At 37.6% G+C, this 72,089-nt stretch overlaps 1 protein-coding gene across 1 annotated transcript; it reads left to right on the top strand.

Annotated features, from left to right (window-relative positions):
• The first annotated feature begins 50,705 nt into the window (after positions 1–50,705).
• On the top strand, positions 50,706–68,470 carry LOC110676174 (RNA polymerase II degradation factor 1-like). Its single transcript, XM_021842990.1, has 2 exons — positions 50,706–50,888; positions 65,320–68,470. Exons 1-2 carry the CDS (start codon positions 50,865–50,867, stop codon positions 67,663–67,665), a joined length of 2,370 nt encoding a protein of 789 aa, XP_021698682.1. The 5' UTR covers positions 50,706–50,864; the 3' UTR covers positions 67,666–68,470.
• The last annotated feature ends 3,619 nt before the right edge of the window (positions 68,471–72,089 follow it).

The following is a 72,089-nucleotide window of genomic DNA, read 5'->3' as shown; positions in this document are numbered from 1 at the left end:
ATTAAGAATCACAGACGTACCACATAGATGAATTGGAACAGAATTATAAATTGATGTCGCATCAGTTGAACAATTAATATTATTCTTATACTTCGCAATTAAATACAATTGATGCATCGTATCAGTATAACAAACATTTCCAGTTCAAATGCATATAACGGTGGCACTTTGAATTGCAACGTAAATGAAAATTTGTGCATGAATTATTAGCTACGTATTAAAAATGTCGTTTAAGGCTCAAGAAAATCATTCAGTTCAGAAAATTCGGTTTTAGCTAATTAACAATTCAGATTGCTTTATGGATATTCGAATACTCATCAACTTTTACATGTAAAAAATTTGATTCTTTCCAACAAATCGGAAGGCTATTCTACTGGTCTTGATCTTCAAGGCATAAAAGCAAATCGACTGTGTTTTGTATGAGGGCTTGATTGTAAAATAAAAAAAAAAACTTCGATTTTTCAACATAAATTGTTGGAATAATCCAAATTTATCCGTCAAATCCTTTGTTTGTTTGTGTATTCACGACACTTTACACTAGAGAGTGCATTCGTGTCGGCCATCAATGTTTGTTGATTTACAATTTAAATTTCGTAACAACTGTCTATATAGTCCAGTATCTTCTAAAAAAAAATCGATAATTTTATTGTATTCATTTCTTCGTTGCTTAAGACATCTTAAAGGCTAGTTATGGTTATATAATTATCCTGTCTTTCTTTCTAATACTCCCTCCACTGAAGTATCAGGTGTCGTACATCTTGGACTGTCTCACAGCATTTGCAAACGGGTGGTTCTTCCTTCTTCAACCTGTGGGTCAGCCGTGTGTGGCCAATCCTCGACCGAGTTATTATCCCACCGACGTCGTATTGCTTGCAATACGGTTCTCAGTATGTCCTCAAATGGGAGTGGGATATCGATGGTCAGCTGCCTTCTAGCCTCGTAGTCTGTCAGCTTCGTTGTTTCCGCTGATCTCTGCGTGTCCAGGGAAATATATTACTTTATACATTACTCGCTATATTTTCCAACCTTCTGGCACCACAATACAATCCCATGGGAAAAAAATGAGCCACCATCTCTGGTTTCCCCTGGGAGTTAGTTCCCCAAGACAATTCAATGTTTGCAAACAAATAATCGTTTCGAGATCAATAATTTAAAACGACGAAAAACTTTTCACGTTGAAAATGTAGTTTTTAATACTTTTTGTCGTTTTAAACTGACAAACTGTTAGAAAAAATCTGTATTATACCGTTTTGACTCATATTCCGAACACTTAAGGACAACGGTGACTTCAAATGCATTTAACAGTCGTAAATTAGCTGATATTTGTAAAAATTGTAATTTCTTCGCAAAGTCTAACTGTAAACTGTTGGGTGTGTCAAGAAAAATGTTTATTTAAACTTGTTTAGTATTATTTTAAAGTAAAATAAGGGACCAACATTTTGATTCAAATGCCGAACACTATGTCAATTCTGTCTCATATTCCGAATACCTTGATTCAAATTCCGAAGAGCAGTCTGTTCGGAATTTGAGACGAAACGGTATTTGATTATAAATGGAAACTTAGAACCGTTTTGACTCATATTCCGAACACTTAAGGTCGCTTCTGGTAGGCACAAATTTGCTGAGATTTGTGGAAATTTTAATTCCTCTGCAAAACCTAACTGTTAGCTGTTGGGTGTGCCAAGAAAAACGTTTATTTAACCTTGTTTACGTAAAAGTAGGGTGCCGGTACCAATGGTTGTAATGTACCAGTAGATTGGACTATGGAATAAAACGTACATTTTTCGATAAAAACGACATGTGCTATTTTTGGTGGATAGATCGCCTCTAGTTTAGTCGATTTGCCAAATTTCAGCCATTAAGTTTACGCAAAAATTTGCTCCCTTGCACCAATAGTTGCCGTCGTGTTCCAGTAGTGGATCAACGGATGGAAGCAGATTTTAAAATGGATGTATAAAAATGAAGAAAAGTCCCAGAGATGTTCTTAATGCTTCATTCGAAAGATATTAGTTGCTGTTCGAAGGGAAAAATGTTAAACCTGTGTAAAAATTTGCCTTTTTGTTTAAAATTCCTTGTATAATTCTCAAACGTCTACTACTGGAGCACTAGCGCAACTACTGGAACACGTGTACCAATAGTGGCTCAAGCGATTTTATGTTAAAAAATTAGTTTTATCACTCTTTTTATATTTTTCCCATATAGTAGAGGTTGAAATCTTTCTGTTGACGCCAAAAGATCTCTTCGTTATTTTGTTATGATTTTTTATAGCTTAGGTAGTCCACTAATGGCACCGGCACACTATGGAACAACATTTTGATTCAAATGCCGAACATTTTTTTTTATTCTGTCTCATATTCCGAACACCTTGATTCAAATTCCGAACAGCACGAATAAATGCTATTCAAATGAATAACTTCGCAAACAAATTTATCTGAGCTGGTTCTATTGGTCTCGAACTAGATAATCATCACTCATCACAATTGACTACCATTTCCTGATTATTTGATGACATATTTCAGCGAAACATTTCATCTAAATCGCCATACAAAAACAAAGTGTTCGGATTATGAGTCCGTTCGGAATTTGAGACAAAACGGTATTTGGTGAACTTTGAAACCAGTATGAAAAAACGGAAAAATATCCCTGAAATGATTTGGCCAAAATCGGTAATTCTTCTTTAGTTTGACGTTCACTTCAAAAACTTGGACTGATATTTTTTAATTTACTGTTTTGACTCATATTCCGAACACTTAAGGCCAACGGTGACTTCAAATGCATCTGGGAGCATAGATTAGCTCATATTTGTAAAAATTTAAATTTCTTCGCAAAGTCTAGCTGTTAGCTGTTGGGTGTGCTGGTAAAAATGTTCAATTAAACTTGTTTAGTATTGTTTTTATGTAAAAGTCGGGAACAACATTTTGATGGAAATACCTAACACTGCGTTTATTCTGTCTCATATTCCGAACACATTGATTCAAATTCCGAACAGCATGAATAAATCGTATTCAAATGATGAATTTCGCAAAAAAAATCATTTGAGCTAGCTTTACTGACCTCGAACTAGTGAATCATCACTAATCTCGAGGTGTAAAATAGATTGGAAGATGATTAAATTGATTTGGTTTGGCTGCCATTTTCTGATAATTTGATGAAATATTTCAGTGAAACATTTCAACCGCATCGTCATACAAAAACCGAGTGTTCGGAATATGAGTCTGTTCGGAATTTGAGACAAAACGGTATATTTTGAATTTCCCTGCTTCTAAGGCTTGTTGACAACTTGCCAAATTGTAAGTATTAATAGTTCCCGACGGACATTTGACATTAAAATTGCCATTTTCATTCTTTAGGTAGGCTGTAGGGGAAGATGGCCCAATACGCACAGATGGGGTAAAATGGCCCGACTCATTGAATCATTCCTAGAACGTTTCAATCTGTATAATTTGCCAAACGGCGTTCAAATACGTTTACCCAAGAGGTGCTGCTACAATCCATGGACATAAACTCATAGATTTTTACTTAATTTCCCGGTGATATTCAACACTTTTCACTTTTTTGCCTGAATATTAAGGTTTTCCGTTGACTTTATTAACCAATAAGCGTTTCCATGCCACAGAACAAACTCATGGGGAAGTAAGGGTATGTGATATGGATTTGTTCCATGTCGATACGAAACGAAACGATACGTGGAATATCTTGCGCTGATAATGACGAAACGAAACGAAATTTAAAAATGTTTCGTGTAACTCGATACGAAATCAAATATCTAACGGAATTTTTCGAAACGAAACGAAATTTTTGAATTTGTTTCGCGGAACATACGTTTAAGTTTTTTTTTGTCAAAAGCTGGAAATTTGACAATAGGCATAAAAAACGTCTTTTTAAATCCTCTATCATATGGAAACCTTAGCGTTGCTCAGTGGAATCCTTACATGTTTTGGTAACACTTTTTTCTGTTTGTTTGAAATCTTCTTAATAATTTTATAAGGTTTCATTTCAATATATCTGACACTCACACAAGGCAATGAGTGGGTTTAATTTAAATGTTACAACTAAGAAGTGGGTTGAAAAGCACTTACCAACATTTAAAACAATCTCAAAAATATTGAGAGGAGCCCAAAATTAATTTGATTTTGAGAAATGCCTTACATTTTTTTTAATCATGTGGATGTGATGTTATGCTAATATATACCGTAAAACGGGGTAACTTTGATAGTGCGAGACCCACAATATATTGAACGAAATAACGAAGTTTCTGTAAATCAGTTAAGCAAAACGAATGCAGAAGTAAAGAGTATTAGTATGACACTTTATGTCAAAGATATTTTTGTTGGAATCAAGTGCATTTGAGGATTTTTATGCAAATATTAAAAATTTACCATATTTTACCATTTTTGCAACGCTTACAAACAATCTGTTCTACGATCACTAATTGATGGAGTCATAATGAGTTCGTCGCTTATCCTTGAAGCCTAGTTATAGTAAAACATGAATTCGGTCTCAAATCTCTTATCGAAAGCCATTTTTACAAACTAGGACCATTTTTGTAATCTAAGTCAGAAATTTCCATATAGCTTTAAACGCCTAGAGGTATGCAACGCCCTATAAATGTTCCGGAATCCATTCAATTTTGTTCGATTTATATTCCACTATCAAAGTTACCCCAAAACAGAAATCCGACTTTCGATTATATGAATAATAATATATCTATTCAGAATTAATATTTAAGCAATCTTAAAAAATATAAATTGTTTTTCTTTGCATCAGCATGCATAAATATTGAAGTTTTCTTCGAAAAAAACTATCAAAGTTACCCCGTTTTACGGTACCATAAAACATGAAATAATGATATTCATTTATTTTGCTGTACTTTATGCTTTGTTGCTTGAATGAATATGATTGGGGACACAAGTCGATAAGTGATCATGAAAACACTAAACTGAGAAGCAGACTCTATCCCAGTTGGAACATAACGCAAGAAAGAAGAAGAAAAATAAGTAGAACAGAGGAATCACTGGAATATTTGCTTTAGTATTTGCTGGAGTTCCGTAAATTTGGGTGAAATTGATCAGTACGGTGTAATTGATCATCGTGTCAAACGATTTTATTTCTTACCAATGGAGCACAAATATTAATGTAACCTACAGTGAATGTACGTTGTTTGTCGTTATTATTGTCAAATTGTGTGTTGTGAAGTTTTTTGCGTTAAAGAATGTTTATTTCTATGAAAATAATGTAAAATGTTAAAACCATCTACGATGTAGTATTGAGGAACACCCATAAATTTCTAGTCTTAAAAAAGGATTCGAACATGGTATAAACCTGAAAGTTTGTAATGATGCTTAAGATATATCCCCAAATCAGATTTCATCACCAAAACTCATACCAATTTGCTCATTCGGGTAAAATAATTGAATTTCTGTTAGATAGTCGGAAATTCCTTAGGAAATTGCACACATTTAGGCGTTTCTCGCGAAATTATTAAAATGTAACTATTCAATATTTCTGTAAATTTTGTATTGTTAAGAATTTAGAAGTATATTCGGATTCAGGGAGCACAATTTTACTATGTACAGTTGTTTTGAAAACTAACAATAATTGCATTGACAAGTGATCAATTTCACCCCGAAATGAGATCTACCGATTTTTTATTTTAGAGATGTTTCCTAGCACCGAAGTGACATTTGTTAGCCAATGAGGCCCACCTTCGTACTTGTTTTCCTGCATTCAGTTGTTTAGCATTGTCAACATTATAGAAAACAGACAAGAAAAACCGTAAAAAATGATCAATTTCACCCGAAATTACGGTATTGAATTAAAATAAATTTTAAAAAATCCATCAACACATACCTAAGAAATCAATCAATTTAAAAGAACTGCAAAAGTAATAAACTCCAAGAAATATTGCGACAGCAACTTAACCAGGATTGCCTGTTAGGGTTAATTTAGAAATTCCTAATACATTTTCTGGAAAAGCCTTGCATAAACTGTGAATTAATTCTTGGAGGGATCAAATCTGGATGAATGCAAACTTTTAGAGTAAACCTTGTAGAAAATACTGAAGGTATTTCTATTATTTTGTAGAGCAAATACTGGAGAACTCCAAAATCTGTGGAGGAATTTCTGGACGATTACTGGAATAATTAAGGATTGTTGATATTATCTCATTTTCAGATTCTTTGTTTAAAACTGACAACAAAATCATATTTTCACTGAATTCTGAATTTTGAGCCTCGAGAGTATTTTAAAAAATATTTGAAAATTTCGAAAAAAAAAGTTTTAACCTGGACTACATAGCATGGAGGAACCGCAAATAAGATTGACAAGTTCACCCATGTTCGTTCAGACAATCCGTCTTTCAATGAGCTAAATTTAATGTGTGGCTTATTTTTTTATCTCGAGATTTAGATGTGCGAAAATCGAAAAAAAAATGTTGCGCTTTTCCATTGTGAAATACCCTAGGTACCCCACCAAACTTGAATCTAAATCCGGAACCAATTTTGATGTGAATGCAAATTTATAACTGATTTGTGATTTTTACTAAAACAAATCATCAAAATCGCTCGAAAGATGGCAAAACTAGAGAATTTTGTAATGATATATTATCAATATTCGCATTTTTTTTAATTGGGGTCGTGAGGAAATTATGCCACGTCATAAGAGGAGAGAGAGAGTTGGTGGTGTGGTACAGCGTGAATAAACCTAGATTCATTTTTCGATATAAAATAATTTATGCATCTTCCTTGTATAAGGTGAATATAAATCGTAGGCATACTTCAGAATTTCAAGAGCACAAATCTAACGTACCCGACAGCGGTTCAAGCTGAACACTTGATCGATTGGCCATCGAGTAACCAAACGATAGAGTATTCAGCTTGAATGGACGTCTGGTTCTTTAGATTTGTGCTCTTGAAGATTTGAGGTGTGGCTTTGGATCACCCAGATCAACGCGATTTTTTACGGCGACAGCGACAAACAATCGCTGCGGTTTCGCTGCTACATGTAGAATTTTATGACACAACAACGAAATCGCGGAGATTCTTTACTCATTGATGCGTGCTATTAGTTTTCTCTTCTATTCTCCCGCTGTTCTTATGTAGAGTTAAAAGTGACGTCATAGCGAGAAAGCAAGAGAGAGAACTAATGCGCGCATCAATAATCTGCACCACCTGAGCAAATCCAGAACATCAGGGACTCACGCTCCGCAGCTTATTTTGACATTTGTGTACAAACAGTTTTTGCGATATATTAACGGATTTGCTCAAAATGACACGCGATGTTCCCCGGAGGGAACCGTGGTTTTGCTCTCTTCATTCTTATGGAAGATAACATTGCGGTAGTTCATCAAACGCAGTTGTTCCTTTCCTGGGTTATTCGCCGCGAGGAATTTAGGACAAATGGGCGTTTTTGGAAACTTTACAACGGCAGTGCAGTTTATCATATCCTGCGGACCAGTCAATACTACAGTCATCCCACTGTTATGAATAGCACACAGATATGGATCAAATTTGGATTAAACGGAGAATATCTCATCAAATAGAGTAGCAATTACGCAGAACCCATTTTACCTACGCGAACCATAAATCTATACAGCATCGCAATCAACAATAACACACATTTGTTCCATTCGTAAGAAATAAAATGTCATACATATGCCTAGAAGCGTTGATTCATATTTGTGGGGCATTGAAACCCATACCACAGTTATGAATCTAAGATAAGACGATTCCTAAAGAAACGCCAGAACGTATGCTTTCACTAGCACACCATTCGTTTGTCTCGCAGATAATTTGCTGTTATAGTGTTCTGATCCATGATATGAGTCGCAGTAGAAGCGAACGCTATGCCTTTTGACGTTGGATAACGTCTTACGGCAACATACTGACTGGGGTACAATTTCGAAAAACGAAAAATCGCTCGCGTCACGAAAAGTGGTTAGATTTTGACTGTTAATAACTTACTAACGCCCGCATAAACTTTCAAGGTTCTTGCACCAATCGATTGGAAATTTTTCTACGAATCTACTCAAATAATGAAAACTATTGATTTTCATGACTAAACTATTGAAAAATTGGTAAATATCGAGGCATGTCTTATTTTTCGTAGAAAAGCACATTTTTCTTGCTGTTATAAGGTTTTGACGTTTTGAAGTTTACATGTACCATCGGACGGGGCTACTTTTGATTCCAGGGGCTACTTTGGACACTCACCTTTTGTATTTATTAGCAGCGTAAATATTGATCTGAGCAATTTTGTATCTTCAGCACTTTTATTAACCAATATATGCTCTACCACTAGGCATGATTTTTTCTTGGTACAACATCAACAATAACAGGATAAACAAGAAAACATTTAAAAAAAGCCCGAATAAATATTCACAAGGAATAAAACATTGGCTATACAAACATTGTTTGAATTTTACCCATGTCTTGGAAACTTATTGGGAGCATCACAAAACTATCGAATCGTCATGTTGTATGAAAATCTTGTGATAAGTTTTGCTTAAAATTGTTGTTTTATTAAAATAATTGATCAAAGGTCTTATTTTTGCGACTTTTATTTTATTATAATGTTTAGATTTGTGTATTTCACAACTAAAAAAAATAAAATAAATGTTTGTAAAAGTGAATAGACATAAGCACATATATTTCAATACGTACCAATGCCAAATTCACAACATAATTTCTAAAAAAAACTATTTTTCGTCATATTTTACATGAATTTGTAGTTGCAATCCTTCAAATGCCTACATTAAACTACTCTTAAGCCAGCTCTAAACTGCTAAGAAGCTAAAAGCATATTACAAAAGCAAACTTACTTCTTTACAATCTTGCTAAACTTTACTTCATAGATTGCGTTTTTACTGAAAATTACTTACTGGTATTAAATTAGTTACCGGTATTAATGTGATTCTTCAACATATTGTTCATGTAAAAGTAAGAATAGAAAAAAAGAGTTTTTGTACATAATTCATTTATCATCGCAGTACCTAGTAGTTACGTCGTTTATGTTTATGTCAACTTGAAAATCGAGCATTCGTAACTGATAGTTAAATTTAAGAGGAAGATGAAAATTTAGCAAATTGTGAAAATGTCCAAAGTAGCCCCTTTTTTGTCTTGAAGGACACACTTTTTTCGCTATTCAAGCATTTTTGTTATTTCTTGATGGATTTGCCTCATATTTTGCACATTTGTTACGTACATATACAACTTAAAAATAGGCAAAAATTATCAACATCTATCCATAATTCTAAGGGTTACAAATCCTGAAAGTTAAAGAATGTGGAAATAATGTGGAAAAAGAAGCTCCGTTTGACGGTACCGTAATTTTGGGTGAAATTAATAATTTTTCATGGTTTTTCTTGTCTGTTTTCAATCATGTTGAAAATGCCAAACAACTGAATACAAGTACGACGATCAGCCTCTTTGGCTCATGTGCCAAAATTTTATAACAAATGTGGGTTTAGTGCTAAATATCATCCCTTATATAGAAAATCGGGGAATCCCATTTCGGGGTGAAATTGATCACTTGTCAATGCGATTATTGTTATTTTTTTAAACAACTCTACATAATGAATATGAGCTCCCTGAATCCGAATATGCTTGCAAAATTCTTAATAATGCAATATGTCAAGAAATAATGAATAGTTCAAGAATTGTGATGAAAACGCCTAAATGTAGGCAATTTCTCAAGGAAATACCTAATATCTAACAGAAATTTAATTATTTCAACCATATGAGCTGATTGGTACGAGTTTAGAAGATGAAATCGTGCTCGGGGATATATTTTAAGCATCCTTACCAACTTTACTTACTTTGAATAATGCCGTTGTCGTCGTCGCTACCTACATGTAAATGCATGCTAGAGCGATCAGAGTATCAATTTGCCAAACAAAGAGCTAAAACTAATCAGCAACAGCTAACTAGAAAACTAATCAACCAAAATTATAATTGATAAATAAATAACTTATTTAATCAATTAATAGTTATAGATGAAGTGTCTCTGATTGTAACTCTTTTACATCGAATGCATAGTTGTGACCCGTTTTGTTTGAAATTGTGCTGCAATTCAATTTAAGCGCATTCTCCACGGATACGACGAGTCAGCTGGATGTCCTTCGGCATAATGCTGACACGCTTGGCGTGGATCGCGCACAGGTTGGTATCCTAAAACAAACCAATCAGTTAGGCCACTCGCTTCCTGCAGGACCATGACGGCCGAGCTCTGGAATCGCAGATTTGCCTCTACATTTCCCCGGATACCACAAAGAAGCAGAAAAAGTTCTTCATGGTGCGGAACTTCTTCGAGTAGCAAAAGGAGATCATGCCAATCATCATGACTGGCAACTTTAACATCGATTTGAGCAAAGAGGAGTACATGGAGCTCGCGGACTTCATGGAGAAGTACCTCAACCTCAAACTGGATTCCGAACCTACTAAAGCAACCAATCTTAGTGGATCATGCGTGGACATAACGTTCGACCGGAATATTTGTTTGGGAAGCAAGAGTTATCGCTCATGCTTCTTCTTCCATCCACCGAGTCTATCGGTGTTAACCGAACCAGACTTACACCACAGATTTTCTGTGCTAACACACAATGCCCATAATAGGTCAGAATTGACATGCAACTAATAATATCAAAATTGATTGGATTTTTATCAGTAGAAATCTTTCATAAGTTTGTGCCGGTCTCAAGCCAGGAAATAGATGAAGCTAACGTAATCCAACGTCAACTTGGCGGTCGTATCTCGGAAACAACCTCTTACTTTTTTGTCTTGAAGGACACACTTTTTTCGCTATTCAAGCATTTTTGTTATTTCTTGATGGATTTGCCTCATATTTTGCACATTTGTTACGTACATATACAACTTAAAAATAGGCAAAAATTATCAACATCTATCCATAATTCTAAGGGTTACAAATCCTGAAAGTTAAAGAATGTGGAAATAATGTGGAAAAAGAAGCTCCGTTTGACGGTACCGTAATTTTGGGTGAAATTAATAATTTTTCATGGTTTTTCTTGTCTGTTTTCAATCATGTTGAAAATGCCAAACAACTGAATACAAGTCCGACGATCAGCCTCTTTGGCTCATGTGCCAAAATTTTATAACAAATGTGGGTTTAGTGCTAAATATCATCCCTTATATAGAAAATCGGGGAATCCCATTTCGGGGTGAAATTGATCACTTGTCAATGCGATTATTGTTATTTTTTTAAACAACTCTACATAATGAATATGAGCTCCCTGAATCCGAATATGCTTGCAAAATTCTTAATAATGCAATATGTCAAGAAATAATGAATAGTTCAAGAATTGTGATGAAAACGCCTAAATGTAGGCAATTTCTCAAGGAAATACCTAATATCTAACAGAAATTTAATTATTTCAACCATATGAGCTGATTGGTACGAGTTTAGAAGATGAAATCGTGCTCGGGGATATATTTTAAGCATCCTTACCAACTTTACTTACTTTGAATAATGCCGTTGTCGTCGTCGCTACCTACATGTAAATGCATGCTAGAGCGATCAGAGTATCAATTTGCCAAACAAAGAGCTAAAACTAATCAGCAACAGCTAACTACAAAACTAATCAACCAAAATTATAATTGATAAATAAATAACTTATTTAATCAATTAATAGTTATAGATGAAGTGTCTCTGATTGTAACTCTTTTACATCGAATGCATAGTTGTGACCCGTTTTGTTTGAAATTGTGCTGCAATTCAATTTAAGCGCGTTCTCCACGGATACGACGAGTCAGCTGGATGTCCTTCGGCATAATGCTGACACGCTTGGCGTGGATCGCGCACAGGTTGGTATCCTAAAACAAACCAATCAGTTAGGCCACTCGCTTCCTGCAGGACCATGACGGCCGAGCTCTGGAATCGCAGATTTGCCTCTACATTTCCCCGGATACCACAAAGAAGCAGAAAAAGTTCTTCATGGTGCGGAACTTCTTCGAGTAGCAAAAGGAGATCATGCCAATCATCATGACTGGCAACTTTAACATCGATTTGAGCAAAGAGGAGTACATGGAGCTCGCGGACTTCATGGAGAAGTACCTCAACCTCAAACTGTATTCCGAACCTACTAAAGCAACCAATCTTAGTGGATCATGCGTGGACCTAACGTTCGACCGGAATATTTGTTTGGGAAGCAAGAGTTATCGCTCATGCTTCTTCTTCCATCCACCGAGTCTATCGGTGTTAACCGAACCAGACTTACACCACAGATTTTCTGTGCTAACACACAATGCCCATAATAGGTCAGAATTGACATGCAACTAATAATATCAAAATTGATTGGATTTTTATCAGTAGAAATCTTTCATAAGTTTGTGCCGGTCTCAAGCCAGGAAATAGATGAAGCTAACGTAATCCAACGTCAACTTGGCGGTCGTATCTCGGAAACAACCTCTTACTTTTTTTGTTCGAAATTAAACTCGAAATTCGCGAAATTCCGTTTTATTCCGTTTGTTTTCAATTTTCCGTGGAAATATTTTAACAATTTGGCGAAACGAAACGAAATAGCAAAATACAAATTTCGCCTGTGCGAGTTCCGTGGAATTCCGCGGAATTCCGTTTCGAAGCGTATTTGACGGAATCATTCGGTATTTCGCATACCCTGATGGGGAAGCATGGTTGCTAACTCTTCGAACTCCATACTAAATGGCATTTTACCCCACCCATTTGGTCATTTTGAACCACCCCCAGTTTTTAATCAACTTTTCGACACGATTTAAAACCGTAAAAAAACTCACATTTGGGAAATGTGTTCATTGTGGTAGCTATCAAATATTGTAAAGTTACTGTTAAGACTTCGAATGACCTTCAAATGTGGATCTTATTACAAGAAAACGACACAAATCCTTAAAGTGGCATTTTGGACCATTTTGCCCTACGTTTGGCAGGTAACCGGTAGCATGAAATGCAGCACCTACCGTATGTTCCAGCTTGAACCCATCGGTTAAACTGTGAAAACGGGACGAAAGAAGTTGATGTTCGATAGGGTGTACTCGTTCCGATGGGTCACTGGTTCGTACACTTCGTTTAACATCCCATATAACCTGTGGTTTTCGTGAGTGCCACAACCGATAGGAAGTGCTGTACATGTAAGTTCGGTCAGACGATCTGATACTTGCTACAGTATCGACTACAACAACAGCAGGCAGCGGGTTGAGGAAGCGGCTAGGTCAAGGCCAAGCCCTCGTAGGTGGAAGACATCGTACTTCAACGACGAAGTACTAAGGGAGGCGATCCGCCGTGAGCGTAACCTACTCGGCCTAAGCGGGGACGAACTGGTAGCGGTGCTCTCGCGTGCATGTGATGCGACCATGCCTAGGAAAGTCCACCCTAGAAATGGGAGACCACCGACGTACTGGTGGACTCAAGCAATTGCGAACCTGCGCCGTGCCTGCCTACGGGCCAGGAGGCGGATGTAGCGAGCACGTACCAAGCAGGATCGTGAAGAACGACGGGCGGTGTTCACCGCTGCCAAAGTCACGCTGAAGTCCGAGATAAGGGCAAGCAAAAAGGCCTGCTTTGAGGGACTTTACAGGATCGTTATGGCGAAGACAAGATGTGCAATGGCTCCTACAGAGCAATCTCCAGAGAGATAATCGAGGGGCTCTTTCCGCGCCACAACTCTAGCCCATGGCCTCCTTTTGTAAGACAGCCGGGGATTGGGGCTGGCGATGAGGATAGAGTAACCGATGAGGAACTTGTAATGATTGCAAAATCCCTAAGCATGGGGAAGGCACCCACCAGGTCCGGACGGAGTTCCAAACCTGGCCCTCAAAGTCGCAATCTTGGAGGCTCCCGATATGTTCCGATCTGCTATGCAGATTAGCGATGGGCGATTTTGAATCGATGTTCCGAAAATCGATTTTTTTGTTCCGATTAATCGATTTTTTTCAATCGATGTTAGGAGCACTCACAATCGAGTGAATCGTCCATTCGATTTTTTGTTTCGATTCAGAATGATGTAATTGATTAGAATTTTTTAATGAGTTGACATAGTTTTGAATCAACCATGAAGTGTTTAATATATAATTTTTAATTTCAAACTTTATTCAATCCGAGAAATTTCACAATCATATGCAATTTCGTTTGGTCTTATTTTGAAAACTTTCATATGAGCTTGATATTCGAATCGATTCAAAAACATCGATTCAAATGATTCGATTAAATCGGTGAATCGATTCGACATATTAAATTTGAATCGATTCAGTAACATCGATGTTATGACCAAATTTGCCCAACGCTAATGCAGATATGGCTGGACGAGGGAGTATTTCCAGATGTGTGGAAGAGGCAGAGCCTGGTACTATTGCCAAAGGCGGGAAAACCACCCGGTGACCCGTCGGCGTATAGACCAATATGCTTAATCGACACGGCGGGGAAGGTGCTCGAGAAGATCATCCTCAACAGACTGTTGAGGTACACTGAGGGTGTAAATAGTCTCTCAAGCAACCAGTTCGGCTTCCGGGAAGGGAAGTCCACCGTAGACGCTATTCTGACGGTTAAGAAAACCGCTGAGATAGCACTCCAACGTAAGAGGAGGGGTATTCGCTACTGCGCAGTAGTGACTCTGGATGTAAGGAACGCATTTAATAGTGCCAGTTGGGCGGCTATTGCTGATGCGCTCCTGCGTCTGGAGATACCCGAATACCTGTACAAGATTCTCGGAAGGTACTTCCAGAATCGAGTAGTAGTCTATGACACAGAGGTGGGTTGGAAGTGCTTTCACATAACCTCAGTAGTCCCGCAAGGTTCCATCCTGGGTCCGGTGTTATGGAATGTCATGTACGACGAGGTGTTGAGATTAAAATTCCCGGCGGGTGTGGTCATCGTTGGCTTTACCGACGATATTACGCTACGATGAATCGATCGAAGAAGTGGAATTGACTGCAGCCCACTCGATTGCAACTGTGGAGGAGTGGATGAGCTCCAGGAAACTGGAATTGACCACCACAAAACTGAGGCGGTTGCTGTCAACAACCGAAAGTCGGTGCAGCAAGCGGAGATCAGTGTAGGCGACTGCACGATCACTTCGAAGCGCTCCGTCAAACACTTGGGGGTAATGATCGACGATAAGCTTACCTTCGGTAGCCATGTTGATTATGCCTGCAAGAGAGCCTCCACAGCTATTGTGGCACTGTCGCGGATGATGTCCGATAGCTCTGCTGTGTACGCCAGTAAGCGTAAGCTTCTGGCCAGTGTTGCCTCGTCCATACTGAGGTATGGTGGCCCGGCTTGGGGCACGGCTTTAAGTACCAATAGCTACCGTAGCAAGCTAGAGAGTACTTATAGGCTAATGTGCCTGAGGATTGCGAGTGCGTACCGTACCGTGTCACACGATGCACTCTGCGTCATCACCGGTATGGTGCCTATTGGTATCCTTATCATGGAAGACATAGAGTGCTTCGAAAGGCGCGGCACAAGAGGCATACGCAGGACTGCCAGACTGGTCAAATGGCAGCGTGCGTAGGACAGTTCCACCAAGGGAGTGTGGACTCACAGGTTGATTCCGAGGTTAGATATCTAGGGGGTCAATAGGAGCCATGGGGAATTATTTCTACCTGACACAGGTCCTTTCACAGGTCCTTTCGGGCCATGGTTGCTTTAGACAGTATCTACACAGTTTCGGTCATGCGGGTTCTCCCGAATGGACTCGAGGAGAGGCTAGTGCAGACGCTAAACAACAGGTGGTCCAAGGGTTCGCAGTCGGCTACGTAGGTCATACCGGTGCCCTACGGTCGAAATCGACCCCTACAGCGATTAAGTGGCCGCGGGGAGAACATCCTGGAAGCGCTGCTGTCGTGACGCCGGCCTACTGGGTTGGATACGCGACTCTGGTTGTTCGGGGCAGGTGGAGGCCGATAGGGTGTACTAGTCCCAATGGGTCACTGGTTCGTACACTTCTTTTAACATCCCATATAACCAGTGATTTTCGTGAGTGCCACAGCCGATAGGAAGTGTTGTACATGTAAGTTCGGTCAGACGATCTGATACCCGTCGAATCAATGGATTGTTGTTGTTGTTTGAATTTTTGCTGCTATTGGGATAGCTATCCGCACTGTGGATTGTGTTACAAAAATTCAAACGGTGATAAGCTGGCTTCGGCCATGACCGAGATAATAATACTGGTCTCATAAGCTCCAGAAGCAAACCGCACCATTTTATTCTATGCTGGAATGAGGATTTGCAGGGTGGCTGGTCCACCTCGGCTCACTAGTCCTATCCCGTACGTCAGCTTTGCTGTAACAAGGACTGTACCAATCTGCATCAAGGTTGAACGATTGCAACGGGGGAGCTTGGCACCAATCATTTGTAAAATTCGCAGGCGGAATTCGCAAGCTTTCTTCACCGCTTGGCAGTGAGGCTTGATTGTGAGAGTTGGTATAATACTAATGTGTTACATAGAGTATTCAATGTTCGAATATTGGAACAAACGTAGAATAAAATTATTAATAATTTCAGACAAGAATTGTTGCGGCAAATTAAATTTAATATGTTGTTAACAAACTGTTAATGAAAACTTAATTTTGTTTTACGAAATAAGGATGATAGTGGTGTCTTACACAAAACATCTAGAGATAAGAAACAAATGTAATGTTTGAAATCCCAAGTAACAATTTAGATTCTAACTGCCTTTATTTATTTTTATGAAAGTTTTATCGTAGATTTGCATATTCTTCTAGGTTTCATAGTGATTTTCATCCAGTAGAAATGATCTTGAACCGTTTTTGATTTTAAATACTTTTTCAAGAACACTTCGGATACATCACATAAAACTTCGTTTTCAATAAGAACAAGTGACCTTGGCAACAGTTTTATGAAACTCTCGTACTTATCTGTAAGAACGCGCTCGAGCGAGAGTAAGAACTCTTGGCCGAGAACATCATAAATTTCTCAACGCACTAATATGTACATCATTATACGTGGATTTTCGATCTGTACTTCACGGAAGTCGTTGTTGAACTCACGGCCACAACTTATTAATAACACAAATAACCAGTTTCAGTGGTCTTCCTCCTCTTGGCCATGATATAGGAGCGGAACTGGACCACTGGACACCTCCTTGCAAGGTGGACTTCTGGATGTGGTTAAATGTCCTATTGATTTTCCTGCTCAACATCTGGGCCTTATTAAGAAGTTATCCACAGCTGAAAATACTTACCTTTAAGCGTTTTGTAGCTTTAAATTTCATGCCGTAACATAATCTAGCATGAACGCTTTTCTCCAAAAATGAAAAGTGTAAATAAACAAACGTCAAAATGTGCTTCCCTTGAATAAAACGAACGAATCTTATCACGTTCTTCAAGAAGATCAGTTTGTCTTCATCAAGATCGCCTTAAGCCAAAGAACTCTCAAGTGATATTTGTTACGCTTGCCCGAGTTCAGCAAAATTTATCATGATTCTATTATGGTGTTGAGTAAAACTACCGCCATGATTGTAATTATCGATGCTTTGGCAAGGGAGCCATGATGGGAGATTCCATGTATGCTGTAACATTTTCAGGCACCAAATTGATGAAATTGTTTCCCTAAAAATTCAATATTGTTGAGGTGCATTATGCGTTTCGGGTGTTTCATGCATGATATTCACGATGTAATAAGCGTGACAACCGAAAACACAGGAGGGTATCGAAAAAAACGGAAAGTTATCATCACATATGTTTTAATTTGCATTTTGTTTTATTATTGATTGATAATTCAATGGAGAAGTATTTATAAATTCGTTAGCCAAACCAACATGAAGAACATATTGTAAGTTTAACTTGTCTTGAGAACTACTTGTGGAACAAGTAAACATGATAAACATATTGTGAGTTTGAGTTTGAGAACTACTTGTGGAAGGTTTATGGAAGTCCTGAGGATTGTCATAAGTGATGATTACAAGTTTTAAGAGATACTTGACAGTTGCTCTCCAACGCCGTCTCTAGTATGGGCCACTTTAGTCTTATGAGAGGTTTATCATTGGCATAGTGTAGGTTTGTAGAATTACTGGTTTTATTTCTAGTTTTATATAATTGGTGTAAGAGAATACTTCAAGAATAGCATAAAATTAACTTTGCTACTTGGGATGATACTTATAAAGAAATATAAATTTTGGTCAAAACTGGTTTTGGTAATCCATATTAGTCAAAGTGATTTTCAATGTACAAAAATATTTTTTGTCCCAATCCTAGTTTTTTTTCACATAAAACGATTTGAAAGGATTCGTTTGAAGTAAACGTTGTGAGCTTGAGCTTGATTGGCCGCCCGTAGATGCTACTCCAGTATCTCCAGATTTGCTGCATTTACACAAGGAACCAACCGAATGACTGCTTGGGACTAACAGGCATCCTCAGTGTATAAGTGCTGGTGATCTTCTATTTTTTTTAGACGACAATGGTGCCTGCCACGTCAGAATGCAGACCAATGTGAGGAAGGGGGAGGAATCGATGATGTATTATATACTGGCTCCCACGTAGACCGTATATACCACTGCATCTACGCCAGTTCATGCGGGAGTGTTTGGATTGGGGGAAAGGCATGGCAGAGAGGTTTGCTTTTGTGGTTAGCAGACTGCCTATGAATCAGACGTAAAGAAAGGCATGCGCGTGGAAGAATGGAAGCGTTAGGGAAACGGTTTCTTGTCCGTCACTGGTTCTAGCGTTTGCTATGAACGAATAGTTTGAGTGTGATAGCTTTAGAATGGAAGATAGAAGCAAGTGAGATAAATACAATTACAAAGTACGAAGAAAGGGACGGGCCTGGGATTGAACCCATGACCTTCTGCTTATGAAGCAGAAGCGGTAGCCATCAGACCACCAAACCCGTCTGATTCGTTTGAAGTAAACGTTGTGTATATAAAGTGTATTAAATAAAACCTATATGAAAACAATCCCTTTGGAATCAAACCCAGACAATTTCAGCATTACTTTGTTTTGTAACCGCGGACCTATCGATTTAGAAGGGAGGTCTAGAGCATTTGAAAAACTTTACACGAACTGAATCTAACTGCAAAGGAAGTATTTGTTATCTATCGACAGAATCAAGTGTACAGGACATCCTGAAAACTATAAAGCAGATACATCTTAATTCGAATCGAATCAGCCATCTGAAACAATGATCCGTTTGCCTCACCTTTTCAAGAACTCACAAAAAAATCTCATATTTTCCCACCAATCAACCGCAGGGTAATCATTGCTGTCCACCTTGCGTATCGCACGCTGCCAAAGAATACAGGGAAAACACGCATATCGAAAGATCTCACCACGCCGGGGCGAAGTAAATTTGAATATGGAACCTCCAAACGTAGGAAGAAAAACGAAACAAATCTGCAGCTCGACCAAACAATGAACCCGCGAAGAGGGCAGCCAATTTCAGAGGGGCAGAGCTCAAGATCAACCCCAAATGGCCAAATTCGGTGCAAGCTGCAATCTGGCTCCGTTTAGTGGATTTAGTATAGGGGTTTTCAACCAGAATTCTTTCCTCTTCTAGAAGAGTAGTTCGAGTTCCTACGAGAAAAATGACCAGTCTGAAATATTTTACATTTTATTCTTTGCTTTTATAGAATGTGAATGTAACTAAGACAAGTAATACACAGGTTTATGGCTTTTTGCTTTAAATTTAAGAACATGCACAGTCTTAAAAGATTCGTCGTTAAAAAGCTATTTAAATACATATTTTGCAAGCTTCATGCAAAATATGATTGAATGAATAAAATACAATTATAACTAATAAAACCTTTCAGATTTACAAAAAAAAAAAAAACAACAATAAACTCCTTTCGGAATAACGTATGAACATGGAATAAAAAAGGTTGAAAACCACTGGTCTAGGAAATACCATGAAGAGGAAGGGGTGGGTCACACTTGTCGCATGCTACTTGCGGGTGAGATTTATGGACTATATGGGCCATTTACCCGCACGGTGGTGACAATCATGGTTCCAATTGGGGGCGAAGGTGTTCTTAGCATAAGACCGGAAGTCTCCAACTTCTTGAAAATGATCCAAAGCGGTAGATCTCGTCCGTTGTTCAGGACCGGAGTCTTTAACTTTGACAAATTGCGCACAATGGGGCTGCTGTTGGATTGGGCGGTGGTGACGAAGGCAAATAATAATAAAATTGTAGATGCTGTTGTCGCTCTCGACAAGTGTGGAGGCTGAGCAGCGCGTTGGCGTTCGCAAGGTTGGGAAAATTCGGTGTCCATTCTTTTGCATTTTTATGCGAAAATTTTCTGATTCTTTCTATGAATACCGACTTAAATGGCAGAAGTGGAAGTTGTGCAATCGAGCTAGAACAAAAGACACTGCTTGGAGGTTGGCAACGGTTAACAACGTTCGGTGACGGCCTCGAACGGTCAGGTTAATGTGTGACTTGTCATTATCTAGCTACCAAAACGACGCAGGCAACTCTAAGTACTTGACGGAGAGCATAATTATTAATGGAACTGGCATCAGCTCTCAGCAGTTAATACACCTTTTAAGCATTTGCCATAGTGCAATAACTCACCCGAATGATTAATTGGAAATATTCTAAAAATGTTGTCAAAATGTTCTATTGCTTACGGCTTTGATGTATGCTGTACCACTACGATCTAACTGTTATAATACCAAGTAGAAAGCTCTACTTAAGATTTGGGGGACGGAGATGAACCAGCCAAGGGCTGAAAATCTCCCTAATAGAGATAAATAATAATAAGATTTGAAACAAAATTTTGAAAATGATTCTGAAGCTTCCAGCTGGTACCCAGTGAACCACGTATCGTATAAGAATGTGCGCCAAAAATCTCATATTCATACGTCAAAAATCAGAATCGCACAATATGCCAAACCCAAACGAATAAATGTTAACACAAATTGTATATAATTCTTCACTACGATTCATTGTCGACAAACTTTGTTGACAACAAACCATGCCGTAAATAGTATAATCTAGAATCGCGTCAAGTTATATAAACTTACAGATCATATATCAATGCAGACTAGCAAGAAATGGAATCGCAATAACTTTGCAAAATTTGCCACCCGACCCGAGGTTGGTGTCTTCGGGCGGTGGACTTCAAAGAACAACAAAGCATATGTACTGTATAGCAAACTTCCTTTCATATTGGCAAATAATCACACCTCATTCATGAAGCAATCTGTAGTGTAGTAGAATGGTACCAGGTTAGGGATCCAAAGGTGCGGTGTTCGAGTCTCGGTGGAAACTTTTTTTTATTTTTATCGGAATTTTGTGACATCGTATTGCTGACCATGGAAAGTCTGAAAAAGTCGTGGGAAGTGCGTATATGGCCTCCACTTTGGTGTGTATATAGCATTTTCGTGCATTTTATACGAGTGATTTAATTCATATAGAATGATGTATAGCAAAAAATATACCAACCAAAATGTTGACTGGGTATCTTATTCTTCTTCTTCTTGTTTTTGGCATTACGTTCTAACTGGGACAGAGCTTAGTGTTCTTTTGAGCAGTTTCACAGTTATTAAATGAGAGCTTTCTTTGCCAAAGTTTCCATTTTCGCATTCGTATATCGTGTGGCAGGTACGATGATACTCTCTATGGCCATGGTAGTCAAGGAAATTTCCATTACGAAAAGATCCTGGACCGACCGGGAATCGAGCTTAGACACCTTCAGCATGGCTTGAAGACTCTGACCACTCGACTAAGGAAGGCCCCAGCCTAATCATTCATAAAACTTTATTCAGCCAAGACAGTTAAAACACCTTCCAAGTATTTGTCACAGTGCAATAACGCAACCGAATGATCGAATGAATTACGTCCTAAGGGCCCTAAAGGCTCTTTTCTAAACAATCAAAATTTGAAATGTTGATGCCGGTGCAGAAATCATCCCTAAACGTTTCACAGCCACCTCAATCATCGCAACTTTACGAGCTCCAAAGTGAACTAAATTAATTATAGAATCAACACGCAGCTGCTGGCTGAACAGGTGAACCGTGGAGGTGCGCCCGCTAATCGTAAAGCAATAATCTGTAACTCAAACCACGTCTTGCAATGGGCGACTGAAGTCTCTGCACTATAAGATAAGATTGTAAGATTTTACCTCGCCAGCCAGCGTCGGTTCAAGGTCGACGAGTTGAAAGTTGCTCAAGAAAAAGGTTTTACACGCTGAATTAACTTGGATTTCCACCGATGGGAGGTCGCTGCGGATGACGCAAAATTTGATAGTCCGTTTCATGGGTTGTTGTTTCAAGTGGTGTTGAGTTTTCGAGAAAAATGACGTTATAAGTACCTACTTGAAATACACAAATCAAAGTTGAACTTGTATTATTTTATACATAAGCTGTACTCAAATCTACTTTTCAATCTCCTACTCCTACTGATATCCTCCTATTGGCATTCATAATTATCATAAATATACACATTTTAGGATGGTGATTTCACCGGTCATATAAAATGCACCCTTCTTTATTTGAATGGCGGTTCTTTAGAGGTTCATCGTCTTCGGCACCTTTTGATTATGTGTTTGGTTGAGAATGGTCAGATAACTGATTTTTTTTATTGTTTATCGTTCTTCCTGGTACACTATCCTCTCAATATAAGCTATTCTTGCAAATGGAAACTATAGGCTATTCTTGGAACGAGCGTTTGGGGAGAAGTATCAGAATCGTATGGTATATTTGAAACCCGCTTATTGGACCAATGCATTTTGAGCGGAATGCTAGAATTTTAATTAATCCTAATTAACTGAACGTTTATTTGAATATTTCGGGTCTTAATTGCCCGTAGCCAACAAAACATTATTTTTCGGACTTAGAACGGCTTGAAACGGCTTAAAATGGCTAAAAACGGCTTACACCGGCTTAGAAAGAATTAAAACGACTTGAAACGGCTTAAAATTGTTAAAAATGGCTTAAACGACTTTAAAAGGTTTGATATTAATTAAAACAGCTTAAAACCGATTAAAATAGCTTAGAACGATCGAAAATTGCTTAAAATTGCCGTAGATAATTTAACCCGTTAACGCCCAAGGTATCTCACAATTGAAATTCAGCTCCGTTTTTGTTATTCATAGTCGTATTCCCATAAATTAAACCTTATTTCACCAAAAAATGTCAAGTCTATGGTGAGGATCCGAAAAAAATCTTGAAAGTGTTTCGTCCATATCTAGCTATTCTATAAGTTTATTTTCGAGAATAATCAAATATATTTTCATGCAGTTCGACCCATTACAATGTAAACAAGTTAGAAAAAACTGCTTGTGAGGGGTAATTCATAAATTACGTCACGTACAGAAGAGGAAGGAGGGGGTTACAATGAAACGTGACTACCCATATAAAAATTGTAATCCATACAAAAAGTGTGAAACAGAGGAAAATTGAGGAGGATGAATATGGCAAAACTTTGCGTGATGTAATTTATGAACGCACCCTGATAAAGAAATTGCAACATAAAGAATAAAAATTTCAGAGGCGAAAGGTGCATGCCAGAACTAAATCATTTAGTGACAATTCAATGTTCTGCTCTACCACGTAAGTAAGATACAGACATACATACATTTCCATACATGTACATGTACAATTATGCACACTTAAACCATTTATACCAAAAACAAAATAAAAACTTACATCAAATATTTTGATTTTTCAGAATAGTATTCAAAAAGATTATATAAAACTTGCCAGCTGATAATGGAAACATAACTATCAAAATATTTTTTCTGGGTCAAGTTATTAGTACACAATGTGACTCGGATCTGACAGCTATCGAAATTTATATTTGGCAATATTAGAATTTCGTTAGTGCTAATCAAAAGTTAGTCCTTCAGTCAATTGACAGTCAAATATTGCACTCCAACTATTACATGCTTTACAGACGTGAATATTTGAAGCCAACGTTATTCGGCTATAACGTTGAAGTTACTGCATCACTGATGCATATAGTCTTATTCACCGATAGAACCGAATCCACGCGGTCCAAGATTTTTGACATTAGAGCTGGCCAGAATACCTGGGGAGCATACTGAAGCGTGCCCGCTCAAATGTCACAATTCTTGGTCCGAGTGAGTTCAGCAAGGAAGGTTCTTTACTGCTACCTCTACGCGTCGCTGGTTCTAAAAAGTAAACAACCATACAAAACTACGACCGAACAATGATGAAGGCGTAATCAATTTTCTCGAAAACATTCATTTTGGGAATTAAGTAGAATTTTCTGATTAAATTGGCAACAATGCACTGCAGTAGCGCGTAGTAAATAACTGCTTGTAAACAATATCTCTCAAGCGCATTTATTACCTGTAATTTTGCGAATAAAAATTTTTACTTTTCCACGTTTAAGTCATAAAACTGGTTCTGGACTTAGGTTGGCGGCTATTCAAATTTACTCTCATTTGACAGCCGCCCTTCACCCTTGGAGTTCAGTTCATGGATGGATAAGTCAATTTGTTGGTTTTTTCGTTCTTCAAAAATCGAATGAAAATCAATTCATGCACACAACGCAAGTAATGTCACGTGAGCACCATTTAATCTGATTTAACATAAAGCATTGAAAAACACATCGTTCTACTTTTTCCAATGTAAATGAATATTTAGTGCATAGAAAACTGTGGCCCTTTTTTCATGTTTGTCAGGAAAGATCGAAGGTGCACAACAAAACGAAACTACCGATTTTCTCGAAGCCTGCCTTGATTGTTGTTGGCAAGCGGGAGTTATCTTGCAGTTCAAAATAATGTTGTCTTATATTTCGTGTGTAGTATCAGTGCCTCCCTCCCAGGTTGTTTCCTTGATGTTTCGCACATAATAGCAATTCCCAGCTAATATGTTTTTTTTTTTTGCGAAAATATCTACTTTAGTTGATCATCGTTTTCGAAGATACCAAATTTACATCACTGGACTTCAATTATGAGAATGACTAAGAAGAACTAAGAAGGTTTTGGGTGAATAGTTTTCTTTGGATTTAATCAGCGGACTGATATATAAGCGAATAAAATGTGTTCCCTGTAGTGCCATTTAGGTGATTTCCGAAGTAATAAGTTTCCAGGCGAATAGGTCTCATTCAGTTCAACTTTGTCAAAAACACTAACTTCGTATCCAATCTCTAGATTGAGATAAAAGCAAATAATAAGTTTGTCTACTAGCGCCACCTTGGGAGAATTTTCCAAACTACTATGTTTCTGGTCGAAAAGATCCTATTTAGTTGAACACTTTTGTCGAAGATACCAATTTCGAGTGTTCGATTTTTTCCAGTCTCATTGCTGGACTGTTATAAACAAAATAAAATATTTGACCACTAGCCCCACCTTGTGAGTGTTTTCCGAACTAATACGGTTTTAGGCGAATAGGATTCATTTAGTTGTTCAACATTGTCCATGACACAAACTTTGTATCTAATCACTTAACTGTGTTATTAGCAAATAAAATCTTTGCCCACTAGCGCCATCTTGTGAGTGTTATAAGGTTTTATGTGACTAAGTATCATTTAGTTGTTCAACATTGTCGAAGACAACAATTTTGTATCTCATAACAGAACTTAGATGCAAGCAAATACAATATTTGCCCACTAGCGCAATCTATTATTATTATTATTTTTATTAACGAGATTTGCAGCCCGAGAGCGCAATCTAGTGAATGTTTTCCGAACTAATAAGTTTTCGGGCGAAAAGATCTCATTCAGTTGAACACATTTGTCGAAAACACCAATGTTGTATCTCATCACTGAACTGAGATATAAACAATCAAAATGTTCGACCATAAGCGCCATCTTTTGAGTGTTTTCCGAACAAATAAGGTTTCAGGCGAATAGTTTTTATTTAGTTGATCAACTTTATCGAAGACACCAATTTTGTATCTCATAACTGGACTAAGATATAAGCAAATAACGTTACGGCTCCCTAGCGCTATCTTGGGAGTGTTTTCCGAATTTATAAGGTTCTATGGGAATAGGTATTATTTAGTTGTTCAACTTTGTCGAAGACACCAATTTTGTGTCTCATAGCTGGACTGAGATATAAACGAAGCAAATATTTGTACGCTGGAAAGTTGTTTCATATGTTGCTTATTAATGCGACATTTGTCGGCGTCTGTGCGCCACCTGGTGAGTTAATTCTGAATTAAAATAGTTACCAAGTGGAAGTCAGCAATCCTGTGATCAACTTTGCAGAAGACAGTTTTCTCCTAAATCTTTTTATTTTCAAGATATTTGCACTACCAATACTGTCCTATTTATAGGACGCTGGGCGTTCGGGGCTTCTGTCCTATTTTTAGGACGCTGGGTGGATATGGGTTAATATGGCTTGAAATGGCCTAAAATGGCATAAAACCGCTTGAAACAGCTAAAAGTTGCTTAAAATGGCTTAAAATAGCTAAAAACAGGCTAAAAACGACTTGAAAAAAGCTTAACACTGCTTAAACCGGCATTTAACGGCTGAAATTGTTTAAAACGGCTTAAAATTGCTTTGAATGACTAAAAACGGCTAAAATGGATTGCAAAGGCTAAAACCGGCCTTAAATGGCTTGAACGGCTTAAAATGGCTAAAATGGCTTAAAACGGCTTGAAATGGATTGAGCCTGCTTCTCAACTGCCGTTTTCGCATTCATTTATCATCTGGCAGGTACGATGATACTTTATGCCCTGGGAAGTCAAGGAAATTTCCACCAAGAGAAGCTTCAAGACCGACCGCGAATCGAACCCAGACACCTTCTGCATGGCTTTGCTCTTTGTAGCCGCGGACTCGGCTAAGGAAAGCCCCGAAACGGCTTGAAATGGCTAAAAACGACTTTAAATGGCTTAAAAAGGCTTGAATAGGATCAAGCCTTTTTAAGCCATTTAAAGTCGTTTTTAGCCATTTCAAGCCGTTTTGGGGCTTTCCTTAGCCGAGTCCGCGGCTACAAAGAGCAAAGCCATGCAGAAGGTGTCTGGGTTCGATTCCCGGTCGGTCTTGAATCTTCTCTTGGTGGAAATTTCCTTGACTTAACAGGGCATAAACGGCTAAAAACGACTTAGAATGTTTCAAAATGGTTTAGAATTTAAAAAACAACGGCGTAAATCAGCTTATATGGCTTAACCGGCATAAAATAGCTTGAGACGGCTAAAATGGGCTTTAAACGACTAAAAACAGCTTAAAACATCTTGAAACGGCTTGGCCTAAAATCTTACCTGTTGACTAAAACAATAAATAAAATGGTTAAAAGCGGCTTGAAATTGCCTAAAATGGCCTACAATGGCTTGAAACGTCTTAAAATGGCTAAAAACAGATAAAAATGACTCAAGACGGCTTCAGATGGCCTAAAATGTTTTAAAACGGCTTAAAAATCCTTAAAACGGCTTTCAACGGCCGAAAACCCCTTAAATGGCTTAAAACGACTTATAACGGCTAAAATAACTTAAAACGGCTTTAAACGCCTTATACTGGCTTAACACTGTTTGAAACGGCTTAAAATGGGTGCACGACGTTAGGCATAAGGAAGTTAGGCATAATGGACGATAGGCACAATTTAGAAAATGAAAATTGAAGTTGTTTATGTGAAAAGTGAGCTGACTCTTTGGGTAATTGTGGAGGGCTTCAAAGCTCAAAAGTGCGTCCTTTGAAATGCGATTGCCTTGCAGTCGTCCCATAGTTGTGAATCATTTGAAGTCAATTTCTAGCACAAAACTTTATTAAATGATTAGCATGAAAATGCTGTAAATTGCCTTTATTAGCTTTGTGGTAACTTTTGTGACCATAGAATAAAGCCATGCTAAAGGTATTTTAGTTCGATTCCAAGTTGATTCAGGATCTTTGGCCATGATGTATAATCATGGCAATCTTGCTCATATATCGCGCACAAATCATTTTGCATTCAATGACCACTTTGGCGAAGCAAACTTTTGGTTAATAATTGTGGAAGTGCTCCAAGAACAGCTAAGAACTTGGGTTGGGGTGTAATGCCAAGAATAAGAACGTCGATTTTACTGCTGCTCATCTTTTGAGTTTGGCTGTACACATATTATTGGCAATTTTTTCATCAGAGATTATCCCTTCCTTAAATTGAAGGCTGATCTTCATAGTTATACTGACGTAAAATTATTGGAGTTTGTGCTGCTAATGTTTTAATCTTATATATATTTTATTTTTCTCATATTTTATAATTCAACTGTTCTTTCGTGACATACTTATTCTATAATTAATGTCATTATTGCTCTAAATACTTCCATCATACATTTTCCCATCTTCGAATCGTAGGCTTTTCTTCATACTTATACGGTCAATTTAATGACTGGAAGAAAGGGACCTTCTTTCAATAACATGCTGTTTTTTGGATTCTTGATGTTCTTATAGTAATTGGTATTGTGGATGTAAATATTTCCATCAAAAAATGCACGCCATGCTATATGCTGAATAATTCTATGCTATGTTTAATTTGAGCTTGACTGTTAAATTGACTTTGAAATCTAATTTTACTTTTCAAACTCGACAAATTTAAAATATGTTTGAAAATCATCGAAAATTGTTGGCAGAAGAGGCAAAGGAACTGTTTTCACTACTTTTAATTGATGAGCAGACTCGGAGTGGGAATGTAATGCTTTTCTTGGCGTCACACTACCAGAATATTATTGTTGAGGATAACCCAACAAACATTTCAGTGGATTAAAAGTTGAACAAATCACTGTCAAGCATATTTAAGCTGAATAAACTATTGTTCAGCTACTAATGTTACTTGCCACCTATCATAACATTAATTTTTGACTTGAATCTAGATTGTTGTCTTCAAGTGAATCATTTGCATTATAAGTACTAATAATAATATGGAAGATTTCCCTTCATTAAAATTAACGTAATTATGTAAGAGACATGTAACAAAAATGTCATATACTCACCAAACTAAACATCTCTAGAAAAAAAAAAAATAACAGTTGCACAATGCAAATATAGATGTATACTTAAAATAATGGATTGAACTAGACTTTAGAAGGATTACAAAGACCATGTTAACAATCTTCTTCCATTTCTTGCGATAATGGATTCATTGTCAAATTTCATAACATCGGAAATAGTAATTTATAACCAACCAATTAACCCACCCCTCGTAACGCTTCTTGTATGATTTTTTCACTATTTTATATGAGCTGTTACATGATAAGGACACCAATCCACCCCTATCAATGTAATGGAATTTGTAAATGGATCTGAATAATTTTGAGAATGCGAAGAGTTTTGAATGCCATACATCCAAGTTATGTTATGCCAAACGTCCATTATGCCTAACGTATGCCTAATGTCTTTATGCCTAACGTCTTTATGCCTAATGGGGTATACTTGCTTGAAATGGCGCAAAACGGCTGAAAATGGCTTAAAACGGCTAAACATGGCTAAACGGTTTACAACGGCTGAAAACTGATAAAAATGGCTAAAAACGGCTAACAACAGCTTAAAACGGCTTAAATCGGCTAGAAACGTTTTCGGATGGCTTAAAATGGTTTAAAATAATTCATAATTAGCATCATCGGCTCAAAATGGCTAAGAATGGCTTTAAACGTCTTATACTGACTAAATACTGCTTACAACGGCTTAAAACTTTTTAAAACGGGTTTAAATGGCTTTAAATGGCGAAAAATGGCTTAAACGGGTTTTAAACTACTTGAAATGGCTAATAACGGCTCAAAATTAACTGAAATGGCTAAAAACGGCTAAAACATCTTAAGGGGTCGTCCATAAATGACGTAGCTTTTTAGGGGGGAGGGAGGCTTCACGAATTTGTGACGAAGTGTGACGAGGGGGAGGGAGGGGTCCTAGCTAGTGGACGTAGCATTTTGAATCACGTCGGTAAAATGAGAGGCGCTGAAAAAAATGGCATACAATTATCAAACTTCTTTTTTCTTTGTTTGACTTATAAAGTTGGGTTATAAAATAATGATTCAGCTTCAAAACATTCATATGACAAAATTGAAAAAAAAAATATCTAAGAAAATTTAGATTGTCTGTAGTGCAACGAAAACAGATTTTTTAAAAGCTTTGAATAATTATGTGAACATTATATTCATGTCCTAATAAATTAATTTATAAATAAACAAATTGAAAGAAAATTGATTTTATTAAAATCAATGCTTTAACAACTTAGAGAACATTTGTTTTAGTTCTATTCATATTTTCTATTGAAGCTTATTTCTTAAAAAAACATACGTTCATCTTGGCAAATATTACATTAAAACAAGATATTTATTCCGTGAATTATGCTCTCAATGTTGCAGAAGATTTCCACCCAAGCATTTCATCGATTTGTTTTGATATATCAATGCTATAGATAAAATAGCCTGAATACAACTTGGTGGAAAATCCTAGACAACAGATTCAAGTGTTATCGAAATTGTTCTATCATTAAATTTTCCTTATAACTCGTTAATTTAAAGAATGATTAGTTTTAGTATTCAATTGTTTCTTTATAGGTTGTGTAAGATTATTTCAATATGGTGGACGATAATGAAGTTAAGCTGAAATATTAATAAAAATGAATGATTTGTATAATAATCGCTAAGATTTTCTGAACATTCCAAATATTACAAGTGTAATCTTTTCTACATCTGGCATCTGATTGCTAAATGGAATTCAAATTGGACAATAATGACGAATATCCATTTCAAATTAAGCTATATTGTTGATCATTTTCATTAAAATCTATTCCCTAACAACGAATAATTAAAAAACAATCATCTAGTGTAACGGAATTTCTTTTCAACATATTATGAACTCTATTGTACGCTAACTCGTTACTGTTAGTTTCATCAATCCAATCAAGGATTTTTCATTTTTTTCTTTATTTTCAGCTGTAAACTTGTTTTTCATGGTAACAATAGCAAAAGTAATACAATTTTGCCAACAACTTAAACAGGAAAAAGTTTATTTCCAAATTACTTCCGAGCGCTACTGCAAATCAAAATTTTATTCGTTAGATTATCCTTACGTTTCATTCAGTAATTAATATCAAACTTTGTATTAAACTTCTGAATTCCATTTTTTTTTTCAATTGCGTTAGCGTTAGCGTTAGCGTAGTTACGGTATACTTCGTAGATTGGATACTAGCAACATTCACGTTTCTTTTTAATAATCACATCCTGACTACTTTCAGGAACAAGGCAGGGAGTATACTTTGTTCAAATCATAAACAAGAATACTAAAAGCATGAATATCACTATTCCCGGTCACGCCCATCTTTACCGTAACTTGGGATAGGGGAAGGAAAAGTCCATGTAGCACTTACTTAATGAGAGGCCTCCGACTCAGTGACACTCTCATAAGTGCTACGGAGTTGGAGGTTGGGGAAGGTATATTGTCAGGATTCGCCTAGAAAGCTGTCGATAGACCATAAACATTTGTTGTTTAAGTGTTTTCAATTTAATTTGTTGAATGCCGGCAATCAAAAGAGAAAACAATAGTTTATGTATGGTATAAATAGTATTTCGCGAAATGCTTGTCGATTGAATTCCATTTTTTTCCAATTGCTAACGAAAACAAAACAAACAAATATAATGATATGCTTTGTATTTTATCAAAATGCTACGTCATTTATGGACGGCTAATATGGCTTCAAATGGCTAAAAACATCTTAATACGGCTTTAAACGTCTTAAAACGGCCTTAAATCGGCTAAAAATGGCTAAGAATGACTTGAAACGGCTTGAAACTCCAAAAAAATACTAAAACGGCTTGAAACGGCTCAAAATGGCTAAACATGGCAAAAAAACGGCTAAAAGCGACTTAAAATTGCTAAACGACTAAAAACGGCTTACAATTTCTAAAATTGGCTTGCAACGGCTGAATGTGGCTAAAAACGTCTTTAAACGGCCTTAAATCGGCTAAAAATGGCTAAAAACGTCTTAAAATGGCTGGAAATGGCTAATATCTAAATACAAAGGCTAAAAGTGATTTAAAATTGCTAAACGGCTTTAAATTTCTAAAATTTGCTTGCAACTGATGAATACGGCTAAAAATTGCTTAAAAAGGTTTGAAAATACTATAAATGGGTTAAAACAGCTTAAAACGGCTAAAAACGCCTTAACATGGTTTTAAACGGCTTAAAATAGCTAAAACGACTTGAAACGGCTAGAAACGTCTTAAAACGGGTTTTAACATCTTAAAATGGCTTAAAAAGGCTAAAAACGGTCTAAACTGGCCTAAATGGCTAAAAACGGCCTTAAATATAAATGGCTAAACGGCTTTAAACCGCTGAAAATGGCTAAAACCGGCTTGCAACGGCTTAGAATGGCTTAAAACGGCTTGAAACAGCTTTAAGTGGCTAAAAACGACTTGAAACGGCTAAACAAGACTAAAAACATATTAAAACATCTTAAAACGGTTTTCAACGGCTTAAAATGGCTAAAATTGGCTTAAAACGTTCTTGAAACGGCTAAAAACTGCTGAAAACGTATTAAAACGCTTGTTTTGTTAATTAATTTTTAATCGTGGTTTACGGCTAACCAGCCGAGTGGAAGTTTAACAACTACCGAAAAGCTAAATTAACCGGTCGTTTGAGAACGTCGCGACCCATTGGTAGCCCACACAATAGAAATCTCAGCCAGCACGTCGGTGGCGAGTGATATGTATTTGGTATTTCACTACCTAAAAAATAATGCGCTCTCGGGCTTGGCATTGGATATAAATTGAAAGCGTTGTGTTTGGATGGGCAACTAATTCTTCCGAAAGAGGTGCACTTTGCAAGAAAGGACCACGTGATTATTGAGCTGAACTCAAATTCAGGTTAACTTCTGCGTCAATGAGTCCTCTCGTGGCGTAGGGGTAACGCGCCCTAGCTAGAGATCAGGGAGTCGTGAGTTCGATTCTCAACGAAAAGGGCAGACAATTAATCGTTCCATAAAAAAATATAAAATTTCCATAAAAAATGCAAAATTTGCCAGTAAAGAAACAAGGGTAAAATCAACAGAAAAGTTAAAAATTTCCATAAAAAAATAAAGAAGTGCATAGAAAAAACAAAATTTTCCATAAATAAAAAAAATTGAGCAATAAATAGGTTCAAAAGTGCAGTAGAATCGACAATAATCTCACTAAAAAATATCAAATTTTCCATTTAAAAACCTCAAAATGTCCCTATTTTCTTCACAAAAAGCAATAAATAATTATAAATTATCCACAAAAAAAGCCAAAATTTGCAATAAATAAATAATAATTCGCCCACAATAAATCAAAAATTTCCATTCAAAAAATCAAAAAAAGCAATAGCAGTAAATGCAAAGTTGCAATGAACAAACCCAACTAAGCAATTCAAAATGACAATCAATACACGAAAATGTTGTAGAAAATTCCAATATTTAAGTAAAACTTTCCATAAAAATAACGTAATTTTCCAATAATGAGTAATAATGTGTGTAATGGATTTCATAAATTTTCAGTCAAACTGAAGCATTGTTTTCACAATTGGAGCTAATTAGTCGTCGTATGTAGATGTAGTAATTGCATTTAAGAGTTCGATAATTAATCACTTAAGAATTTAGGGGAGGGGAGAGCGGGGAGATTGGCCGGGTTTGAAAAAATATTTCTTGCCATATAGGAAAAAATAATGTTTCATACAAAAAATCATACATGGAGAGTAGGCGAGGTTTCGAAAAATCACAAAAAAATGTTTTTTAATACACCCCATCGTTAGGCGCTACAATTTCAATTATTTCGGCAAATCTAATCTTCCAATATTAGGAACACTTATGTCACTGCCTGGGTTATATCCAACTACATTGATGGTAGAAGCTTATGCTCTCATGCCCCACCAGCCAGGGAACTGGCTGGGGGGGCACAAACTAAGCATCATTTGTGGCAACACTTTATGCGGCATGATGGAACTTTGCCGAGCGCGCTAAGTGTTGTTAGACCACTGACGATATTAGATATCCTTAGATTAGATATCCCATGTCAATGTTTCATTTCAACTTTGCCGAAATAATTAAAATTGTAGCGCCTAACGATGGGGTGTATTAAAAACATTTTTTTGTGATTTTTCGAAACCTCGCCTCCCCTCCATGTATGATTTTTTGTATGAAACATTATTTTTTTCTATATGGCTAGAATTTTTTTTTTTCAAACCCGGCCAACATCCCCACTCTCCCCTCCCCTAAATTCTTACGTAATTAATTATCGAACTCTTGAATGCAATTACTACATCTACATACGACGACTAATTAGCTCCAATTGTGAAAACAATGCTTCAGTTTGACTGAAAATTTATGAATTCCATTACACACATTATTACTCATTATTGGAAAATTACGTTATTTTTATGGAAAGTTTTACTTAAATATTGGAATTTTCTACAACATTTTCATGTATTGATTGTCATTTTGAATTGCTCAGTTACGTTTGTTCATTGCAACTTTGCATTTACTGCTATTGCTATCTTTGATTTTTTGAATGGAAATTTTCTGATTTATTGTGGGCGAATTATTATTTATTTATTGCAAATTTTGGATTTTTTGTGGAAAATTTATAATTATTTATTGTTTTTTGTGAAGAAAATAGGGACATTTTGAGGTTTTTAAATGGAAAATTCGATATTTTTTAGTGAGATTATTGTCGATTCTACTGCACTTTTGAATCTATTTATTGCTCAAAATTTTTTTATTTATGGAAAATTTTGTTTTTTCTATGCATTTCTTTATTTTTTTTATGGAAATTTTTAACTTTTCTGTTGATTTTACCCTTGTTTCTTTACTGGTAAATTTTGCATTTTTTATGGAAATTTTATATTTTTTATGGGACGTTAATATTTTAGCCAACGAAAAGGCGTGTAACTTTTTCGCAAAACTTCACATTAATTTTTCCATTCAATTCAATTGGAAAGTATATGTAATATTTAGCTCTTCGGTAGTTGTATTAAAACGTCTGAAAACGGCTTAAAATTACTAAAATCTGCTTAAAATGGCTTAAAACGACCTGAAATGGCTTACAATATCTAAGAACTGCTTGATACGGCTTAAAACAGCTAAAATGGCTTAAAATGGTTTGAAATGGATTTAAAAACGGCTACATACTTAGATTAAATTACTGGGGTCGGTAAAATTTTACTGGGTTTTGGAACTACCGAAAAAGTCAGTAAAATGAAAACTGTCGCCACGCGTAATTGAAAAGCAAATTTCACCATGTGTTATTTTTTATCGATATATGATATAAAAAGAAAGCTCTCTGCAAAATTTCAGTAAAAAATCTCTGTTTTTCGATTTCTGACATTTTTTTTTTAGTTTACTGACTTTTTCGGTAGTTCCAAGCCCCAGTTATTTTTACCGAACAGATTTAGTTAGTAAAAACTGCTTAAAACGGCCTAAAATGGCTTAAAACGGTTCAAAACGACTAAGGGTGGCTTAAAATGGTTTATAATTGTTGCAAACGGTATAAATCGGCTAAAATGGCTAAAAACGGGTTAAATGGCTAAAATAGCTTAAACCAGCATAAAGTGGCTAAAAATTGTCTGAATTGGCTAACAATGGCTTGAAACGGCTTAAAATGTCCAAAAACGGCTTATATCGGCTAAAAATGGTCTAAAATGGCTAAAAATGAATTTAAATGGCTTCAAGTTGCCTAAAATGGCATAAAACGGCTTAAAACTGCTTGAAACGGATTTAAATGACTTGAAACGGCTTAGAATGGCTTAAAATAGCTAACGGCATGAAATGGCATAAAAAAACCTTGAAATAGCTTTACGTCTTAAACTGACTAAAACGGCATAAAAAGGCTTATAAGCGGTTTCTTCACCATTGCTTAGGCCTTAAACCTGGTTTAATCGTATGGGTAAACGTGGTTTACGGCTTAAACGAAGGTGAAGAAATCGGTTCTTAAACAGATTAAAGTGGCTTAGAACGATCGAAAATGGCTTAAAATGGTATAAATGGCTTAAACTGGCTTTAAATGGTTTAAAACGGCTTAAAACTACTTCAAACAGCTAAAAACGACTTAGGATGGTTTAGAATGGTTCAAAACGCTTTAAAACTGCTTTAAACAGTTTAAAAGGCTTGAAATGGATTCAAACGGCTTGAAACGGCTAATAACGACATAAAATTATTTAAAATATTTAAAATAGTTTACAATTGTGCAAAAATGGCACTAATCGGCTTAAATTACTTAAAACGACGTAAAATGGCTTAAACTGGAATAAAACGGCTTAAAATGGCTTTAAACGCCTTAATTTTCATGAGTGTTACTCAATTTGACAGCCCATTCTTATGTTTTTGACAAATACTTATCAAGCAGTAAAGTAAAATAAAGAGATGCAAACACATGTTTGCTTTGAATTCGATCGGTTTTTCATGGATAATCTTAAAAGAACAAAAATAAGACCGTAAAAACCTAAAATATTCAAAACATTATTCCTGTGATTGAATCAAGATCAATCGTGTTCAGTTTGCGTTATGTCACCAAAAAATATACGTTTTCAGTTTTCAGGATGGATTCTCACGTACTTTTTAAATCTTCTACCAATATGCAAAACTAGTTAAGTACGAGTCGTATTTTTCCTCCTTATCGATGTATCACATCATCGACCAAAGGTGATTTCCAGATCTTCTTCCTCCCTTACTAATCAACACCCTTCCCATGGTAATTGTGAAGATGCAGAGGTATTCTCGGTCGCTAGAAGCAACAATCATTACACCCTAACATTACTTCCCTATCCTAACTGACTGCCGTTATTTATCAATAGTATGAAAGCTGCTTACATTTTCACTTCGATAGTAAGCGGAAAGTTCCAGTTCTAATTCATTTGAATCGAACTGTAATTTTATACAGTTTCGCTCAATCGCGATATGTACAGTCAACCTATGCTATGTTAAGCTATTGTAAAATGAAATCAACTTCGTAATGCCTCACAGCGCGTGATCCCCAACAATTAATTATGATAAATGTTCAAAATATAAAAAAAAACTTGTAAGTCATTGAAAACATTCAGGAACGATTTTACTTTTCAAAAATCTGCCCAGTGGTATAGAATGGTTATATGAACCATCCGTTTAAAGTTTTAATGTTTTTTCAATGATGGGTTATGAAGGATCGTGTTCTTGTTAGGGACTAGGGAAGGCAACTGTATCTTATTGCAAACGGTCTTCCTAAGTCACCGAACCAACTAAACATAATCATCCATAAACCAAAAACTGCAGTCTCATATTTAACAAAACAATAAATCAATTATTCAACAAAGTATCTCACAGCCGATGTCAATCATCTTTTTGTAGCGATCACAATATCAAGGTCAAACCTTTTTATGGATGCCCATTGCAGCTAATAAAAGAAAGAAAGGAAACTCCCACAGTAATAATCGCGATTGACGGTTTGGCTTCGGTAGCGTAAAACGCCCGCAGTCACCGATTTGACGCGGGCATTGAAGTCCGAAAAAAATAAGCAAACTCACTCAAATTCGCCATAGTTTTCCGTCGCATAAAAATGTTCCCGGACAAAACCTCGCCTTTAGTGTTTGGAATTGTTCGGAGTTTATAGATTTACGAGGTGCTTTGAAAGTTGAAACCGAAACAATTATGATGGCGTGTTGGGGGAGACGTCAACTTGGCAGACAAAGTTTAAGGTCGATCTTTAGGACGGTTTTGGTGAACTGTTTTGTTGCGTTAACCAGCAAAACTATAGCCACTTAGGCGACTATCTAGCTCTTCATTCATGCCGAAAGTTTAATGGAGTGGTTAGTGGGTTTTGTTTGCAAAGTGACAGTGAAGTCAAGTTCACAATCAATTACAATAAAGTTATCATTTTGAGAAAATTGTTGGCTGTCACGCTATTCTTAATCTGTGGAGGGAAGAAACCGCCGTGCAAAGTGTAGTGGACAGTTTTTCGAAAACACTTAGCATGACAACTCAGACGAGTTTCAACATTTATACATCCAAAGAGCGAAACAAAATAACAAAGCCTACGTGAAATATTGTATGTTGTAAATCAATCGAAATCACTTAATTAATCATATCGTCCATCGAAGGCGATCTCAAAGAGGTGATGCCGAGGATCAATCACATTGTGGTCATGCTCTAAAAATTCTGTATCAACCACGAAAATCAGCTTCATACTAGTGGGCAACGCTCACCAAATAACCTATCCTTGAATTGTGGAAGAAATTGGCCCAAGATTGGATCTCACCATCCATCGTCCATTCCACTCGGTGAACGATTGCAATCGATCTTGAAGTGGAAGCACGCGGGTGTAAATAATTCATAGGTACGATCTGTTGCAAACGGATCGGTGTTTCCAGAAAGGTGGTAACAACCGGCAGTAAGATGGCGATCTGTCAATAACATATGTGACGAAATGTGATGAATGATTGCGGACGATGGGTGAATCCTAATACACACCAAGATATTTGTTTTGTGAAGCATTGGAGCGTTGAAAAATAACTAAGTGTTGGTTTTGAAACTTGGAAGATTTTTTTAACAGCTAAAAAGTCCAAAGTAAGCTTCAAGAATCTTATAGTATGACCAAAGACTGTTAGAAATTCCAAGAATCCTCAAGAATCCCATTTTGCAACCTCTTAATCATTTTTAAATTCTTTGAATTGCGTTACAAAGCTCCAGAATCTCATGAGGAAGCAAAGAGTCAAGAGGCCGAAATGGTTAGAGTTAGGTGGGGAAGAAGTTCGACCTTAGTGGTATTATCAAAGTTTCCAGGAAAACAATAGCAGTTAAAATAAAACAAATACCATACAGTGAACTTTCAACATATTGGCTATAATTTTGCTGAACAAACTTGTGTCAACATATTAACCCATTTTTAGTTTTAACAGTTTCAAAATTGATTGTCCTAAACGAACTTTTGCTCCACCGGTGGGGCAAGAGTTCGAATCTATTGTGGGGCAAAAGTGCGCTGGCTAAACACAAAATATGGATCCTTTAATGACAGGCATACTTTGCACCAACCGCAAACTTAAGTTTGCCGAAAAATACACACTAAATTTTTATGAAAAAATGCCCAAAACCGTCGAAATGTCGAAAAACAACAAATAGCCATAACTTTTCCAAATCTCAATAGATTTTTATGATATTTGGAGTGAAAGTCTCTTACTTGAATAGAATTTGAACCACCATGACATTTTGAAGAGTTGTTTTTATTTGAGTTAGAAATCTCAATAAGAAACTCTTGCCCCACTTTACTCTATTCAAAATTCCGTTAAGCATCTCCAAATATCCGCAAGGTATTCCAAAGATATAACTAGGAATTTTCAGCATCTTACTGATAATCTTCGCGCTTCTCCTGTGATTCCGCAAGAAACCGAGGAGAAAAGGTAAATCCCAGATAAATTGTGAAGCCGTTTGTATAATCTTGAATCACAAATAGGTAAGTAATCAATTTTAACATTTAAATAAAATGCTTGGAATACTGTTGACTGTTAAAATACCTCGGTTTCCTAAAGGGAAAAAAAGCAACATATCTCTTTTAAATCGTGAAAATTCAGCCAAATTTGTATGCCAAATAAGAGATTCCGACAAAAATTATTGGTAGTTTATACTACAATTATACCAATTTCACAATATTCAATGTATATTCATTAGAAGTATGTCAGTTCGATACTATAGACACATTTTCCGAACACCAGATCGAAGCAGCCTCTAGTCCAGTCTCTTTGATTCAAGTAGGTAAACGAAGAGTGCCGCCTATCGTGGTCAGTTGTTCCGAATTTGTAGGATTTAGGCAGGAGATTTTGAACTCAATTTGGGGGATCAAGGTCTCCTTCCAAATCGCAAAGAAAGGAGACCGTCGCGTTTTGCCGGAAATTCTTGAAGATCGTGAACTTCTTCTCAAACATCTTGAAGAGAAAAAGCAATTTTTTTTACTTATGAAAGGTCCCTCAAGTGACTATAAGTCACCAGAAGAGGTCATGAATGGAATAAATGATTTACTCGAATACATCAGCATTTATAATTTCATCCCTCATTATATATTAAGTAACTAGCAGGAAAACTACAGGATGATTATTTGGAACATAGGATAGCAAACAACATTTGCATCAGAAAATTCATCAATTACTGACATTAGAAACTCCTTCCAATCAGTGTGGCCCAACAAATTTAATCTTCATCGGTTAGGTCACTCCCTAGGGTGCATTGTGACGTGCATTATTAACACAGCAGTAATTTGTGGTTGCCGCCAGAAAGCCCAAGCTTCACCACGCATGATTTGTCACCTCGCATCAAAACAATGATCCGCACTCAAAACTCCACCCAATCCAGCAACTCTCGACGATCATCCTCTCGTCCATCTCGTCAAGCGCCCCAACAACGCCAACAATGCACAGTGGCGCGACATCACTAAGAATTGGACAAAAACCCCAAGGCGCCTCAAAATGTTTGAAAACGATAATTTACAACTTCTAATTGTTGAAATGATCTTGAAAGTAATAAACAAAAAAGTTAAATTTTCGATTTTACAATGTATTTTGCCCAGATGACATTTATTTAGTTGTTTTGGAATACACATTGGTTAGTTGGGAGAGATAAGAGTTGGGCGCTAGATAAGAAAAAAAAAAATGTTATGGCGTCCAAAATAATCTATGACACCTTCTATTTTTAGGTACATATTTAGGTGTCCACTTTCTTAAATGAACAGTCCTTATTAGTTCTACATTTTTTAAATTTTACACAATTAATTGCCGTTGAATCATATAAGTAGTTCCACTACGTTGAATAATCTTGTTTCAAGTCATGAAATATTATCACAAATAATGTATATTTTATTATTATCTCTGTCTATTGCGGGACAGAGGTCAGAATAAGTTTTCTTCTCGTTTCAGAGAGCGAGTAATGGCGCTTTAGCCTAGGCTTTATAGCTAGGATATGAGGAAGAAATACCCGTGTCCCATCCCAGGAAACGGAAAAGGCTTACAAACGGAGTGCGCATCAACATTCTTAGCAAAGCCACTACCAACGAATTTATCTTTATCCCTCAATTGGAACGGTTGGTACGGTTGTCCCCGTTTCATTTTCAAAAATTTGAAAATTTTCGTCAATCATGTTATTTATACGTGAATAATCTGATTGCCGTAAATTTTTGAGCTATCTTAAAACCCTAGTCTGCACAGTGCACAATGAACCGAATCGACAATTTAGCCGAAAAAAAAGTGTTTTAATGGAGTTGGTTCGATAAAATTTTTCTTTTAGTGGCATTAGAAAGCCCATACAATAGGCAACATTTGCTGCAAAATCTGGGAGAACGTAGTTTTTGTAAATTGAGAAAATTCACTTCAAAAATACACTTACAAAACTCAAAATTTGCTTTGCCTCACAAGATTTTAAAGTTAACGGCATGCTGTCTTCAGCAAAGTTGTAGAATTTAACTAAATCTACAACTTTTTCATATCGAACTTTATGGAGAAATGTGTCCTCAGTACTGTTGGCTTTTGGCTGCCCCAAGTTCACCGAACCATCCGGAAGTGCACATGAATTTAGAGAATCAATCCGATGAGTTTGTTCCAGTATGATACTTTTTCTTTTGTGAGCCTTCCGGATCGTTTTTGTCCGCATCGTGGAACTTCTGGTCGTTTCTTGAACGGAACATGTTTTTTTTTGGAGTTTGATAATTATGTTCAGATTGCGCATTCTATCCGGGCGGGTGTTATGCAACTAACAATCGGTTGTGGATGCTTTTTAACCGTTCGATGACCCTGGAGGGATCGATTCTGCTTTTCGTAGAATTTTGAGCAGAAAAACCGACTGTGTTATCCTAGGGTGTTTAGTTTCGAACGTTTTTTGATTATCTAAAAATACCGTACCACCGGGATTTTTTTTTTCAACGGGCGATGATTGTCTTTTTTTGCGCGTATCGTTATTTTATACAATCCGATGACCCTGGAGGCATCGGTTTTGCTTTTTACTGGCTATTGAGCAAAAATATTACTGCACAATTGACATGCATTTCGCGAAATACTATTTATCGCTTGAAATTTTAATGCATGCTTTCGATTCATTTTCACCTTAAGCGAGGAAGATGCGTACATTATTTTATATTAAAAAAATCAAGCTAGGTATACGCCTCCCTCACCCTCTTACACACTTAAATTATTTCACCGACCTCAGCAAAACTTTTCACCGAGATCCCAACAGCTGAGATTTCGGTAATTGTCAATACCGGATCTCGATACTTATTTTACCTAGATTTCGGAAATCCTATTTTTTCTGAGATTCGGTAGACGTTTACCGAGATCTCGGTAGAAGTTTTACCGTGATTTAACAAATAATTACCGATATTGGGTTCTCGGTGAATCCGCTTACCGTGACATAATTTCTGAATGGTCAACAATAAAAAACATGCATTTTTCCGGATTGTTTATTATTTATTACTAATTATTATAAGTAACCTATGCAAAATACCGTCAGGCATTGGTATTAACCTTTACAATACTGTGTACCGACCTCAAAACTTCAAAATTTCATAATTTAGATCGATGTTGATGATTTTTTAGGGAGGATCACAAATGAGTTATATTTTCGAAACGTGCATTCATTATTTTGGATTTGATGATGGTTACTGATATAGGTTCGAATTGGGGTACCTAGGGTATTTCGAAAAGGAAAAGTACAACTATTTCTACGATTTTTCGCACATCTGAGCCACGAGAAATCAGTAAATAAGGCAAACATAAAATTTCGCGCATTGATAGACGGATTATCTGAACGAACATGGATGAATTTTTCAATCTAATCAGCAGTTCCTCCCTGCTGTGTTATTCAAGCTCAGAATAATATTCAAATAATTTTTTGAATTTCTCATTTTCTCCTAAGATTTTTCAAGAAATGTATTAGGAATTCCTAATTAAACTCGGCCAGAGAATCCTTGTTAAGTTCTCCTAGCAATATCTGTTGGAATTTTATACTAAGGCAGTTCTTTAAAATGTATCTCTATCTCATGGATTTATCAAGTATAATTTAATGATTCTTTAAAATTTTACTTAATTTAATGCTTCAGCAAATACTACAGACATTATTTCGGTAATTCCTTTTTCTGGCGTTATGTTCCAACTGAGACAGAGCCTGTTCTCAGCTTAGTGTTCTCATGGGCACGTATCGACTTCACATTCACTTCTATTCAAATGCTCTCAAGTCACAGCAATTTTAGAAAATCCACTCATCCACTTAAGCGTAATAAAATTTGTGAACGGGTTTTTATCAAAAAAGACTTAAGGCATATGTTCTTGCAAATCAGAAAAAAAATCCAACACGATAAGATCCCAAATCGAACTGAGATTCAAACCTGCCACCCTCGGCATGATTTGGCTGAATACCGTTTACGCAACTGATTTTGCGTAACGGATAACGGTAAACAATGCGCGTTTGGCTGAAGCAGTAAATATAAGTATTCACTTAAACTCGCGTAAAGTTGTATTCTGCGTAACGTTTGCAATGAAATATTTCACATGAAATGTTCAACTTTATTTTTTTCAAATGTCAAATGCGCGATAGGTAATCTAGTTGTCTGGTGCAAACGTCATTCATTTATTCCAAAACTAGTGGTCCCGGCAAACTTCGTCTTGCCATCAAGTAGGCTGTTGGAAAACGTCAAGAAATCCCCCATACAAAATAACACCTTAGTCTTCTCCCGTCTTCCCCATTATTCCGGAGACTTTCCTGAACTTTTTTCTCGCACGAACACGTCACATCCCTTGTGGAGGGTAACAGTGACAAACTTGCGTCAATCTGTTGACCCGTTCTCGAGCCATTTCGTGACATACAAACACCACTCCATTTTTGTTTATATAGAAGATTGCTCATTTGTTTACGTATTTTAGGTGGCCATCTCAATGAAAAACTCATCGTCGAACCTATTCTACATTACTGAGGAAGATCAAATACATAATCTTAGGCAAATGGTTAGTACACCAGAGTTGTACCGCAACCGTTCACCAACATGGTTTGTTTTGAGGCAGATTCATACAATTTCGTTTCCGTCGGGGCGTCTGCTGCATCGGGGGTGTCAGACCACCGGCATCATTCATGTAATACCTAATTAGCAAAAAGATAGCCCAGTACTGGGGTCAATACATTTTGTATTGTATAAAAATGTTATATAGCGGATTGCATTATTAGAATGAGATCCTAGGCTACAACCCTACAACGGTCAGTGAACTGTTTGTCGTCATTTCTGTTGGGTTTCATCCAATTTGAAATTAAATCACCTATTCCGGCCATAACACTCAAAGGCCTACAAATCACCATACGACATCAACTTCTCCTTATGCAGTTATATTAATCCTATAAACAAATGGTAATACTCAAAAAAAAAAACTTCAAATTTGCTTGTTAATCAAACTGGAGACCAACGAAGCTGGAATTGCTTAGAATGTCCTTTGGGATTAGCTTTATTCACATAAATGTTGCAATATGTCCAATGCACAGACAAACAGACGTCACACTCTCATCATAGTCCATCGACCACCTTTTTAATGGTCGATTCAAAAATATAGTTGGTGGCCAATCCACCACCCGCAGCGCGCGCGTCGTTCTTGTTCGTGTTTGACGTTTACACACTACCGCCATCTGCTGGCCTGTCGGCCAAACACACCTATTTTAACATTGGGCGTACATGTCCTCGTGACTATGATTTTGACCGAGATTTGTTCTAAGTGTTACGTCTGTTTGTCTGTGTCTAATGTTTTTGCTTATTCCTCATTTTCCTCAATGTGCACAATTTTACCGTTTTCTGCTTCGCAACCAGATTTCATAATGTTTGTTGATTGTCATTTGTCTAATATCCATAGCATTCTTAGATCAACAAAGTGCCGAACGACAACATTCTGAAATGTTTCATTGGCAATTTACGCAATGTCATGAAACCTTTAGGATAATCAGTTTAACATGATTTACGCAACACTTCATGTCATTAAGTGAATCCCCCTATTGTAATATTTTCTTCGTTTGATTTTCTCATAGTTTTATGAAATTAAATTTGCTTCAAAAACAATCACAATTTTCCAAGATTTTTAAAAAGTTTGCTAGATAATGCCCTAAGGACGCAACGTACAAGGTAATTGAAAAAAAAAAGCGGGATGTATATTGCAGATAGGGGAACTTGTGTATTTTCGGCAGTTTTTTTCTCTTCGTCATGGGAAATTCTTGTCACTCAAATCGACTGAATTTTAGTAATAATATGCACGTAATATTATAAAAATATTTAGAACCCGATGTGTTATAATAAGACTCCCCTTTCTTGAAGCTGTCAAAAATATAAGAAATCACACTAAAAAAATATTTCGCGGAATAATCAGTGAAAATTTCCTTTCGTTTCGAAACATTTCGTGAGGATTCGAATTTCGTATCGGTGTTTACGGAATAGTTAAATTATTCGTTTCGTTTTGATTCGACTAGTGTTTAAATTTCCCCATAATGTTTCGTTTCGTATCGCCATTAGAGTTTTCATTCCCGGGAACATTTCCCGGGAAATGAGATTTCCCGGGATTCCCGTTTCCCGGGAAATAATTTCCTGTTTCCCGGGAAACCAATATTTCATTAAATTCATATTCCAACAAAAACTTTCGCACAATTTACTTTTCGTAAGTAAATGAAAACCGAATTTAGTGCGATACCATGTAATTCCACTAGAGTTTGTATACTTAGACAGATACGCGTATTTCGACCTTATGACTTATAAATTGTCTAGTCTAGTACATGATCGCAGTTGAGGTCAAATTACGTGTATCTGTCTTAGGATATACAATCTAGTTGGAACTAAATGGTGCAATGCTAAATAAGGTTTTTATTAACTTATAAGTATTGCGCTAAACAGTTCGAAAATTTAGTTTCATCATTACTTTTCATGTTATACAAACCAATGTCCTCACTTGAGGCTATATACAATATAAATCTTTCAAGAGATCTATTCCAGAAATCAAAGGCTTATTTAGTTATTTATGGAACCTGTTCAATGTAACAGTCACAATTTTAATGCAAGACTCTGGTTGGTTCAAGCTCTTGTGCTTGATATTATTTATTCAATGTTGGCAAATATGTTTTTTACGTTAGGGGTCGTCCATAAACCACGTTGCCATTTATGGAGGAAGGAGGGGTCAGAGCAATGACCACGGTCCATACAAAATTTAAACATTTTGTTTGGACAAATGACCACGAGGGGGAGGCGGGAAGCCCAAAAAAAATGTCCACGTCGTCAATGGACAGCCCTTTATATGAATAGTCAAAAAAACGAGCTTCACTATTAATATTATTGCATGAAATTTTGAAAAATTTTATAAACTTTTTGTTTTTAAGCCACCTGTTAAAAAAAAACAAGAGATTTTTTTGGAGAAACATTAGAAAATTGTATGGTTCTTACTCTTTTTCAGTAAATAGCGGATGTAAAATATTTAATGCATGATATACAAATAATTTATGACAAAAATTGCATCAAATTTGCTATATTTTATCGTTTTTGAGGATTTCCCGGGATCCCGGGAATTCCCGGGAAATAAAAATTTTATTTCCCGTTTCCCGGGAAGTCAAATCCCGGGAAAATTGAAAACTCTAATTGCCATGGAAAATACTCATATCGCATAACCTTAAGGGGACACGGGAGACCGTGTTATTTACCCTATCTTTCGTCTCACTCTAACAATAATCATCAAAACTTTGTGGAAGCAAATCTCGAGTTTAAGTGAACCGATGAAGCTGAAAATGTATCGGGTTGTGCACTACATATATAGAATCATAGTGATACATTTTCGCATCGATATATGGAGTGGTTCTTAGGATTTGCTTCTTGAAATGGATAGGGTGATTATGATGACGTCCCGTGCGGCCTTAACAGGCAGTCCGTAGTGTTAGTGTTAGGCTGATCGAGAAAAGGAAGTTAACATTGATGACGTGCCCAAACAGCCGTGTCATTTCTTACACGCACCAGATTGAGGTTAGTTGAAACATAAATTCCAAATCGTTCACACGTCAGTCAAATTATATAGCAGAAATAATGTTCTAATTAAACCAAAGTTAACCAAAAAAGTGTTCGTCGATTACAAATCCATCGCGTTTTGAATTCCGTGCTTCCGAAACCGCTAAAGTATTCGCGCCCACAACAGTCATGTAATATGCTACAGTACTTTTTAATGTTTTCTTTAAATCACATATTAACTATTGAAACTTCTTGATAACTTCCCACGAACTCGTTTGCTATAGGTGATAGACGACGGAAGAGAATCTGGGATAGCACTTTGTAGGCGACGTTTAGGATGGTGATTGCACGATAATTTTCACACTCCAGTTTGTCGCCCTTTTTGTAGATAGGGCATATAACGCCTTGCTTCCACTCCTCCGGTAGTTGTTCCGTTTCCCAAATTCTATCAGCCGATGCAGACAAGCGGCCAACCAAGCAGGTTTCATCGACGTCCGCTCGACAACGGACCAGATCTTTTTCGTGCGGCAAATCCTCCAGAAATGCCGTGAGTACCAGGTCCCTACGCACCATTTGTTCATCGATTTTAAGGTGGCATACGATAGTATCGACCGCGTAGAGCTATGGAAAATCATGGACGAGAACAGCTTTCCCGGGAAGCTCACAAGATTGATCAGAGCAACGATGGACGGTGTGCAAAACTGCGTGAAGATCTCGGGCGAACACTCCAGTTCGTTCGAGTCTCGACGGGGACTACGACAGGGCGATGGACTTTCGTGCCTGTTGTTCAATATTGCGCTTAAAGGTGTTATGCGGAGAGCCGGACTTAGCAGTCGAGGCACGATTTTCACGAGATCCGGACAATTCGTTTGCTTCGCGGACGACATGGATATTATTGGGAGAAAATTTGAAACGGTGGCAGATTTGTTCACCCGCCTAAAACGCGAAGCAACAAGAGTCGGGCTAATAGTGAATGCGTCGAAAACAAAGTACATGCTGGTAGGTGGAACTGAGCGCAATGGGGCCCGCCAAGGAAGCAGTGTTACGATAGACGGGGATTCCTTCGAGGTGGTGGACGAGTTCGTCTACCTCGAATCCTTGTTGACGGCTGACAATAATGTTAGTCGGGAAATACGAAGGCGCATCATCAGCGGAAGTCGTGCCTACTATGGGCTCCAGAAGAAACTGCGGTCAAGAAAGACTCACCGCCGCACCAAATGTACGATGTACAAAACGCTCGTAAGACCGGTAGTCCTCTACAGGCATGAGGCGTGGACTATGCTCGAGGAGGACTTGCAAGCTCTTGGGGTTTTCGAACGCTGAATGCTAAGGACGATCTTCGGCGGCGTACAGGAGAACGGCGTGTGGCGGCGAAGGATGAACCACGAGCTCGCTCAACTCTACGGCGAACCCAGTATCGTGAAGGTAGCTAAAGCTGGAAGGATACGCTGGGCAGGGCATGTTGCAAGAATGCTGGACAACAACCCTGTAAAGATGGTGTTCGCTACGAATCCGGTCGGAACAAGAAGGCGTGGGGTGCAGAGAGCTAGGTGGATTGACCAGGTACACCAGGACCTGGAGAGCGTGGGTCACAGTAGAGGATGGAGAGAAGCGGCCATGAACCGAGTGAATTGGCGAATTATTGTTCGCGAGGCTTTATCAAGATAATTGATGTAAAGGCAAATAAATCAAGCTTTGGATGCGAAAGTATGAATTTAATAACAAATATATATTTCCGTCGCATGCCTACTTTTGGTGCTAAAACTTATTGGTCTCATATTACGGGTTTCCCGGTGGCCATTTCGGTGCTCCTTAAGCAACAGAATAACCATCCATTCACTCTTTTGGCAAAATACATCCAAACATTAAAAATCGTAAAGAATTGGACACAATTCATTTGGTTTTTGGGCATAAATCCTAGTAATCTCTTCGAATTGTCCAGATTGGCCACCTTCCGGGACTCCAGTTACCAGTTGCGCATGGACCATATTGGACCGAATTTTTTCAGAAGATGTGCTCCGGTAATTGGTTCTTTATTACAGAGAATTTTTTTTGCAGAAATATCCATCAACCGAATAGTACCGATATGAAGCATAGCATAGACTGACTGTACATGTCAATGGTTGCTACTCCGTGATTGGTTGGAACTGGTAAGAATTGCACTACGATCCAAATGAATAAGGGATGAGAGTTTCCGCTAACTCTCGAAGTGCAATTTTAGCAGATCTAATATTATTGATCAATAACGGTGCCGGCCAAGTCCTTACAGTCAGTTGGGATGGGGAAGGAATGTTAGGGTGTACATAATGATTGTTGCTTCTAGAGATCGAGAATACCTCTGCATCTCCACAATCACCACGGGAAGGGTGTTTATTAGTGAGGGAGGAAAAGATCTGGGAGTCACCCCTGGTCGGTGATGCGATCCATGGACAAGGGGCAAATATACGACTTATATTTAAAACTGGTTTTGTATTTTTGTCTCTAGAAGTTTTTGGTAGAAGATTTAAAAAATACATCAACATCTATAATGTCGAACAATTCAAAAGATGTTTTTATTAATGACGAAAACTGAAAATTACATGTATATATTTTAAATTATATGAAACAGGAATAATGCCGAAACTTGTAGTGACGAACCATACATAGTTTGTTTGAAAATTACATATGAGTATTACTGTGCATTTTTTCTCGAAATAGTAGAAGTTTTTAAAAATACGTCAACATTCACAATGTCGAACAATTCAAATGATAATTTTTAATAATGTCAAAAAGAGAAAAATATATGTATATTGAAATTGTATAAGAAACTAGCATAATGCCGACACTTATAGTGACGAACCACACAAAGTTTGTTTCAATATTACATAAAAGTTACGCTTTCAAGAAAAAATGTGTTATCATAAGCATGAAACGAACTCACCAGTTGGTAATCCATCCTCGACTGAACACAAAACTGACTCTGACAGCAAAACTTCTTGACGTCCCGAAAACAAACCGTCTTGCTTGGGCCTTCCCAAATACCTACCCAGCAAGACGCTCCAAAACAGGAAAAAAAATTCTCCGACAACTAAAACACGCGCGAAACCAGTGTTACCCCATTTTTCCAACTCTTATCTGTGTTTTTGGCTGAATAAATCATCTTTATCTTAAGTCAACTTTCAAAAATCTTAGTAAAAATCTGTTATATTTATAGAACAATTTTTTTATGTTTTTAGTTTTCGAATAGTACTGATATGAATTACATATACAAATCTGCGATTGAAACTTACTTTTCGGATGTTCCGGGTTCCCGGAACCGGATATGATTAACCAAATGATTTGAGAATCTCTATTCACAGTCCATGTGAATACCTTTTCAACAATATGAGGACGGTCCAGATTACTTTTTAAATTACGAAACTACAGGTTGTCAAAGTTAACGTCTCTGAAAGGTTTTTTTTTTTCAGATGTAGCAGGTTCCCGGTGGCCACAGTGATCAAATCCGGATCTCCGGGAGTGTTTCTGAAACTAGACCCCAAGTCACAGTTTGTAATTTTTTGTTAGAGACTAAGGAAGGTTAAACTTTGAGGAATTTTCCATCAATACTCAAGAAAACAAGAAACAATATCAATGAAAATTTAGAAAACTTCAATTATCTGACTTTTGAACAGCATAGGGCCACTGCGCAGCAGCTTGCTCTCGTTCCTCAGCCCATGGCAATTTTTCGCACACCATACACCCCTGTATGTCGCGCGCAGTGCTTTTGTTTTCGCAGCCACCCGCTCGGAACCTGCCCCCTAAGGCCTTTTAGTTCAGAGTCTTTCTTGGGTTTAATCTTGAGTCTACCACGCCGGTGCACCGGAGGAGTGGTGGCTACCAAATGCTATATAGCAGACCGCCGCCCACGCCTGAAAACTCATTTCATCTTACGACCCCGAAACGCAAAGTTCTACTATCTTGGAACCGAGTCCGACGCCGACGCGTGTGAATTACCGAAAACAAAAATTGTTTCGTTGATGATTGGGCTCAGTCACTGTTTGAACCAATAAGGGAGAAATTTCTGAAGTTTTAGTGGTGAAAAAAGAAGATCGGCTAAACGATGGGATCCGTATCTCATCATAAGGTGAGCAGAGTTGATTTAGTGTGATTTAAATTCGTTGAAATGGTATCGAATGTACCCGTACTTTGTTGGTTGGCCCTAATTGGGGTACTCGTCTCTACTCGGGGATTGTGTGAGGGTGCGTGCAATATGCCCTCTCAAGTGTTGTGGTGCGGTTAATCAAGATCATCAAAGTCAGTTGGGTGGAAAATCTTGAAACAGAGCCAAAGGAAGACACGATTTGAGGGAAATTTGAAGAAGATGATGTGTACCGATGAGAAGAATCGTTGCAAAAGCACATGGCTCGTGTCAAGATGGATTTCGAAGTGATCGTTAGTAAGACACGCACAAACATAAACAGAAAACATGGATTTGTAAGGCGGGGGTGTCGAGGAAGAGTTCGCGATGAAACAATGTGGAAGAAGACTAAACACCGGCAGGCCCTCCTCAAGAATGTAGTGATAAATGAAGAAATGAGCTTTGCTGAACTGAATTGTGTAGTTGGGAAGGTGGATTACTAAATAGTTTACTTCTGAGCTTTAATGAATCACTTCTGCCCTGGGCCGGAGCTGAACGAACGCATTCCCACAGTAATCTGCTTGAAGTGGACTAGTTTTTCACCACCCTTTCAAGAGAGAGGGAGAGATGGGCAGGCAGATGGGGCGTTTTTGTGAGTGGGTGGTTTTTATGAGTTGGCGTGAAAATTTATCGGTTGGACGCCTGTTGCAATAACAAGCACCCTCGCATAAATGTGAATCCGAGCTAGAGATGATGAGGGAGAGGAAGTTAGCTGAGCTCGTGCAGAAAAAAGAACATTTTCGCCATATTTGTTTTAGTAATCGTCCATCCGCGGGTGAATCTCGAATAACGAGGGCGGTAATTTGTGTGCTAATTGATGGAGCTGCGAGGTTTTACGGTGGTGAGATCAATCCGATTCGAGCTTTGATAAGAAACTGAGAAATGAACTTGTGTGTTTGGTGATGGTGGTGAATGATGGCACATGAGGAAAGGTGCAGGTGCATTGATGGGCGTTTTATTACTTGGACTATGATTTCGGAATGGACTGTTGAAATCGACACTGGTAAGGTTAACGCGGGATGTGAAGCGGAAAAATGATTTAATACAGAAGTAATGACATCGTTTGGTGTCGGAAGAGTGACTTCGTGCAAGCATCGGAGGGTCTGCATGTTTTGGAAAGACGTGATTTGAACTGTTGAAGTTGAGACCTTCAGAAAACTAGTGATGGTATTCGAGTTTGACCGCTTAAAACGACTTATGAAATGTATGTTGAAGTGAGAAAAGTTTTAAAGTGGAACATCTTAAAATCCAATTTTTCCCCAAATCTTATGAGGAGTGGCCCATGAATTACGTAATCATTTATGGGGGGGAAGAGATCTTCTGGCCAAAGAGCTTGCTTTTACTTCAATTTTCTGATAACATTGCAAATCTGTTTGATAAGATTTTAAGTATTTTTATAGGAGACCACTAAACTTCATTGGGCTCGATTCATATATGATCGGCGTTAAGTCAGAGTGGACCAAGTGACATTTTTCATATTTTGAGAAAAATGGGTTTAAAGTCTTAAGTTCTGTAATTCTTAATCTCGTTTAAATTTTGATTCAATATTTCTACACATCTTTGTGTTACATTCAAACAATACAATGTGAAGTGATAATCATGAAAAATCATATTCCAAACCTTGATTGAACATTTTTTTGATGGACTATGTGTACTTGGTCCACTCTGACTGAACTAAAGATCACCGTTCAGTGAGTTGGTTCACTCTGACTAAACAATTTCTAGGAAAATAATAATCATTTAATGTTTCAATGGTTAAACAGATTAACAAGACTCTTCGACACCAATATCGTAAATTCTTCAATAATCTATATCGTCAATACCGTAATCAGTGACATTACGATAGCTTGAAAATTAAGGTATTGCAGGGTCATTGCATTGAAGACCAGAAATATTCAAATATGTGTTCAGTCAGTGTGGACCATGTGTCCCAAAATGCTGCCTTGAGGAACATCAGTTCTTACAGGAAGTCTTTCAGTCCTGGAGTTCTGATAATTACCCTGAAGTGTACGATTTGACAGATAACTTTGAATTATTCTAACAATGTATGTTGGAAAATTAAATTTTCTTTAATTTTACAATCGATCCTTCATGCCAAACACTGCCGAATGCTTTTTCTATGTCTAGAAGAGCAAGACCAGTAGAATAGCCTTCAGATTTGTTGGAACGGATCAAATTTGTTACACGTAAAAGTTGATGAGTGGTCGAATGTTCATGGATGAATCCGAACTGTTCATTGGCAAAAATTGAATTTTCGTTGATGTGGACCATCATTCTGTTCAAATAGTTCTTTTCAAAAAGTTTACTGATGGAGGAAAGCAAACTGAATGGATGATAGCTAGAAGCTTCGGCAGGATTTTTGTCGGGTTTTAAAATTTGTACAACCTTAGCATTTTTCTATTTGTCAGGAAAATATGCTAATTGAACGACTTCAGACAACGTAAAGAACGCCTTTGTACGGCTATTGGTACACTGATCCTATAACGTATACTTTAAATTCAAAAGATTCCAATTAGGAAAACATTTGAACGGCGCTCATGGGAATTCGTAGCTTATGGGATTCATGCTCATTCTTTAATTTGGTCGAATTGTATGCAACGATATTTCACTACACTCCAACTTGAAAGCTTGCTTATGATTCTGTATTGATATCAGTTATCCCATATGGATCTCCATCTACACGAAACCTCTCCTCTATGCTAAATCCCAGATGTGACAAGTAGTAATCACTGATGTTTTTACCATCAGCCTCAAACGCAATCTTTGTTACTTTTTTTTCTGTACCAGAATAGGTCTATGTAGGGTTTCCCGTAAAATACTTTTAGAATAAGCAACGAGTCTAACTAACTAGTAATCCATAATATGGGCCAGGAAATGATTGTTTACACTCATAAGACATCAAGGTTTGTAAATTGTTTTTAAGCATACAGAAATGGGTGCAAAACTTGGTGTGGAGCGAAAACAGTTCATGTCTCAGTTACTACAATACAGTATCACAAAAAGGGCATTTACCCCTTGTTCCCAGCTGTAACACTGCTATTTTTACAGTAACATGCGTCACGCATTGTTAACATTCGCCAAATCATGCAATACAGATGCATTGAGTTGAAAATTTCTTGATTTTATGCACTGATCCGTAGTATGTCACAATTTGATCCATAATATGAATTTGATCCATAATATGGTTTTCGTGCTCTTAAATTACAATTTTACGTTTTCCATGTTATTTTATTGAATTTTATAGGTTGGAATCTACACTATTTGATCCATAACTGTGGGATCATGGTACTTCACATTGATGTTTCTGCACTAAAAATCATGGTCAATATATGCTTCTTCTTGCAGCAAACTTTACATGGCTTAGACAAACATTCCAAGCACTGAAATGAATGATTTGAAATGGTAAAGAAAAAAATATAGTTTTTAAATTATGCCAAATGGTCGTTATGTCAAATGGCTATTATGCCAAATAGCATTATGCCAATTGACATTATGCCAAAAGGGGTAGAGCCGGTCGGATAGAAATTAAGAGGAAATAAAGTATTGATACATAGAGTTATTAAATAATTGAGAAAGTTGACTATTATGGTGCATGCAATTAGAAAAAGTATTTTTGGGTTTGGAAATACGCTTTAATGTACTGATGAAAGCTCTTGAATGAAAGGCAAGGCATCTTACTAATAATCAATATCCGAATGGCATTATTTTGTGATTCCATTTGGTCAAAGTTTCTCTACAAGTACACAGCAGGTAGGATTATACCCTATGCTCAGGAAAGTCAAGGAAATTCCCATTACGGAAAGATCCTGGACGGACCGGGAATTGAACCCAGGCACATTAAGGAAGGCCCCACTACATGTGTTATTGAACACGAAATCAGTGCATCTGCGGATTGAACTGTTGAGGTAGTCTTAAAAATCAATTTTCACTATGGTTCTGTAACTCGATATCAAGATACAGACTATCTTGTCATGGATAGTTGACTTCATTAATTTACACGTTCATCTACGTTTCAAGTCACCAAGTGGCTCGATAGCTTAGTTGGTAAGGCGCTCGTCTAGCATACAAGAGTCCTGGGTTAAAATCCCAGCCGAGCACGTGTATTTTTTTCATAATTTCACCCATAATTTATCCATCTTTACCAATCGTAATGAGTTATTGAGCAATTCTCGCTGAAACCAGGCCGCCATCGGCACCCATCGTTAGAATTCCAATGTTATGTCACTGATCCCTAGTTCTCGATAAAACTTAAGGGTGGTCTTTTCTGTTTTCTCAAATTGGTAGACCCCTCGTACGCCAGCTAGCTGAAAAGTTTGCGAAAAAGCCCATTTTTCGATAAATCTTGGGTGTTTCTTCACGGGATATGTCTCATATTTCGCTTGGAACACATAGCAAACTTAGTGACATCGTATAGAGAAAGGATATAGCATTCATTTGAACTCGAAAAAATTTTGTTAGAAAAATCGTTTTTTCACCATCAGAAAGCTGAGGAAAAATTGCGTAAGATAGGCTACAGAAACTAGGTGAGCAATTGTATTTATCCTATCAAATGAACGATTTTCTAAATCATGTTATACGATTTTGACGTATATGGCGAGTGCAATCAATACAAAAATCTTTTCAACCTTTGGTGTTTTATTCGAGTCGAGTGAAGAATAAGAATATTATTTTGAGTGAAAAAATCTGGCGGCCATCGTGGATTTGACGCCATCTTGATTTTAGGTAGAAGAATAAATTTTTCACCTTGATAGCACTCAGCATGTTGAAATTAGAGGTTATCAATAAAATAAGGTTACGTATACTCTTCTTCTTTTTATTCATAATTTTCCTGACGTTACGTCCCTACTGGAACCGAGCCAGATACTCAGCTTTATTGTTCATAAATCCAGGTTATTAAATAGGAATTTTCTTTTATAATGCGATTTCTGACAACATAATAATTCTTCGCCATATCTTTGAATTCAGTAATAATGAATAAATAAATTCAATAAATGAAAACCGTCCAAAAACATTGATTGTATTAAACAAACATTTATTTTACCATATGCATTGTTGTTCATTGAATGAAGTTTATAGATTGCGCGTCGGGACATTAGTAAGTCTTGTGGTGATATCTGTAGTTTTAACGTAAAACATTGACAAAAGTGCATGAATTCAGAAGGGAAATTTAAATTTTGAAGCAAAAAAACATCCTTGATTTTCTGAGCCATAAAGTATCGTTTTAAGTACCGCCATGTACATGTGTGTGAAAAATAGCGAGATTGAAAGATGAGAAGCAGATTTTGTGTTGATGTGGACGTAATGCCGAAACGCTGGTGTATTATTTCGAGGTTGTAACAGCTGGCGGCCATTTTGGATTTCGACGCCATCTTGGTTTTTAGCAGTTGAATGATTTCTTACCATCTCAGTGCTCATCATGTTAAATTATGAGGCCTCCGTTAAAAAAACAATCAGATTCTATTTTTCTCATCTTATCTCAGCTGTTCAACTGATTGTTCATTTATATCAATGGTTTTAGACCAAATAAATGAAAGAAATAATACTATTTTCAACTCGAAGATATGAAGAAGAATCATTCAGGTAGCAAATAAGCGTTAAAAATCATATCTGATTATTTGTTTTCAAAGCTAGTTAAGCTGAGAGTCTGGTTTTGTTCCAGTAGGGACGTAACGTCAGGAAAAAAAAAGAACAAGAAGAAAAATAAGTGTAACGGTAGCATTAAAATTCAACATGTTGAGTGCAATCAAGTTGAAAACTCATTCTACTACTTAAAAACAAGATGGCGTCAAAATCCAAGATGGCCGCCAGATTTTTTCACTCAAAATTATTATTTTAAAATAATAATTATATTATATAAATATAATATTTTATATATATTATATTAATATAATATTTTTTATAATACTCCTATTCATCATCTGTCTCAAATAATTCACCAACGATTGAAAACTTGTTTCTTTGTAGTACAAAAAAAAATGATGTTCGCATTGATTGCACTCGCCATATACGTCAAAATCGTATAACATGATTTAGAAAATCGTTCATTTGATAGGGTAAATACTATTGCTCACCTAGTTTTTGAACCCTATCTTACGCAATTTTTCCTCAGCTTTCTGATGGCAATCTCAGAATTCAAAACTAGCGGTGCGCTAATGGTGAAAAAACGATTTTTCTAACAAAATTCAAGATGGCGGCCAAATTCAAAATGACCGCCAACATTTTTTCGAGTTCGAATGAAAGCTATATCCTTTCTCTATACGATGTCACTAAGTTTGTTATGTGTTCCAAGCGAAATATGAGACATATCCCGTGAAGAAACACCCAAGATTAATCAAAAAATGGGCTTTTTCGCAAACTGTTTAGCTAGCTGGCGTACGAGGGGTCCACCAATTTGAGAAAGGACCACCCTTAAGTTTTATTGAAAACTAGCGATCAGTGACATAAAATTGGAATTCTAACGATGGGTGCCGATGGCGGCCTGGTTTCAGCGAGAATCGCTCATTCCTTAATTTTTTAAGGGTCTACACTGCCCATAATCGCATAACAGTCCCATGTTAGCTGGATTTCCTATTCACATGGGACAATTATGCGTTTATGGGCAGTACAAATTTCTTAGATTTTTCTAAGAATTTTTCTTGACCACTATTAAAGCAAAGGCATTATCGAAAAATATGATAACTTCTGTGATTTTCTACCAAGTTGAGAAGACATGCACCGGGTGGAGCTCTTGGAATAGACTGAATGTTCGTTGAAAATCAAGAGGTCCTTATTGAACCATATCAAACGGTCCGGTTTGAACCAACGCACATTTTGTGATTTTTAAAAAAAGTCGAGCACATACAGTGCATAGACATATCAAAACCATATGGCCAGCAGACAGTTTGGAATCAACTTCTAAGATTGCACTAAAACTTCAAAGCCACAAATCTCGCGAAGAACGCATCCCACAACAGTGCACTTTTTATTTTGGCTTTGTGCACTAGCAGAAAGCTTAAAATAAGAAGATCAGGAATGTTTGCCAACTATTTCTCCAGTTTTGTGCCTTTCAAAACGTGAGTAGGGGGAGAAGTCGGCCATTGTTCCGGCCATCTTTGGATTCTGAGATGTTTCACCTTAACAGTAGCGCCAGTATTGAGAAATGCTTGATGGTCCGAATTAGAACAGGGTCCGAATTGTACAAGGTTCCCCTACGTTTTTCAGCTTTTTGCTCTTCTTAGTCAGTCCCCAGAAATCATCAAAATCACAACAATGAAATGTCACACATTAGAAGGCAGATTTCAAAATGACAGTTCGTTTTGTACTACAAATTTAAGTATATTCCGATTATCGTGCGCAGTTGGCTTACCAATGGCTAAGGAAGCCATGGTGCAAGAATGAGCACTAGGATGCCTTGAAGAACATGAATGATTCTTTAGACTAATGCAGTGTTTCCCAAACATTTCTGACTTTCGGTCCATGTTTCGTAGCATGTATTTGTGCTGTAGAATAAAGAATCACAACTTTTTGCTTTATGAACAAACAACATTGCGAATTTCTTGAAATTGGCGAGCAAAAGAGAGAAACGATCATGTCAGTTAAGATGAAGATAATTCAAAGTTAAAGCTCAAACTTTCAAGAGCACAAATCTGAAGAATCAACATTCATTCTAGTTGTAAACTTTATCGATTTGTCACTACCAGCAAGTTTCTAGCTTAAATGGATGTCTGGTTCTCCAGACTAGAGTTACATATTTCTCAGGAGCACATAAATGTACTGACGAGCCTCCAACCAAACCGTCTCTTAGCTCGTCGGAATCTTATAATCTGCGCTAGCCGGAGGCTCACGAAAATGCTAAAAGCGCGCGCTAGGTGATGTGCTCTCGGGGAGACTCGTCTCATGCGCTGCTCGGCGCTTCGGCTCGCTAACAGTCTCCAAGTTATGAAACAACTGCTTAGTAATGAAGAGCCTCTACAACTATTTTCGCCTCATTATGCAGGTATCTAGATGGCCTACATGATATGGTTGAAGACTCGCGATCCAAGAGTTGCAATTTCGATCCTCGTTGAAAACTTTTGTTATCACTTTAATTATTGCGCAGAATTTTAAACAGCACATGTGACGGAGTGCATGAGACCGCATTGAGACACATCTCAAGAAAAATGAGTCGCACCAAAAAAGGTCTCACAATGTACACAATGTACTCGCAAGCAATGAGGCTCTTGTACCTATGGCTACAGCACGTGCGCAGTAACTCTACTCCAGTCTAGTGCTCTTGAAAATTTTAGCATAGCTTCGATTCATCTTTACTTTTTGCTGTTGTGAAGGAGCAGTGTCCATTTATCTTGCGTGCATTACTGGATTCTGAATAAGTTTTCACTAAACTGCGACCATCGATACAGTTTTAATACACTTCCTGCCTGATAAATCTTATATGGATCCGTTCATGTTTTATTTTGACTCATCTGTCTCACAAGCATGATTAGAACTATAAACATAGAGAGATGTGGAATGAATAATTATTAGGATGCCTCAAGTTCAGTGCATATTCCATTAAAATGAGTGTTTTCTGCAAATGTTATGAGACGGTGTTTCCAATTTTTCTCACACTAGCACATTCACCCCCTTTTTGGCTCTTCGCCCCTCGAATTCAGTATTACAAACTTTCGACCCATTGAAAATCGTTCCAGGGGGTGAATACGTTTACATTGGGATTCACTGGGCTAATGGATCATTGAAGGTAACTTTCTCGACACTCACCGCATCGAAATAAATTCATCACTGTACATAGGATTAAAGATGGTGACAACGTTGCTGATCTGTCAAACACATAAGACTACGTAGCGCTATCTATGTTTTTAATAGCGGCCATTTTGGTTATTTTCATGATCCATCTGCAATATGTCAATGCTATGTCGCCTAGATTAATTTTTTTTCATAATATTCAGAATAAAATAAAAATATTTTCGTGCCTCAAAAAGTAAACAGAATTGACATTCACGAAACGCGACGCGAGACAAGACATAACACTTTTAGTTCTTACTATCGTCAAAATAACTTAAAAATTACCTTTCTGTCGACCGGTTTCTGGCGCGATGTGGCCCATCTACGGGACAATGTCCGAATTTTTAAAGTTATTTAGCACCTCCTAGTGGCATTATACCGTAATAACTTATAGACCTGAACCCAACAAACAATTTTGCTGAAAACAGTGACTTAAAAGATATTTTTCATTCTAAAGATATGAGTTAAAAATATTTGATGCACCCTAGCGCCTCTATGCGGAAGAATGCTCAACAAGCAGCGCATAGCCTTCTATCAAAACTGCCTAATAACGCCTCCTAGTTATGGACTACCGAACTAATCAAGCATGCAGAACATAGTCCTCAACCTAGTTGTAGAATGTTGAACTAAACAAACATGTAGTGTATAGCCTATAAACTATTTAATCAGCAAGTTTTGCCGAAAAAAAATATATTCCCAATGATCAGAATTTAGAATTATCCTACGATCTAGATCAGGCCTGTCCAACCTTTTTAAACCGCGGCCCAAATCACAGAAACTATTTTGCGTGGTGACCCATATTTTTAAATGCATTTGCATGAAATTGTACAGGTGTCAGAACATTCTGCTGGATTTTGGGAAAGTCCCTTTCGAGATCATGCATTATTCCTGCCAAAGATATTTTGAACAATGTACACCATTTTAAGATGCTGTTGAAATTGTGCACAGGATTTTATAATGTATAGGTTATTTTGAGAATCATGACCCAGAATGTGTGAAAATACTGTCAAATTAAAATTTCGTCCAGGATTTTATAAGAATTGTGCCAATGATTCCTTGAGAATTTTACCCAATATTTATTTCAAAACCCTCCATTGAAATGTTAGAAACTGCTATCTAAGGTTTCAAAAGACACCTGATTATAGTTCTATTATAAATTCGCCAAAGATTTAATCTTGCCCAAGATTTTTGGAGATTGCTCATTGAATTCAGTGAATATCCTGGCTATGGAATCCTATCGATGAATACCATGTTATCCATGAAAGTCGTGTCCATAATTCTTTGAGAATCCTGTCCTGATCCTGTGATAAGTAGTCTCTTCTTAAGTAAATGTTTTCTGCCGAAAATTTTGTATAAATCACTTCCAAAAGTTGAAACGCTTCATTTATAGGAGTTTTTAGAAATATTAGCACATGTTCCAGTTCATGAATCATTATTTATGTTAGACAATTCAGCCTTTTCGCAATCACTTATGTTTAAATATCATTTATCGAATGTAGAGCGAAGTCAACCAAGCCCGCGCTTTCGCCATTTTGGACTTTGGATGACGAGTGAAAGTGAAATTCGATTGGCCATGGTAAAAAATATATTGTTGTGATCCTCACCAGGTTCACCTTATAAATTTGTTGTTTTTTCGTAATCAATCTGAAATCTTTTTTTCCTATTAGATTTGTGTATAGAACAATTTTATCCGTTATTAAAACTCGAATGATCCAGATTTTAAAAAAATTGAAGTTGAGATTTTTAATTACTCAAATTGAGATTTTTAAATGACAAAATAATTTAAACACTTGTTTTAATTATGAATCGTGGTTTACGGCCAACCAGCCGAGTGGAAGTTTAACAACTACCGAAAAGCTAAACATTACATATAATTTGCAATTGGATTAGATGGACAAATTGATGTGAAGATTTGCGAAAAAGTTACATGTCTTCTCAGTGAGAATCGAACTCACGACTCCCCGATCTCTAGTTGGGGCGCGTTAACCACTACGCCATGAGAGGACTCATGAACGCAGAAGTTAACCTGAATTCGATTTCAGCTCAATAATCACGTGGTCCTCTTTCGTCCTCTTAAACCTCAGCCAGCGCAGTTGCTGGCTAGTGTAGTGTGCTATTCCTATACCTAAAAAACAATGCGCTCTCGGGCTAGGCATTGGATATATATAGAAAGCGTTGTGTTTGGATGGGCATCTAATTCTTCCGAAAGAGGTGCACTTTGCGAAAGAGGACCACGTGATTATTGAGCTGAAATCGAATTCAGGTTAACTTCTGCGTTCATGAGTCCTCTCATGGCGTAGTGGTTAACGCGCCCCAACTAGAGATCGGGGAGTCGTGAGTTCGATTCTCACTGAGAAGACATGTAACTTTTTCGCAAATCTTCACATCAATTTGTCCATCTAATCCAATTGCAAATTATATGTAATGTTTAGCTTTTCGGTAGTAATTTAAACAATTATCGGGTAAAAATACCTACATGTTTGAAACCAAATTGAAAATTAAACTGTTGGCTTTCAAGCAATGTGTAATAAAGTAACTTTTTTACTGTGGCAAATCATCACTGAAGTAAGTATATTTTCTTAAATAAAACTGTTTGTTTGATATAAGTATCTAAATCTTTAAATATGCGCTTTGTTCAAACCTTTTTTCAAAAAACTCCTCCCGGCGATGATACATGCCACTTTTTTATTTCCTTATATTTTTAAATAAAACTCAATCAAATTTACTTTCCAAAACTGCAATGAATCGGAAATCCGTTATTTTTTTGTGGAAATAGTCGCGATTTAAATTTGATTGCTTCTGAACGGCTCTGACCACGTTCACGAACCACGAACCATTCGAGAGCGAGTGAATCAGCATTCTGATGCTCGTGAGCATTTTGTTTTGTTTCTGTTTCGATTCAGCAGACATGATCGCCTGTTTCCTTCTAGCCAGCCGCATGCGTCGTTAGAAAATTACATGAAAATAGTTATTTAATCATTTGATAGGAAATCCTATAAGAAAATTCAAACCGGTTATAAAATAGAAAAAAATAACTATCGAACTTCATAACGACCAATGTAACTAAACTTTTATTCTTCGCCAGTTTTTCGTACGTTAGCAAGAGTTTGACTAACTCATTAATTCGAGACTGCAGATAATGTTTGTTATCAAATGGAAAATTATCAGTTTTTTTTAGACTTAATCATCATTAGACAACTGTAATAAACGCATGTTATCCGTAAAAATGTAGACAGCATTTCTTTACACACTCAAACGAAATCAAATTTATTTATTTATTTTCGTCAACCACATTTCCTTTAACCATATGACTAAATAAAACAATGTACTTTGATTTTTTTTTATTTAAAATAAAATTTGATTTGTAACATAGTTTTTGTACGAATAATTTGCGGACACCCTGTACTTCATTTTTTTCTTTCTTTCTTTATTTTAGTATTTTTTTTAACTTAAAGCTAGTTCAACACTCCCCTGTACTTCACAATCTCCATAATTCAGAACATTATGCTGTGAACCATGTGGAAGTGATTATTAGTCAAGAATGAAATAGTTAGTGCAAATAACTTTCACTAATAATGAGCAATTCTCGATGAAACCAGGCCACCATCGGCACGCATCGTTACAATTACTATTTTATGTCACTGATCGCTAATATAAGCTAACACTATAGGGTGGACGTTTCGGTTTTCTCAAATTGGTGGACCCCTCGTATGCCAGCTAGCAAAACAGTTTGCTGAAAATCTGCTATTCAACATTATCAACATTATGCCCTGAAGAATTGGTTATAGATTTGATGGATACTAAACTATTTCAATCTGAAAACGCTGAGATCGAATAAAATTGTTCACAACAATGCGTTCCCATAAGCTTGGCACAGATGTTAAGATAAATATTAGTCACTTTATAGTAATTATCAATTGAAACGAGACTGTTGGAGGATTGCCAATAACCCTAAAATTGATTTGGAACTGTGCGTAAATAGGTAAAAACATTGAACATCATCATATAAAGATATGCTAGCTAATATGGAAAAATAATAATTAGGCATTATCGGACAGTGGGAAGATAATTGGTAATGTACTTTTTTGTAAATGTCAATTACTTTTGATAGAATATATGTATCAAGGGAATATTCCTAACTAATATGGGAAATTTCTGGATTGTTCATTTCAATAATTGTAGATGGCTGAAATAAATAATTACAGTATGGCCCATAAAAAAATGCGAAAATTGTTTGAACGTGAATATAGCATCCACAAGCGTTGTTTTCATTGTTTTTGATAGTGAATGTAATTTCTGATTATTGTAGTATATTCTGACACAACTTCGTTATTCAGGACAATTTTTGTCATATATTTTTACTGTCCTAAATAATGTAATAAAGCAAATAAGTTCAAAGGTTTTGTCCGCCCAAAACTAGAAACAGCGTCTGATTGTCGTATACTCTAGTGATAAACTTTCCACCTTCAAAAAACACACTTTATTGTTGAAAATTTTAGTTTGTTTGGTATCAGAGGATGGAGGAGTTCTTAGAGAACGAGTTTTTCATGATGACAATAAAATATTTTGCCAGGGTTATGGTTTTCAGGGCATTTGCGTCTTATAAATTTGTTATGCCTTTATTTTTTGTTAAGGTTGAATAAAAAATAAATACGGAGGCCTATAACAAATTTTTCAGTGTGAAATTTGTTCCTTCGGTTAGAGACAACTTATATCAATACTAGCTCAAAGGTTTTGAGCAAAACGGAGCCGCCTATCACACTTATATGAAGGTTCAATATAAGCTCTTCAAAATGAGCCGTTTTTTCGAAAATATGTTTAAGTCTCCAATTACCCAGGTATGAACCAATTTTATCATTTTATATGGGGGTATGCTGGAGACAAGGCCTGTGAATAATTCTGAATAATAATACTTATGTATCATTCACATTTTCTATGTAAAACCTACCATAAAACATGATGTGACGATTTTCGCATTTTTTTATGGGCCATACTGTAAGTTGAAGTTTTCGTATCTATTTCTGAAAAAAATCTCAATATCGACTAATCGATGAACAATTGAATAATTTTCTATTGAGATTTTTTTTTCAGAAATGCATACGAAAATTTCAACTTTTATACTAAACTAAACTTCTTATTCTACACTTCCAAATAAAAAAATTAAGCGATTCATCTACAAGTGATGGATATTTTTAAGGAGACTCTTGGGGTTTACTCAGCTTTTCAGAAACATCTTTGAGAACTACGCTGAAATGCAATATTTACAAAGGTTTAAGTGACAACAACCCATTCTTGGATCCGATAAAACCACGTTGTGTTGACCCCCACCGCAGCTTTTTTTGAACATAAGGCCAACACCACCTCCGTTCCTCAATGACCACGTGTTTCATGGTTGAATCGAAAGAACAAAACATTATATCTATTACTTATTTGCTTATAAATAGTGAAATTCACCTATAATCAACAATATAACCTTTCAATGAGATACTTAACGTCTACCTTATAAACCATTAAGTCGAATATATTTACAGTTTTGATGTACCTATTCCTCTTTTGGAATTTAACTTTTTGCAACTCTTCTGCTTGTAATCGTTTTCCATTCCCTTCCCTTCCCCAGATATCAACCCGGTTGATCATCTTCCTGATGCTAGCGGCAGGAACCGGACTCGAACCAGGCGCAGTGACAGCCATTACCATCACAACGACGGACGCCATGCTGGAATCTACACAGACTACTATCACGGCAGACATGATGCCCAGCCTGGGCGAGGAATCTCCAGTCAGTGAAAAATCCGATCTCACCGAAGCGGAAACCAAAGATCCCAAGAAGCTGGAAATCATCAAGCAGATTCGGAAGATCAATACCGATGGTTCGTACACGGTCGGGTACGAGGCGGAAGATGGAACGTTCAAGATTGAGAGTAGGGATGTCCTGGGCAACGTCAAGGGAACTTACGGGTACATTGATGAAAATGGAGAAATTCAAAGGGTTTCGTATAATGCTCACAACAATACTGGGATCAAACCAGCACCACCTCCACAGGTAACGGAGGATATCGTTCACATACCACCGAGATTCAATCGAAGTCATATTGGAGCACCAACGACGAGGAGGCCTCCGTCGTATCATTCGAGTACTTCTGCTCCACAGCGAACCAGTGTGATCCAAACGATTCCACGGAAGCGACCACACATGACTTCAACGACAGAAAGACCTTCATCACGTATGGCAGATACCACCACTTCATATGAACCAACAACTGCATCTAGTCATAGCACTTCAGTTCATACTGCCAAACCGTTGCTGATAATACGACCCACCCCATTGCCACTTAGTGCAAAAACCATTGAACAATTAGCTAGACCTGATAAGCTGGAAAGTGAACACATTTCTAAGATTTACCCAAAGGCTTCACCGTTGAGGCAGAAGGAACCGGAAAAGAAGCCTGTGAGAGGTAACTTCCTCAGACGACAGCTGCCGCAGGAGTCTGAAGAACAGTTTGAAGCTCAGCAGCAAGTCGTTTATGGACAATCAGCGGGTGAAGAGATTGCCAATCTATTCTCGGCTACGCCTCCAGGATTGCGTCCAATTTATACGACCACACCAAATCCCAGAATTCCAGCAGCAGTGTTGGCAGCTCGTCAAAGGGCAGCTCAAATTCAGAATTTGATCACAAGTGAAAGACCGTCTACCACGACAGAACGAGTGTACGCCAAGCCTCCTCGTAAACAGGAGCCAGCTCCCGTTATGTATGAACCGGCTACAGAGCCTTCGTCAGAAACCAGCTATGTTACGGACATGCCAGTCTCGGTAGTTCAAATCCCAGCAAATTCAAACCGTGAAGTTGCGGAAGCTGCAGAAGACGAGCGAAGAATCTACCGACAAAGGCCAATAGAATTCCGACCACGAGAAGGGTACCGATTCGTCCCGGCTCAAGATCGACCGGAGCGGTTCCGCGTGCCTCTTGGTATACCACCACAATCACGGGCTTTTCCAATCCCTGAGCAACAACAAGAGTACTTGAGACAACCCACGCAAATCCCTGGTCGAGGAGCTCCAATCGCTCCAGAGAACTACCCAGTAGAAGATGAGATCAACAACGTTGCATATCGTCAGCAACGGCGACCTCAAGGTGCGCCTCCTGCACCGTACCCTCAAACTCAGCAGGAAGCACCCGTCAGCAGTGTACCCAACGGCCATAGTTATCCCCAACAATCCTACCCAGTTCCGTATTCTTATAACCCCTATCGGAACCCGTACCAGTCTCCCGTCAGTCCGTACTACGACTTCCCCGACCGACCACTAACGACCCGTGACTTTGAACGAATTCTTCAAATCCTCATCTTCAGACACCAACAAGTTCAACACCAGCAAGCTCTTCGATTCGGAGGTTATTCTAATCCTTACTTCGGAGGCCCATCCTACGCACCACCGTTCATCCCAGGGCAGTACTCAGGCGCAGGTGGTTTTCCTGCTCAGATCCCTCGACCGCCATTCTACAATGCTCCCCCGACTGGTGCCGGATACTTCGACCCTCGCTATCAGAACCCTCTCTACAGCCCATCAAACAGCAACCGACAGTACTCCGGTGCTCGCGATCAACCTTCCAACGAGTACCAACAACAACCCCACCAGGAACCACAATCAGCCTACGGTCAACGGAGGCGACAATACGCCCCACGACTCCCTGAGCCCGACTACCAGGGATCGTCCGGAGCGGCCGATGCCTTCCAACCGGAGCTTCTCCCTCCAAACGTCCGAGAAGAGCTGCTCTACCGAATGTTGATGCTGGCAATCCAGCCGGATTCCGGAGCGCCCGGTGCAGTGCCTGGCGGAGGTGCTGGTCTACTGCCTGCCAACTTGATCCCATCCGGATCGGTGCCACGACCGCAGACCACTTCGGCCACACCGAGCTACAGCAAGAAACCGGTGCGCAGCGTTCAGATTCTGGGCGAGGAGTAGAAGGAGAAGAAGGTAGGAGGCAAAGTCGACTGCACAGTGTATGTATATTTGAAAGTATTTCGAATTATGTTTTTTGTAATAATTCTTGTCGAAAGTGTAGGTAAGAAAAAGGGATGGATGATCCCTTTAGCTTTTCGATTAGAGTAGTGAGATTCATAGGTATTAGACAAATGAAAACCCAAAGATTTTGTTATGAGTTTGACAAGTTAGTGCTACGTAGGAGATGATGTTAGCTTTGCTGCAACCTGCAATGTCGGATAATGGAACGATAATGGATGATGAATTGATTGTTTGACTTAGTTTAGATAGGGAAAGTGTACCAGTTATGGTTATAGTGGTCCCTATTTGGCCATATGTGTTTTCTCGAAAACATTCACATTTTGATTATGCCATTATGTCCATAACTGGTACACCTACCCTAGGTAGATTGATGTAGAATATAGAAACTTTCGTTATTGTGCAAAATATGCAATGATTACACTTCTGGCTGTTATCACCATACAGCTCGTAGTAGTTTATGGGACCATAAACTCTAAACAGCTATTCTAATCCGGAAGTTTAGGAGATTTGAGTTCCACGAGGTGATCCTCTAGATTTCATTTCCAAAAGAAGAAAAAAAAAGTGTTTTCGTAACTTTCTTTGACAATTTAGTTGAAAATAATCAGTCCTACTTTTGTTATTTCGTTGTTTCATATTTAACATTGTTCATATTTAATATTCGTTCAATTCATGTTCATTGGAACCTTAAAACATCCTCGGCTGTTGAATCCACGTTTTTGCAACCATACTCTAGTGCAGTATTGAACAGCAGGCACGAAAGTTCATCATCTTATCTTAAACCCAGGCATGATTTTAAGGAATTGGAGTTTTTTTTTCCGACATATGGGAACTTTCCATGAGGTCCGTTCTTGTCCATGATCTTCCATAGCTAGATTTGGTCGATAATATCATATACTTACTTGATATTTGATGTTCATATTTGATGATTCAAATCGCCATGCCGAAACTACGCCGAATGAATGAGTCTTCTCCACTGGATTCGGTCCTGAGCCAATTGCTTTCAGTCGTCCTGCACGTTAAACGCCTTAAATCCTACCTAACTGACTTCAACTGCTAATACAAAGTCAGGGCCTCGTCCGGGTTCTCTGTTGAATATTATCTTTGCTTGTCGTTCTTCCGTCATACGGGAAAAGTGAGCAGCCCAACGCAGCCTGCCATGTTTCATACATAACGCTCGACAGTATCCACCCCTTTATACACTTGGTACAACTCGTGATTTATGTGACGCCAGCAGATGTCGTTTTCTAATTTACCGTCGCCGAGTTTTTTTCCGCAGCACTTTACGTTCAAAAACCCCGAAAGCTCTCCGGTGGACTTCCTTAAATGTCCATGGTTCATGGCCATATAGGCAACCGGAAGCAATACTATCTTGCATAACGTGGATTTTGTTTTCATTTGCAGGCTACGGAGCCCGTAGTAGAAAGCCCGACTCGCAGCTGCAATACGTCCTTCACCTCGCGGATAACATCATTATCGCACGTCACTAGTGTTCCAAGATACACAAATTCTTCCACCACTTCAAACTTTTCACCACCTAGCAACACTTCGCTACCACAGGCTACCACTAACACATCTGGACCCACGTTGACCACCAGCAATCATGTACTTCGTATTTGTGGTGTTGACCGTGGGTTCGATCCTTGCTGTCTCCCCCTTAAAAGGCACGAGCACCTCTTCCAAATCCCGATGATGCTGATGTCGTACGCGAAGCCTAAGAAAAAATAAGAATGTGTGATAATGATACCGCTCCTCTGCAAACCGGTCCTTCTAATAGCACCTTTAAGCATGTTAAACAGCAAGTTAGAATTCATCTTAGGTTACGAACGACTTCGATCCTTCAAGCGTTGCACGAATCAGTAAAGTAATGTCGTTTTCGTTTTTAGGAACTGGGTCGGTGATCAACACATAAACAAACCAACGTCAAGCAAATTGTAGTTCGGTCGAACCTGAATCGGGTTGGGGTTCAAACTGTTATTCAGAACGGGTTGCGCCAGTTCCAACCTAGGTTCAAAAACGAATTCGACATAAGTTTCGCTGGACGGCTGGATCAACTGCCACAACTCTTTTCGCCAACAAAAGATTCCTCATGCGGTCTTAATATGTTGACCAGAATTCTAGACATGTACGCCGAATTAAGAAGTGATATCCCTCGGTAATTAGCGCACTCTAATTGATGCCCTTTCTTGTACATAGGGCAAATGAGATAAAAAACCAACTAGTATAGATTTGTTCTTCCTCCCATATTTTCGAAATGATACGGTGAAGGAGTTCGTGAAGCTGATCACTTCCGTGTTTGAGAAGTTCAGCCGGGAGCTTAGCCTTCCCAGTTGTTCTGCGGCTTATTAATAGCTTTCTCCACCTCATCTAGCATTGGAGGTCGCACACCCTGGCCAACGTCATCAATTTGAATCCTACTATCAGATCCACTTCCGTTTTCTCCGTTCATCAATGTCCCGAAATACTCTCTCCACCTGATGGCCCTCCATTATTTTATTACTACCACTTTCTTCATGTCTTTTTTTCTGCGATGCATCCGTTTTTCGGCTGCCCTTGCTTCCTCTGTTCTCTGCCCTGACGAGTACCAGACACAAAAATCCGGCTTCTGGCCACGTTTTTCTCGTCCTTAATTTTTTTTACTGTGGATGCACGTCTTGAGTGCGGTAAAGGGAAGGGGAAACAACTCTGTACCACCTCTGATTCCACCTTTATTTGACTTGGATTCCAGTTGAGGGGTGACTTTCGGTTCGCAAGCGCCCCGACGACTCTAAGCCGGCGGATCGACACTACTCGGCTTAGTTCCCGACGGTGAAGCAAGCCTACTCCGCTGGAGAGTGACTCGACGGAGGAATATCTCCCGAAACAGGTAACGTAACGTAACTCCGTTGTTGGCCGGTAGAGTGTCGAAGTCGGCCGGTTCCGGTTGGAGGGAAACTTCCGGTGCACAGGCGCCCCGACAACCATGTCAGGTAGAAGTTTCATTTCGTAATGATTCATTACGCAACGCTTTTCAGTAACGTAATGAAGCCCATGTGATTCATATAACTATCATTCTTATGTAGAAAAATGGAGAGATCTATAATTTTTGTTCAGGTTTCCTCTTCCACTCAGGTGGAAATTCGATGACTTTTCCCTCACTGGACTCGGAACAAACGATCTTGCAGCCGAGGTACTGGGCATCCTTCATGCCCCTTCAGAATAGAAATATCTACCCCCAAATCTGGCAGTGGAGATGTAGATGATCGACGAGAGCAGTGTCCTGTGTAATCTGCTGGTGACGGTAGTAGCTGCAGACATTTCATATTAGAGTTCTCTGGTAGGAGACCAGCCAGGGCCACTTCCTCTGTCGACTCAATACCAATCGGATCATCAGAATCGCTCTTTTTTTCGAGTAATGATGCTATCCGAACGATGGTTTTAAAAATTGTGATGTAAAATTCTGGAACTTCTCTAAATTGTTTTTTTTTTAGAAACTTCTCGTAAAAGAAGTCTTAGAAGAAATTTTGCAAGAATATTAAATAGTATGCTTCAAAAATAAAATTTATATAACCGCTAAGGTGTTTGTAGAGAAATTTATTACTTAATCACTTGCAGAACTCCTCCTAGTAATGAACAAAACCGGTTCTCTGGAAAAAATGAAAAACGAATCCAAAAGGATTTCCAATTATCTGAGAAATTTCCGTAGACTAAATCCTAAAGGGTATATTTGAAATAAGTTTTATAATTCGTGAAATAAGTAATATAATTCCTGTAGGCAATCTTGAATAGATAAAATTAGGGTACAAGTAATTGGATTCTTTGTGGTAATTTTTTTAAACCCTGTTATGAGTTGACGTCCATATAGGAACACCAGATAGATTATTACTAGCTTTATCATCGTGGTTTTACGCCCAAAGCAATTCTTTAGAAATTAAAAGAAAAATTCCTTGTAGCATTGCTTAAAATATTCTTTAGAGAAAGCACTGGAAAAAGTTCCCTGAATTTGATGCTAATATTGATTCTGAAGAAATCCAATCAGAATTTCTTCAAAAATTCTTTAAAGTATTCCTGAACGAATTCTTGATAGAATTTTCTCGTTTTTTCAATGAAATCTCTGGATACGTTTAAAAAACTATTGTTAAAATTCATGGCATAGTTTGTTATGAATTGCAAGGGCAAATTTTTAAAAAAAATATCCTCATGAATTATGTTAAATCACACGAGAATAAATTTAGATGTCTTTTGGTAGGTGTTTTTGGATGATTCAAAAACCAATACCTGAAGAAATTTCGATGAACTATTAATTTCATGAGGCATTGTCAGTCATTGGGGATTGTTCAGTTTAACATGTCGAAGAATCATCAAAATACGTCCTTAAACAATTTCAA

This window comes from Aedes aegypti, chromosome 1 (assembly GCF_002204515.2).
Source record: "Aedes aegypti strain LVP_AGWG chromosome 1, AaegL5.0 Primary Assembly, whole genome shotgun sequence".
Taxonomy (NCBI): domain Eukaryota; kingdom Metazoa; phylum Arthropoda; class Insecta; order Diptera; family Culicidae; genus Aedes; species Aedes aegypti.
The sequence above is the reverse complement of the archived record's forward strand: the minus strand, read 5'-3'. Positions and strand labels throughout refer to the sequence as shown.

What these genes read in the sequence shown, in the direction of transcription:
- LOC110676174 (XM_021842990.1), top strand. Translation starts at nt 50,865, where the DNA reads ATGGGATCCGTATCTCATCATAAG. An exon ending in GATCCGTATCTCATCATAAG is followed by an intron (nt 50,889 to 65,319) that starts GTGAGCAGAGTT and finishes TCCCTTCCCCAG; the next exon opens with ATATCAACCCGGTTGATCAT.